The following is a 72089-nucleotide window of genomic DNA, read 5'->3' on the forward strand; positions in this document are numbered from 1 at the left end:
GACCCGTAGGTGGGACTAAACACTAGTTGGCCTACCAGTGCTAGTCTAACTGTATGCATATGTCTGTATATGTTTATAGCTCAAAAGGTCAGCTCCACCTAGTCCAGATGCTAGGGAGCCCTCTACCATACCTGTGGCACAATTGGCAATACCATACTCTATCTAAGATGTATGGTTGCACTGTCTATACTGTATAGCTACGGTACCGTGCTCTGTAAACTGCTCTGTTCCATCAGGGTCTAATATTATGTAATATTATTTCTATATAATATCTATCTGTTTTACCATAACTCTGTATCAACTGTATTAACCATGATTCTGTAATTCTTTGTATTAACCATGACGTTATATTAACTGTAAATCTATATGATCTATATTTATGTATGTCATGGTTCTATGCTCTGTATATTATGGTTCTTTAAAACTTTGTATAATCATGGTTCTGTAAAATACTGTATAATCATGATTCTGTAAAATACTATATAGTCATGGTTCTATAAAATACTGTATATTCATGGTACTGTAAAACATGGTATATTCATAATTCTGTAAAATACTATATGATCATAATTCTATAAATCTGTATAAAATTTTGTAATATTCCAGTATTTCTCATGCCACATAAATAAATAAAATTCATTAAATATAATCTATATAATTTTCCATGCTCTGAACTGTTCAAAATCATACTCTGAAAACTCATGATCAAATACTATACTTTATTGGTAAATTTTCTAAATTAACTGGCATAACATATTTCCCTTACCGGACTTTCTGAGAACTATTTATTATTTCCCTATATACGCTTGCTGCATTCGTAATTTCAATACCCTGAAATTGCATATATATTTCCCTCTATCAATCAGCTAAATATCCAGAATAATTGTCATACTCACATTTCTAAACTATAAACTATTTATCATTTTACATGGGTTCCTAAGATAACACCCGTTAGGATCCTTAACCCATGCTTGCGGTGTTTGGAAACCCAAACCCTGAAATCACAACACCCTAGTTTAATCATCCCAAACACCAGTATATCAACATCTAATACAAAATCTAGATTCAGAAATGCTTAATAACTATGAAAACCCTAAAATATCCTACTTACCTTGATTTTGGGATAGTGCCCAAACTTCTCAAACCAAGATTCTGATCCATTTAGGTTGTAGAGAATCTCCCCAGGATTATCGTGATAACTTCTGATCGTCGAACTAGGGAGAAACGAGGTCGGAATCTTAAAGAGAAGGTGAGAGGGTCGGATTTTTAGGGAGAGAAACAATAAGAAAACAATTCTCTCGCTGAAAATACAATTTTTGACTATATATAGGCAGTTGTCCATGTGGCTTCATCGACGAGCCACGTGTACTCGTCGACGAACCAAAAAAGTTAGTTCGTCGACGAAGGTGATTAGCTCGTCGATGAACCAAAGGGTCTAAAATCACCCTTCTCAGTATCTTTTTATCAACGAAACACTGGAGTTCGTCCACGAACCTTATGTGGTAGTTCGTTGACGAAGCCAGGATGTTCGTCGATGAACCCTGCTTTGTTCCTTTTAAATTTTCCTTTATCTCTATTATTTAATTATTATAATTTTTGGGTTCTACATGACCTATAAGGTCAACACCTAGGCTTAATTATATATTGAATTTTTTCAAAATCAACACAAATTCAAACACAAGTTGATTTTTTAAATCATTTTAAAATTTATAAATAATTTTTTTTTTTTGAATAACTAAACAAATTCTTTATTTTCTATCCTTTTAGTATAAATCTTGGAAAAATAAAAACTAAAATGAATTTTTATAATTCTTTAAAAACTAAAAAACATATATTTTCCTCAATTAAATAAAGCCTTGTTTTTTTTTTGAAAAATTATTCAACTTATCAATTTGATACATACTAATCGAACACATCACCATCATTTATTGCGTCAATGAAGGATGATAAAGCATCCATCGCATATGCGCTCGTTACATTCAAAAATGTTCCCTCCTTTTTACCAAAAAATTCAACATTAACTCCAAAAATTATGCCTTATCATATTAATAATTAAAGGAAGTGATGACACATGATAGTCTCAATTTGTATTTTTCCAATATCATTTTCAAAACATTATAAATTTTATTAGAAATATATTTTCAATTGATGGTAATTGAATATGTATAAGTCCTACTTATTTATTATTATTATTTATGACATTGAAAATTAAGAAACACGTGTAGGGATGGCAAAACAGGTTGAAATCTGACGGGTGACCCTTGACTCACTTGTTTAAACTGGGTTTGGGTTTAATTACAAGTTGACCTGTTTATAAACGGGTCAACCCACACCGGACCCGTTTATTAGGCGAGTTCGGGTCGAGTCACCCGTGTTTATGACTCGTTTAAAAATAAAATGGAGTGTTTTTTTTTTTTTTAGAAAAAAAAAAACATGTTATTTTATATGAAATGTTTAAAAAAAATTAAAATAAATAAATTATACTTTTTAAACAAATGACCTATTTATGACCTGTTTATTAAACGAGTGGGTTTGGGTTTACATAGTAGTCGCCCATTAATAAACTGGTCAACCCAAACCCAAACCCATTTAACTCCGACCTATTTATGACCCGCCCGAATTTGGCTTGTTAACCTGTTTTGCCACCCCTAAACATGTGCATTGCATATGCTCATGACTAATATTAAATTAAGCGGATACCTTATTTATTTATTTTTTTCAAAATTTGTAATGATATGCCTTAATTTAAAGTAAAAAAAATTTTATATTATTACTTGAGAGTATGATGTTGGAATTGGTGTATTCTCAAGAGGGGGGGTGAATTGGGTATTTAAAATTTTTCCTCCTAGGTTTAATTAATTAACAGCAGTAATACACAACCTAGGGTCTGTCTAAGTATTTCCTAATATCACAAATATTCTACTGAGCAGATATTTAATCAATTTAAAACAATCTTAGTATATCAAACATTCAGAGTAATAAATATTAACATACAGGAGCAGAAAGTAAATTGCAGAAAATAAAACTGACGCCATATATGTTATCGGGATTCTGCCAATACTGCCTACGTCCCCGCCTCAAGTTCACAAGCAAGAGGATTCCACTAAGACTCGCTTAACGAGCGAAACGACACCGATTACAATACCTTACTAGGATGGTGCACCTAGTTCTCCTAACTGGGTCTGAACTAGTCCGGTGCTCTCCTAACCGGGTCTGAACAAGTCCAAGACTATTCACAGGGCTAGTCTCCCTCTTTCGACCACACGTCGGGAATACAACAAATATTCAAATAAATTTTTGTCGTACAACCAGAATGCTTTTATACTAAGCAGGTATGTACCAATCCAGCACAATGCACTCACAGATGATGAGAAATTAAGCTCAATGTGAGAATGTGATTTTGTCAAAATGATTTTATAATATTTGAAAACTGATATGTAAGATAATGCACTTCAAAGATTAAACCCCAATTAAATCTTTTTCCAAATATATTTTTCAAATAAAGTATAGGAGAACTTAGGCTTGTGCTTTCACAAAGAAATTAATAAGATCTTTGATTTTAAAAGAAATATGCAATGAATGTTTTTCAAAGATTTTGAAGACCCAAAAGCTTTCCTCTAAAATAATATTCAAAACTATTGTTAATGAAAGTTAGGGTTAAAAGCTCAAAATTATTTTGCAATCAAAAATGTGAGTTTTTGAAGTCTTACAATAAGTGTGCAAGATTCACAAGCTATAATTTGTTCACCCCAAAAATATTTATCAAGTAAAATATATGGGGGAACCTCTAGCTAATACTCTCAAAAATATTTTCAACAAATTAATATGAGTGAGAGTATTAAGCCTAACAAAGAAAGAATACCTAAAAGAAATATGCTCTCCAAAAGAAATTTTCCAAATGAAAAGTGTGTGAGAGTATTTAAAAATGAACAAGAATAAAAAATATATTGGGAGAATTTTCTCTCTAATTCTTATTCTCAAAAATAGAGTAATGAGAGGGTATATATAGACTTTGGGAAATTTATGACTGTTGGGGACACACTGGGTATTTTAAAAAATATTTAATTTGGTTTAACGAAAAATAACTTTGTTTAACCACAGTAAAAATCACGCCAACCCGAGAGGTTTGGTCGACCATATTACTAAGTTCGGTCGACCATATTACTAGGTTTGTCCGACTGTGACACTTTTGAACTACAGATATGGTCAACCGTCTCAAGACGATTTTGAACCATTCATAGGTTCGGTTTACTAAGACTATGGACGGTCGGCTACTCATCTGGGTTTGATCAACCATGGCCAAAATGAACTATGCATTTGGTCGACCATGTACTTAGGGTGTTAGACACGTGTTGGTTTGGTCAATTGAGGACAATGCATTCAAAACAAAATGGTCGACCGAAGGAAGTCAAAATATTGACTTTTGACTAGTTTAGTTGACCAAGCCAATTTCTGCATGGTGGGTTCGATCGACCAAGCCAAGTCAAACTTTGACTTCGAGCTTTATGTGTGTTCAGTCGAACAAGGCTTTTAATTGAGCCTAAAACGCAATGTCGACCAACCGACTTTGCTTTTGCCCCAATTTTAACCCTAACCAATTTAAACATTTTTGTATGAATTTAGTTTGTTAAGAAAATATTTTCTGTAATGACCCGGATTTTTAAATGAAATTTAAATAACAAAGAAAGGGGAATGGGAAAAATAAATAGAAAGAAGCTGTCAAACTTCGTCGACAAACACAGGGTTTCGTCGACAAAGGCTTTAAGAATTTCATCGACGAACACAGGGCCTCGTCGTCGAGAAAATACCGAGAGGGGTTTTCTGAGGCAGCCTAAATTTCATCGACGAATACAGGGTCTCGTCAATGAAATTTGTGAAGGACTCGTTGACGAACAACGGGCTCGTCGACGAAATCCCTTGTTTTATAAATATGAAAATCCAAATTTTTTATCTTATGAAAGAAGTCATCACTCTCTTCTCTCTCTCCCCTTCGGCTCTCTCTCTCTCTCTCTCTCTCTCTCATCATTTTTGGGCCAGATCTTTGTCAGATCGATAATTCGAAGGCACCACGACGCTTCTGACGGAGTTCTCTCCAAATCTGTGGGAGCGGATCATGGGAGAAAGCTAGTTGGAAATCATCCCAGAGTTGAGGTAAGGCTTTTTAAGTCATATTTGGTCTTGCGCTAGTTATAAGAAATATTGTGCACATGAAAATACTGAAGTTTAATACTTGGGGTTTTCAATTTCAGAGTATTGGTCAGGAAACCCCTCAGGCGTTAAACTTGAATACTTTTTGGTGAAAACTTTCTACTCAATATTTGGGTTTTTGACAGTTGAAGAAAATGTTGTACGCTTAGAAATACTGAACTTGAATTCTGGGATTTTTCATTTTCAGGGTGTTGAGTTAGGAACCCTGCGGGTGCAGGACAGTTTTATTAGGGGCTTTCCAGGAATCAGGTAAGGAAATAAACTAAGCTAGTACTGTTTTGGAAAATTCTTATATATATATATATAGTTATCATTTGATTTATGGAAAATGTATATGATTATATATATGTTTTATATTTGCAAAATACTGTGAAAATGATTGTATGTTGAATATGTGGAAAATCTACTGTGTGACATGAGTAAAAATGTTGTGAAATGCTGTTTTCTGGGAATGTGGATGATATGGATTTTTATGATGGAAAACCGGCGTACGAGCCGAGATGTTTATATATATGCCGGCGTATGGGCCGTGCTATGTGATTTTCCAGCATACGAACTGTGCTATGTAATTTGCCGACGTACGGGCTGTACTATGTGATTTGCCGGCGTACGGGCTGTGCTATGTGATTTGCCAGCGTACGGGTTGTGCTATATGGTTTGCCAGCATACGGGCTGTGCTATATGATTTTCCGGCGTACGGGTTGTGCTATGTGGTTTGCCAGTGTACGGGCTGTGTTATGTGATTTGCCAGCGTACGGGCCGTGCTATGTTAAAATGTGTAATACCGGCGTATAGGCTGATGATTTTCATGGTATACGTATATATATGTAAATGATATGATCGATGTGAAAATGAAAGATATGAGATATCTATGTATCACGATTTTAGTATATGTATATGATATTAGAACCTGGTTGGCTTGGTCTAGGCTAGCACTTACATGGTACCGTTGCTTTGTGTCCATAGTCTTCATGATCATGATATCTGTGTTAACGTCGCTGTATGAAGTGGTGTGAGATTGGATGGTCGATGTGGTTATTTTCAAGAAGTGTGATGTTATCGCCCCTGGTGTACGGACCAGTCTGGGTAGACCCATCGAACCTACAGACTAGACTATTGACTTGGTAGTGGTTGGCCAACCACTGTCAGGTCCCGCCTTCGGGCCACACAACCCAGTCATGTGGGGGTAATACATGACAACAGTCAACTAACCTACCAGGATTGTTTTATGATATTATTATTATGTTATGAGATGAGAAATGTTTATGAAAATGCAATATGTTCTGCCATGTTTTGATGTACTTATGTTTTTCCAGATTTGATAAATAGTACTGGATATGATATGTATGGTATATGTAGAACACGGTATACTCATGCTGCCACACACTAGTATTAGTTTATTTCCCTTACTAAGAGGTGTCTCACCCCTAAATTTCATAAACTTTTCAGGAGCCCCAGATAGGAGAGCGGGAAAAGCCCCGCTGACATAGTGTGGATTATCTGCCCTTTTTGAAGGGTAAGATTTTGGTAGGGATAGTATGTTTTTGTGGAAACTGACCCTAGATTCCATTTTTGGAATATATATATGGAGAGATAGTGATTGTAGTACTCTGGTATATTGTATTGCACATTATGATGATATGTATATGATTTTATACTTTCTGCTGCATAGGCTTCTGCTGTATGTTCTGATGTATCCCTGGTACCCACGGGTCCAGGTGGATTGTAACCTACAGTGTTGGGTAATGAGATGTGTGTGGTAATGATTTTATTATATAAAAAAAATATGGAAAATGAGCAGGTCGTGACAACTTGGTATCAGAGCCTAGGTTGCTAGGTTCTGTAAACTTTAGAGTGCAGCAGAAACAATACCAGAATTTAGGAAAGGATTTGAGGTTTTGTTCTACAGTCTAGAAGCAGGACTTCCGTGGTAGTTTTTGTGTTTTTCCTGGGGTGACGATTTCAGGAAAACCATAGTAAACTATTGTCGGGTTGTGTTCCTAGAATGTAGGACTGGGGATTAGGAATGAGTCGGGAATGTTGAGATAAGTGGTGAGGATAGGTGGGTAAATTATAAGGATAGAAGTTCTAAGTCGTGTTTGTTGTTTTAGGATGGATCTAGAAGGAGGAAATAGTGCCCATGCGAGTGGCAGTGATGGTGCAGGACCATCAGGTGCAGCTGGAACCGACTCTGACGCGGTATTACTTAGAGTGGCTCAGCAGGTTATGGCTGAGATCGCTACGAGCTCGAGGGAGTAGAGTGGTCCATCTGCAGGTCATGGGTGCACCATAGAGAAGTTCATGAAGATAAATCCTCCAGCGTTCTTAGGAGGAGTTGATCCTGTAGCCGTTGAGAACTGGATGCAGAAGATTGAGAAGATCTTGGTTGTACTACAGTGTACTGAGGAACATAGGGTCCTCTTTGCCACCTATAGATTGACAGGAGAGGCTGAGAGGTGGTGGACTGCGGTGAGACTATGGGAGCAGCAAAGGGTGACTCCGATAGCTATGACATGGGATCGATTTAAAGATCTGTTCTTTGATAGATATTTTCCAACTACGGTCAGGGAGGCTAAGGTAGAGGAGTTCCTGAGTCTGAAGCAGGGACAGTTATCCGTCCAGCAATATGCATCACATTTTATCGAGCTCTCTCGTTTCACCCCGTATATTGTTCCTAATGAGGTAAGGAAGGTGAGATAGTTTGAGAGAGGTTTGAGGCGGAGTATATTTAAGCAAGTGGTGGTACTGCGGATCCAAGACTTTACTGAGTTAGTCGACAGGGCGGCTTTGGCAGAGATTGGGGAGCGTCTTAATGCAGAGGAGCAGGGACAGAAGAAGAGATCTGCATCTACCGGCTACCAGCAGGGTCATAGATCGGGCTAGTGGAGGAGAGGTAATCATGGCAGAGGACGGAGACGGGAGATGGGAAGACGTGAGGTGCAGACAGGGCAGGGTCCTCCAGTCTGTCAGACTTGTGGTAGGAGGCATTGGGGGGAGTGTCGAGCTGGTGGTATAATGTGTTACCGTTGTGGTAGATCGGGGCACATGGTGCGAGATTGTCCTGCCCCATCAGATGCAATTCCAGTGTGTTATCGCTGTGGTAAATCAGAGCATATGGTACGAGACTGCCCTACACCACCAGATGCAGTTCCAGCTCCTAGACCATATCAGGTAGGTTATCAGGCACCACGTGGGGGCCAGCAGAGGAATACGGCTCCAACTAGGGTATTCACTTTGATGTCGGGCGAGGCTGAGATGGCAGGTGACGTGGTGACAGGTATGCTGATTATGCTTTCTTTTAAAGTTATAGCATTATTTGATTCAGGAACTACACACTAGTTTGTGTCTTCGGGGTGTGTTAAATTATGTGGGGCTGAAACACAGTCATTAGAAGTTGAATTGTTGGTATCTACACCGACTAGGTCGGTAGTGAGATGTAGTAGGGTGCTCCGAGGTTGTCCAGTTGATATTCAAGGAAAGATTTTGCTTGCCGATTTGATAGTGCTAGACATACACGGGTTTGATGTTATTTTTGGCATGGATTGGCTAGCAGCTAATTTTGCCAGCATAGATTGCCGTGCACGAGAGGTGATATTCAAATCTCCGGGGAAAGCGGAATTCAAGTTCGTAGGGTCGCGAGTGCAATCCTTGCCTCAACTAGTTTTAGTTGTTCAGGCTAGGAGACTACTGTTGAGTGGTTGTCAGGGGTTTGTGGCTGTTGTGAAAGAGATGTCAGGGAATGAGTCGAAACTTGCTAGCACGCCGGTAGTAATGGAGTTTACAAATTTTTTCCCTTATGAGTTATCAGGCTTGCCACCCGATCGTGAGGTAGATTTATCTATTGATCTACCTTCTGGTACGACGCCGATTTCTAAAGTACCTTATCGGATGGCGCCAATAGAATTGGCAGAATTGAAGAATCAGTTGCAAGATCTGCTTGATAAGGGCTTCATACGGCCTAGTATATCTCCGTGGGGAGCTCCTATTCTATTTGTGAAGAAGAAGGACGGGACTATGAGGATGTGTATAGACTACAGGGAGATTAATAAAATGACCATCAAGAACAAATATCCTCTACCCCGTATTGATGATTTGTTTGACCAGCTTCAAGGTACATGGTTGTATTCGAAGATTGACCTCAAATCCGGCTACCATCAGGTGAAGGTGAAAGCAAAAGACGTCTTGAAGACGGCCTTCAGGACCAGGTACGGGCATTACGAGTTTTTTGTTATGCCGTTTGGTTTGACGAATGCTCCTATGGTATTTATAGACTTGATGAACAGAGTCTTCCACCGATACCTAGACCAGTTTGTTGTTATGTTTATTGATGATGTACTAGTCTACTTGAGGAGCTATGAGGAGCATGAGACGCACTTGAGGCAAGTTTTGCAGACACTTCGAGAGAAGAAGTTATACGCCAAATTCAGTAAATGTGAATTTTGGCTTGAGAAGGTCGTGTTCTTGTTGCATGTTATATCTGGAGACGGTATTTCTGTAGATCCCAGTAAGATTGAGGCGGTGGTGAACTGGTCTAGACTGAGGAATGTCTAGGAGATCCGGAGTTTCTTGAGGCTAGCGGGACTTTACCATCGTTTTGTTGAGGGGTTCTCAGCTTTGTCAGGACCTTTGACACGACTGATGAGGAAGAACGTCAGATTTGACTGGGACGACAGCTGTGAGCAGAGTTTTCAGGAGCTGAAGCAGAGGTTAGTCACAGCGCCAGTGTTGGTCATCCCATTTGGGGGTAAGGGGTATGTTATTTACAGTGATGCGTCCCTGAAAGGACTTGGCTGTGTATTGATGCAAAATGGCAGGGTAGTGGCATATGCGTCCAGACAGTTGAAAGAATATGAGAAGAACTACCCTACCCATGATCTTAAATTAGTTACGGTGGTACATGCATTAAAAATTTGGAGGCATTACCTGTACGGAGAGCAGTGTGAGATCTTCTCCAACCATAAGAGCTTAAAGTATTTCTTCACGCAGAAGGAACTAAATATGAGGCAGAGAAGGTGGTTGGAGCTGATTAAAGATTTTGACCGTACTATCAGCTATCACCTGGGGAAAGCAAACATAGTAGCTAATGCATTGAGTAGGAAATCTAGGGAGCCAGTGTTGGCGGCTATGGGGATTCAGCATCCTATCATGATGGACTTGGAGAGACTCGGCATAGAGTTGGTGGAGAGTGATCTCCTGTGTGTATTGCCATCCTTGTGGTACAACCTACTTTGCAGGGAAGAATTAAAGCTGCCCAGAAGAAGGATCCAGAATTGGTAGAGGTGATGGACAGAGTGCAGAGTGGTTAGGGGGAGGAATTCAGTATTGCAGATGACGGAGCTTTGCGGTTCCGTACCAGATTATGTGTTCCTGCCAATATTGAGATCAGGAAGACCATTCTAGAGGAAGCTTACAAATCTTTGTATACAGTTCATCCTGGTAGTACAAAGATATATAGAGATCTACGAGAGTCGTACTGGTGGAGTGGCATGAAGAGAGAGATCGCCGAGTATGTAGCCCAGTGTTTGACGTGCCAACAGGTAAAGACTGAGCACCAGAGTCCGATAGGGCAGTTGCAGCCATTATTTATCCTGGAGTGGAAGTGGGATCACATATCGATGGACTTCGTGTCAGGACTGCCGACTGCATTACATGGCCAGAATGCCATCTAGGTGATTTTTGATCGTTTGACAAAGACCGCCCACTTTATACCTATCAAGATCGACTACTCCCTCGGCCGTTTAGCGGAGATTTACATATAGGAGATAATTCGTTCTCATGGAGTGCCAGTATCGATTGTGTCAGATCGAGACCAGCGATTTACATCATGATTTTGGTGGAGTTTGCAGGAGGCTATGGGGTCTCAGCTATCGTTTAGTACAGCATTCCATCCTCAGTCAGATGGGCAGACTGAGAGGACAATACAGATATTAGAGGATATGCTCCGAGCGTGTGTATTAGACTTTGGGGGTAGTTGGACTCAGTTCATGTCACTGGTAGAGTTTGCGTATAATAACAGTTATCAGTCTAGCATTAGCATGACACCGTTTGAGGCTCTATACGGTAGGAGATGTCGATCTCCTTTGTTTTGAGATGAAGTGGGTGAGCGGCGAGTAGTGAGGCCAGAGCTTATGCAGCAAGCGCGTGATAAGGTTCGGCTTATTAGAGACAGGATTAGTGCAGCTCAGAGCCGACAGAAGTGTTATGCTAACCATTGTCGCAGGAAATTAGAGTTTGACATGGGGGACCATGTGTTTTTGAAGATAGCTCTGATGAAAGGGGTTATGCGATTTAGGAAGAAGGGTAAACTTAGTCCTAGGTTTATCGGTCCATTTGAGATTCTAGATAAAGTGGGGCCGGTAGCCTATAGGCTAGCTTTACCACCTGTATTATCTAGGATCCACGACGTATACCATGTTGCGATGTTGAGAAAATACATCCCGGACCCTTCTCATATCATCAATTATGATGAGTTGGAGCTTAGTGATTTACTAGGGTATGAGGAGGTACCAGTTCAGATTTTGGATAGGAAAGTGCAAAAGCTACGTAACAAAACAATTCCTCAGGTGAAGGTTTTGGTGAAGGTTTTGTGGAGGAATCATGCGGTAGAAGAAGCTTCTTGGGAGTCCGAGGAGCAGATAAGGCAGAAGTATCCGCATCTATTCCCAGAAGTTTGATTTGTTAAGTGTGAGTAGTGAAGTAGTATTTTCTTTTGTAGGTACATGTAATGGTTAATTAGTGTGGTATTTTGGTTATGGGAGAAGTTTTATTTTGTACATGTAATCTTCCAAGACATGGAGTGTAACCACGGTATTCCTCCACCATAAGTGAGGGTAGGTAATAAAATAAGTAAACCATTTTGCCTTAATAAGGGATGACGAGTTATGTGAACGGTAAATTTCGAGGACGACATTTTTATAAGGAGGAGAGGATGTAACGACTCGGATTTTTAAATGAAAGTTAAATAACAAAGAAAGGGGAATGGGAAAAAGAAATTGAAGGAAGCTGCCAAGCTTCGTAGACAAACACAGGGTTTCATCAACGAAGGCTTTAAGAATTTCGTCGACGAACACAGGGCCTTGTCGACGAGAAAATACTGAGAGGGGTTCTGAGGCAGCCTGAATTTCGTCGACGAATACAGGATCTCATTGACGAAATTTGTGAAGGACTCGTCGATGAAATCCCCTGTTTTATATATACGAAAATCCAAATTTTTTATCTTATAAAAGAAGCCATCACTCTCTTCTCTCTCTCCCCTTCAGCTCTCTCTCTCTCTCTTTCTCTCTCTCTCTTATCATTTTTGGGCCAGATCTTCATCGGATCGATAATCCGAAGGCACCACAACACTCCTGACGGAGTTCTCTCCAAATCTGCTGGAGCGAATCGTGGGAGAAAGTTAGTTGGAAATCATCCCAGAGTTGAGGTAAGGCTTTTTAAGCCATATTTGGTCTTACGCTAGTTATAAGAAATGTTGTGTGCATGAAAATACTGAAGTTTAATACTGTGGGTTTTCAGTTTCAGGGTATTGGTTAGGGAACCCCTCAGGCGTTAAACTTGAATGCTTTTGGGTGAAAACTTTCTACTCAATATTTGAGTTTTTGACAGTTGAAGAAAATGTTGTATGCTTAGAAATACTGAACTAGAATTCTGGGATTTTTCATTTTCAGGGTATTGAGTTAGGAACCCTGTGAGTGCGGGACAGTTTTATTAGGGGCTTTCCAGGAATCAGGTAAGGGGATAAACTAAACTAGTACTGTTTTGAAAAATGCTTATATATAGTTATCATTTGATTTAGGGAAAATGTATATGATTATATATATATGTTTTATATTTACAAAATACTGTGAAAATGATTGTATGTTGAATATGTGGAAAACTACTGTGTGGCATGAGTAAAAATGTTGTGAAATGTTGTTTTCTGGGAATGTGAATGATATGGATTTTTATGATGAAAAATCGGTGTACGGGCCGTACTATGTGATTTGCTAGCGTATGGGCTGTGCTATGTGATTTGCCAGCGTACGGGCTGTGCTATATGATTTGCCGGCGTACGGGCTGTGCTATGTTGTTTGCCAGCGTACGGGCTGTGCTATGTGATTTTTCGGCGTACGAGTCGTGCTATGTTATAATGTGTAATATCGGCGTATGGGCCGATGATTTTCATGGTACACGTATATATATATATATATATATATATATATATATATATATATATGTAAATGATATGATCGATGTGAAAATGAAAGATATGAGATATTTATGTATCACGATTTTAGTATATGTATATGATATCAGAACCTGATTGGCTTGGTCTAGACTAGCACTTGCACGGTACCGTTGCTTTGTGTCCATGGTCTTCGTGATCATGATATCTGTGTTAACGCCGTTGTACGGAGTGGTGTGAGATTGGATGGTCGATGTGGTTATTTTCAAGAAGTGTGATGTTATCGCCCCTGGTGTACGGACCAATCTGAGTAGACCCATCGGACCTACAGACTATACTATTGACTTTGCAGTGGTTGGCCAACCATTGTTAGGTCCCGCCTTCAGGCCACCCAACCCAGTCATGTGGGGGTAATACATGACAACATCCAGCTAACCTACCAGGATTGTTTTATGATATTATTATTATGTTATGAGATGATAAATGTTTATGAAAATGCAGTATGTTCTGCCATGTTTTGATGTACTTATGTTTTTCCAGATTTGATAAACCATACTGGATATGATATGTATGGTATATGTAGAATATGGTATACTCATGTTGCCACACACTAGTATTGATTTATTTCCCTTACTAAGAGGTGTCTCACCCCTAAATTTCATAAACTTTTCAGGAGCCCCAGATAGGAGAGCGGGAAAAGCCCCGCTGACATAGTGTGGATTATCTGCCCTTTTTGAAGGGTAAGTTTTTGGTAGGGATAGTATGTTTTTGTGGAAACTGACCCTAGATTCCATTTTTGGAATGTATATATGGAGAGATAGTGATTGTAGTACTCTGGTATATTGTATTGCACATTATGATGAGATGTATATGATTTTATATTTTCTGCTGCGTAGGCTTCTACTGTATGTTCTGATGTATCCTTGGTACCCACGAGTTCAGGTGGATTGTGACCTTCTGTGTTGGGTAATGAGATGTGTGTGGTAATGATTGTATTATATAAAAAAAATATGTGGAAAATGAGCAGGTCGTGACATTTTCTATGAAGTGTGTTGGTCCCTAGGATTTGTCTGTCACACCCCGACCTCGCAGATGGGGCCCAAGTGTAAATTTAATAACCTAACATATCTCTGTATCAATTAAAACATACATGATACTATACTGAATGAGGGTTCGACCCTGTGGGGTACACGTATACCCTATACCCTATACACATTCACATACACATACATACACATCACATACGCATCGGAAATGTTCTTTCTAATACATACAACGTACCATACCAAATTCTATACATAACTAGAGTCTATGCTCCAAAATATAGTACGTACCCCAGGTGTCTACGAAACCCAACAATGACAATTTGGTTACAAAATCCATACTTACACAAGTACTATACGCTGCTAACCGACAACCACACTTCTGTTACGCTAGGACGCTAGTGACGGCTACTCGAAGGACCTGAAAAATATTTGTATAATCGGGATGAGACACCTCTCAGTAAGGAAGAAACATGTTCTATAAGTGTGTGGCATACAAGTATTATTTTGACATAAAACATAACACGATACAGTTTCAGTGTTCCAGTTCCAGTACATACGATACAAAACATACGGTCAGTGTTGTCACACTCTTCGGCCGAAACCGGTGGCATTACACGGAGCACTCGATAACCTGGCATTAGCCGAAGCCCCACAGTGATATTGTTTCTAATACGAGCACCCGATAACCTAGCATTAGCCGAAGCCCTACAGCGATATCGTTACTAATACAGTGTCAACTCACACCCATCAGTGACCAACCGGAACATATAGGTGATATTTCACACCCTCAAATATAGAGTCGGACACTCTTGCCCACGGTATTTAGCCGAGACATGGCGTTTGCCCACGGTAATTAGCCGAGACATGGCAATTTCACAAAACCTAGAACATTTTGGAACTCATGTTCTTATATCTTTCAGCTTACGATAATTAGCCGTCACGCCTATTTTCATACACTTGGAACATTTTACATACGACAATTCATTCCACACTTATTTAGTATACAACAAATCATATCATTTTCAGTTCGAGAATACAGTTTAATACAAATATAGGTACGGTCATTTCAATCTCACAGTTTTATACAATATACGATTTTCCAACAGAAATAGAGATGATACCCGAAACCCCCAAATTTTCCCAAAATAGTAACCATAAAACCCCGTATTTTTACCCGATAGATGTTTCCAAATAAGTAGCCAAATCATACATACAATCGTAAACTACATGTTTACCGATTCCGATTTTAAAAATAACTAACATAAACAGAATCCCCTTACCTTTAACCCAAAAACCAAAACACGAACTCTACGGCTCCAAAACTACGAACTGAGTTCCCAAAACCTAAACAACAAAAAACAATACTTCCTTACAATCCTATTCTCTACATATCTACCAAAATGAAAATAGATTTAGAGCCTTATCTCGGTTTTGCGTCAAAACTTGAAAATCCCTCAAAACGAAATTCTGATCTGCTATCCTTGAAGAGATTCTCCTTCTAATCCACGTAGCAACGTCGGATCGTTGATTTTGGTAACAGACGACCCAAAATCTTAGAGAGAGAGAGAGAGAGAGAGAGTTCAAATTAGAGAGAGAGGCAGAGAGAGAGAGAGAGTTTGAATTAGAGAGAGAGGGAGAGAGAGAGAGAGAGAATTTAGATTTCTTAACCATGAAGCAATGGAAAATTCAACTTATAGACCTTTGACGTGGCCAGACTCGTCGACGAGACGGCGTCCTTATCGACGGGCCGCAGAAGGAAGTTCGTCGACGCCAAGGTGGACTCGTCGACGAGCCTGAGATTTCAAGATTTCCTAAAATCCCTCGGTATCTCCTCGTCAACGAGCCCTGCTGATTTTTACCTTTTTAATTTTTCTTCTCTTTTCTTATTTATTTAATACACCTATCTCGGGTTGGGTTCTTAAACTGTCTACGATCGTTCTGAGCGATCCATTCATATCATGCATGTCATGCATTTATTACAAACCAAATTATAAAACAAAATATAATACAATTGAAAAAAAATGTCTTCTTCTGTCTTACTCTTCAAACTTCATGGAATATGCTAAGATGTATGATCATGAGGTCCTTCTGACTTCTATTTTCCCATTACCTCATGTGCATGTTAAGATATAGACAAGTTCACACTCTAAATGCACACATGAGATATATATACGCTTTGTCAGCATTAAAAATAGGGATCGAACTCAAAAAAGTAACATATAATGTTCAAACTCTGAATCAGAGTAAAATTTGGTATAATTTTTTGTTTATATAGTCACACAAATTCTCCAAAATTTAAACCCTAAAAAAAAATTCTAACATTTTAACGTGTAAATAAATTATAAAAATATTATTTTTTTGTAAAAAATAATTTAATATATTATTTTAAGAATTTTGATTAATAATTTTTCTTAATCATTTTTTATTCTGTACTTATTATTTTTTTTAAAAGAGGCATAAATCCAAGCGCAATTGCTGTCCATTTATTTAATGAGAAAAGAAAGAACAAAAGCAAACCAATGACCATAATTTTATTAAAAAAACATTTTTCGTAGACTAATAATTAACAGAAATATTAAAATAACTTTCATCGCTGTAAATAAAAAAAATTTAAAATTTTAATTCATGAATTAACATCAGTAAAAATAAATTACGGTCATGTCATCTATCAATCTTTCACGAGTGTCGGATCCTTTTTACCTCATCTGCCACTGTCTTGCATTTCGAATTTTATTTTATTTTTTGACTTTATGATTTTCAAAAAAAAAAAAAAAAAACCAGTAGCCCCACTCGTGGGTGAGTACAAATAATAATATAAAAATAATAATAATAAATTAATTAAATATAAAAATAAAAATAAAGGAAGCACAGCGATAGATTTCGAGAGCATGTGCGGAGTGGGCCCGGCGAGAGGGAGGTGGGGCCCACGCCTTTGAATCCGAAATCCGAAAAATAGAAAAAGCGGGATGTTTTGAGTTTCGGAGTGCGCTCCAGCTAGTTGCCTGCGCGGTCCGGACTCCAAACCCAAATTCAAATTTTACTTATAAAAATTTTCAGTTTCCTTTCTTTTCCAAAATAAATAAAAATTAAGAAATGATAAATTCAGCACTTTCAGAGTAAACAGTTTTTCATAAAAAAAAAATTAATTAAATTTTCTGGTACTGACTTTTTTGGGTACACGACGCTGGTTATGGTTTGCTAGGATAAGATCCGACAGCTGGTTTTCTGACACGTGTGCGTCACTCCTCTCCTTTTCTCTCCAGTTCCCCGTCACCGGCTCGGCTCGGCCTGCTCTGCGTGATCCTTTGAAATGACTAGGGTGCCCCTCGCTCGGGTGGATGGCAGCGGGAACGAATCCTGGCCATCGGATGAAGTTGTCTCGAGATTGGCATTTAAGGGGCTGGGGTCCACCTCCAAGATCCGCATATCGGAGCTGTACCATTCGTTGATTTCGGGTTAGTGGCGTGTCGGCATATACATAGAAGTTATCCGTTTAAATTCATTGTAATATAATTATATAAATAATGGATAAAAAAAAAAAACTTACCTCAGATATATATATATATATATATATATTAATTTTATAAATTACATTTTTTGGAACTTGATTTTTTTATTATCTAAAATTTGTAAATAACTATTTTGAATGCTCTAGGCAGTGCCAAGTTGGAAGAAGACGTGACCGAATTTACAATTCTCTCCTGATGAATTAAGAATCAATTTTCATATAGAATCAAATTTAAGACTTTCAATAATTACCGAAAATCTTATAGTTCCTCCATAAAATTTACAAACATACGTTGTAAATTCAAATGGTCAAAGTAAAAAATATTCAGTTCTTAGATCGATTGAAGTATTTATGAATCTAAAAGCATGAATTTTGGATTTTAAATTTAAATTTATATTAAATTTTAAAAAGATGTGACACAAAGTTAGGTTGAAATTTGTCTAAATATTTCTAAATCCAAATCAAAGTTTTGAAATTCATGCTTTTATATACTCACGCTACGTTTGCGAGCATGGATCTCGAACCTTGGATTTGGATTCACTCACACTACGCTTGGGAGCATGAATCTTGGACATTGGGTTTAAATTTGAGTAGATTTGTCTTATTTTTGGAGACGTTTTGGATTTGAATTTATATTGGATTTTGATAAGATGTAATATAAAATTGTATTAAAATTTATCCAAATCCACCTATATTCAAATTCAAAATCCGAAATTCATGTTCCCAGACATAATATTAAAGAAATTTTAATACAATTTTTTATTACATCTTATCTAAATACCATACAAATCTAAATTTAAGGTTTCATCAAACATATTATAACCCCCCATTTGGTTTCCAGAATGAAATTGAAGTAGAAAAGAAACCGAGGGAATGAAATCAATGCAATAATGGAATTACTTTTGGAATACAATTGTTGTGTTTGGTTATTAATAAGGAATGACGGTAGGAATATCCAATTTCAAATTTTTTTCCAACATTTGATATTTTTCAATTGATTCTATAATGGAAAGAAAAATAGTTTTTTTTATTAAAAAAGCTCTTTTATATATATATATATATATATATATATGTTGCGGGGTAAAAATAGTAGGGATGCTCCTTTGACTCCCGTTGACCTGAAAGAGGAAGAAAAGAAAGGCTTGGAGGACCCGGGGTATACTCCGGGGGATCGCTCCAATGCCTAAGTAAGAGGAATGCTTTTAGAGAGGCTGAATGCAACAGTATAATTGTGTTGAATCACTTACCTTGGCCTTCTCTCCAGATCCCTTCTTATAGGGGCTCGAGTTGACTGTAGGTTGGCTTGAATTTATTGCGCGAGAGCATAAATCGCTCCCCAGCCATAAGTGCGTGCACCTATTACTCGGCTATTAAAGCCATTGGCGTGGATCTCTCATTCTCTTTATTGGGTTGGAGCTGATCTCTCGTCAAGATGTCAGACCCGAAGAAGGTGCGAGCTAGGCGTTGACCTGCCCTTATTGGCTAGATTATTTTGAGTGTATCAGTTGTCCCCCCCTCAGTTTCAAATTTCTAGACAGAATTTTGAATAATTGTTTTGTCTGCATCTTTCCCCTTAGAAGGTTTAATGCTCCTACTTCCTTCTTCTTCTTTCTTTTTTTTTTTTTTTTTTTTTTTTACTTTTTTTCTTGCATGGTTTACCGAATAAGTTGCTGAACAGTTCAGGCCGAGCTGTTTCGTCCGAGCTGTTTTGAAAAGCTGTTTGTGTCGAGCTGTTTTGAAGAGCTGTTTGTGCCAAGCTGTTTTGTCCGAGTTGTTCGTGCCGAGCTGTTTTGTCCGAGCTGTTCTGAAGAGCTGTTCGTGCCGAGCTGTCTGATCTGCTTCATGAAGGGAAGTTGACAGACCTGTCTGATCTGCTCCCTGAAGGGAAGTTGGCTAATTTGTCCGACCTGCTCCATGGAGGGAAATTGACGACCTGTTCACGGAGAGAAATTGGGCAACCTGTTCTATAAAGGGAATTTGGCCGACCTGTCTCATGGAAGGAAATTGGCCAAGCTATTTGACTTGCTCTATGAAAGAAAGTTGGCAGACCTGTTTGATCTGCTCCCTGAAGGGAAGTTGGCCGACTTGTCCGTCCTGTTCCATGGAGGGAAATTAACCGACCTGTTCACGGATAGAAATTGGTCGACCTGTTCCATGAAGGGAATTTGGTCAACCTGTCCCATGGAGGTAAATTGGCCGACCGAGCTTATCTGCTGGGCTGTTTTGGCCTTACGAGTCGTGCTCGTCATTCGGGCCTTTGTGTCTATTGAGTCGTGCTCATCTATAGGGCTGTTCCGGCCTTACGAGTCATGCTCGTTAGTTTGACCTCTCCGCCTGATGAGTCGTGCTCGTCTGCTGGACTGTTTTGACCTCACGAGTCGTGCTGGTCATTTGGGCCTTTGTGTCTATTAAGCCATGCTCATCTACAGGGCTGTTCCGGCCTTACGAGTCGTGCTCGTCAGTTTGGCCTCTCCGCCTGATGAGTTGTGCTCATTTGTTGGGCTGTTTTGGCCTCACGAGTCGTGCTCGTCATTTGGGCCTTTGTGTCTATTGAGTCGTGCTCATCTGCTGGGCTGTTTTGACCTTACAAGTCGTGCTCGACATTCGGGCCTTTTTGTCTATTGAGTCGTGCTCATCTGTAGGGCTGTTCTGGCCTTACGAGTCGTGCTCGTCAGTTTGGCCTCTCCGCTTGATGAGTTGTGCTCATCTGCTGGGCTATTTTGGCCTTATGAGTCGTGCTCATTTGCTGGGCTGTTTTGGCCTCACGAGTCGTGCTCATCATTTGGGCCTTTGTGCCTGATGAGTCGTGCTCATCTGTTGGGCTTTTTTTGGCCTTAGGAGTCGTGCTCCTTTATTAGGTGTTTCATCTACCCATTTTTCCAAGGCGTCGTCACATCCCTCTGTCCTGCAAAAAGATTGATAAATGCAGGTTTTAAATGTGTCATACCTTAGGAAGTGGGTTGGATGAAGCGTTCTCATTTATGGTCACCCTTCTAACGTTGTGTCCGAGGCGATGTGGTCTTTCCGAGGCACCGTTTGTCCTTGGGAAGCCGCGGCTGTGCATATGTCAGAGATCTTCTGTGGGTTCATGGATTTTGTGTGTCCTTTTTTCTGATCTACATCAGTAACTCCGAGCGCGGTACATTCAGGGGTGTGTAGGTGGAGAACTTGTTGTGCTGTCCTCTTATCTTTGAGCCCGGGTGCAGCGCACTAGTCTCATGCCTTTTTACGGATCTATAGGAGTCTCCTGATTCTCTGCTATTGTTTTTCCTTTTCCGCTCTATGCGACTTCCTCTCGTATTCATCATCTCCTCCAGGTTGATGTATTTCTCTGCTCAGATCATTAGCTCCCCCATATCCACCAATGGTTTTTTCCCTAGGGAGTATAAGAAGCTTCCAGGTTGGAGAGCTGTTGTCAAAGCTACCAAAGCCACCCCCACGTCTAAGTTGTGGATTTCAAGGGTTGCCGTGTTGAATCAATGCATGAAGTTCTTTAGAGTCTCCTGCTCCCCTTGCGCCATACTCATGAGATGGCCCGTTGTTTTAGCAACTCTCCGGCTACTAAGGAAGTGGCCGGTGAACATTTGTTCCATCTCTTGGAAGGAACCAATGGATCCTGGTCGAAGAGTTCGATACCAGTCTCTGGCAGTACCCTTAAGGGTCTTTGCAAAAGCTCGACACATAATGGTGTCTGGAGCCCCTTGCAACTGCATCAACATTTTAAAATTATCCAGGTGATCAATTGGGTCAAACAAACCTTCATACCTTTCAAAGGTGGGCATCTTGAATCTACTGGACAATGGAGCCTCCATGATTTCTTTATTGAATGGCGACTCCGAGGACCTTAGGGATGCTTCCCCATAGTAGGATTTGGTTCTGTCCTCTTTCATCATCTTCTATATACGACCTATCTTCTTGATTCTTTCTTCGAGCTCCGTGGATCTTTGTTGGTTGACGTCCAAGCTATTTGCATCTTCTACCTTCTTGTTAGGGTAGGTTTTCTCCTCGTTCTCCACTGGTTTGTTAGCTAGCTTGTCTGCGTTGGGGTTCTCTTGCGGTTGGTGGAGGACGTGCCCTTCTTGACTCTTTTGTTGTAAGAGTTGGTTGAACATATCCTTCATTTCCTTTTGGAAAGCGAGGAACTCCTCCCTACTGACACCCGATGACTCTACGGGCATGGATTGGATGGATTGGGATGGTTCTTTTGTAGCAGGGATGGAGGTAGAACTGTGTGAGGTCGACATTGCTGGAATGTCGAAAGTCGAGAGCAAGATATGATCGCCTCCTAAAAGCAGGTTCTCACAGACGGTGCCAATTGTTGCGGGGTAAAAATAGTAGGGATGCTCCTTTGACTCCCGTTGACCTGAAAGAGGAAGAAAAGAAAGGCTTGGAGGACCTGGGGTGTACTCCGGGGGATCACTCCGATGCCTACGTAAGAGGAATGCTTTTAGAGAGGCAGAATGCAACAGTATAATTGTGTTGAATCACTTACCTTGGCCTTCTCTCCAGATCCCTTCTTATAAGGGCTCGAGTTGACCGTAGGTTGGCTCGAATTTATTGTGCGGGGGCGTGAATCGCTCCCCAGCCATAAGTGCGTGCACCTATTACTCGGCTATTGAAGCCATTGCCGTGGATCTCTCAAACTCTTTATTGGGTTGGAACTGATCTCTCGTCAGGATGTCAGACCCGGAGAAGGTGCGAGCTAGGCGTTGACCTGCCTTCATTGGTTAGATTATTTTGGGCGTATCAATATATATATATAGATATTTAATTTTGTAATAATTTTTTTATTTTATAATAGTGATTTTTATTAGTTTTAATATTTTTTATTGTTGTCATTATTATTTTGATAGATATAATATTATTATCATTTATTATTGTTTGTTATTATTTTTATAAAAACAACAATTACTATTTTTATTTTTTGTTGTTTTTATTTTATTATTTGTTATTATTTTTCATAATAGTGATTGTTATTGGTGTAATTATTTCTTTTTATTGTTGTTATTTCTATTTTTATTATTTTTAAAATAATTATTATCCTTAAAATAATAATTTTTATTATGTTGGCCTTTGTTATTATTGCTCTTGTTGTTATTATTAATTTACAATAATAAATAATATTTTCATTGTATATTAGTTGTTTCTATTTTTATAATAATTATTATCCTTAAAATAAAAATAATTATCATTTTTGATTTTTTATTATTAATATTGTTCTGGTTGTTATTATTAGTTTTAATAATTTTTAATAGTAAAAAATATTTTTGTTAGTTGTTATTATTGTCATTGTAGTTAATATTAGTTGTTATTGTTTTTATAATAATAACAACAATTATAATTATTATTATTTGTTGCGTTTTCTTTATTATTATTATTTTATATTATTTTCATAATAGTGATTATTATTAATGTAATTATTATTTTTATTATTTGTATAATTATTTTACTATTTTTATAATTATTATTATCCTTAAAATCGTAATAATAATTATTTTTGCCTTTTTTACTTATTATTATTGCTCTTGTTGTTATTATTTTTTTACAATAATAAATATTATTTTACTATAGTTATTATTTTCTATTATTTTTTAATAGTTATTATCCTTAAAATAATTATATTATTTTGGCCTTTTATTAAATAAAATAATAAATATTATTTATTTTTATTGCAATTATCATTAGTTGTTGATATACCCCAAAAAACATCCTCATTAATAGGGAGACATCAAAGTTGACTCGCTCATTATTACAATTTCCATAAATATGCGAGAAGACCAAAGCACCCATTGATGGGGTAATTACCAAGTCACCCGGTCAATGCTCTAAAAGGATAGAGCGATTTACGCCTGAACAATAATGCATTCATAAATATTGTATCGCCACAAGGTCAAACTTCACCACTATAAAAGGGGGGCTCCAAGAAGAGGTAAGGGCATCTCATTCCAACAATTCTTTACTGTTGTATAAAACCTCTCGATAAAATCTCCTACTTTGGCATCGAAGTATGTTGGCTTTTTGAGTACAATCCCTGGTTTTGATAATGACAAATAGCAAGTTTCTTATGTGTGTGTTTTAATGCGTGAACATGTATTATTCAGGTCACACATAAGATCAAGAGAACATAAAAGCCAAGACAAGTCTTAAAGCACAAATCTAGAGTATTCCATAGAGTTAAAGAGTAAAGAAGATAAAGAAGACATTTGTTTTTACTTGTAAATGCATTTATTTTTATATTTGGTTTGTAATAATGTATGCATCTGCATGATATGTCTAATATGCTCAGATAGGCCTTAGATTGACCATAGGGTACCCTTTCGGTCGACCGACACCGTATTTTTGGGGTTATTTCTTGCATGCTTAAACTGAATTTTGAATTGTTTTCTCAAACCTAAAATAAGTTGCAACACTCTGATACCAATTATTAGAAATGGTATATTCCTAAAAGGGGGGTGAATTGGGTTTTAAAATATTTTTCGCTAATTTAAACAATTACATTCAATATTGAAAACGTGTACATACAAGAATTAAATTATCAGTGTGTGCATACATACACGTGTGCTGCATATCTCATTTAAATTAGTTTTGTGTGCATGCAAGATGGTTATAGCAAATCATAAATAAGCATACACATACTGAAATTAAAGTGCGGAAAGTAAATGAGATAGGGAGAGAGTAACACACGATATTTGTTATCGAGATTCGACCAAACCAATCTACATCCCTGCTTTGGGCAAACCCCCTAAGGATTACACTATACCTGCTCACTTAAACAGGCGAAGCAGAAGTCGTTTACATTCTCTCCTTACAAGGTAAGGAAAACCCAGTTCAATTACTAGGCTGAGCCGAACTAGTCTCGTTCACGGGGCTGAGACTCCCCAATTCAATTTTCGGGTTGAACCAAACCGGTCTCACTTACGGGGCTGAGATTCCCCAGTTCAATTAACGGGTTGAACCCAACAAGTACAATAAAAACCATTTTTGTACAAAGTAATGCTTTTAAAATACAAGCTAAGATGTACCCGTTTAAGCTCAAATAAATGCACTCTCTAAAGATATGAAATAATGTTCAGTAGAGTAAAGGGTGCTTTTCTAAAAATGATTTTGCACAAAAACAAAAATACAAACATTTGATATTCAATGTGCAAATCAAAGCAAGAATGTATTTCTCTAACAAAATATTTACCATGGAAATATGTAGAGAAATCTCAAAACTTAACTCTCAAAAAGTTTTTCAAATATGCAAGCAAGAAAGAGTAAAACACTTGAAAATAAATGCCCAAATAAATGTTCTCTTTAAAGAGATTTTCAAAATAATTAATGGAAGAGAATGAAGAGTATAAAATATAATCCCAAAGAGATTTTGCGGTAAAAATATGTTTTAGGAAAACCTTGATTAAGATAAAATTAGAGAGAAAAGATTGACTAATCAAAGTTGTAATGCCCCAAACCCTTAAACCCGGGTCCGATGCATTATACCTAATAAAATCCTGATAATTCATAAATCAATATATATGCAGAGGAAAACATAATCATAATTTCCGTAAATAAAATATTAGAGTTTACTATTTCTATCTATAATCCATATTAACCATTCATCCACCTGTATTCGCAACTCCATAAACCTCCAAAAACTTAATCCACAACTAGTATTCACAATCATTCCTTTCTCAATAGACTTAAAACGTAAAACATAAAACGTAAACTTAAACTTTATACAACCCACATGTCACGACCTGCTAATTTTTTCACTTATTTTTATGTATTTTTTTTTATATAACATCAAATCATAAAATCAATACTACATATCCCACAATCCAGCTCAGCAGGTCATCATCCTCCTAAACCCGTGGGTACCAGAGATATAACAGAACATACAGCAGAAGCCTACGCAGCAGAAAGTATAAAATTATATACATCTCATCATAATGTGCACAACACGTACCAGAGTACTACAAACACTAACTCTCAGTATATATACATCCCAAAAATAAATCTAGGGACAATTCTCATAAAAATATAACTGTCCCTACCAAGACTCACCCTTCCAAAAAGGGCAGATAACTACTCTATATTAGCGGGGCTTTTCCCGCTCTCCTATTTGGGGCTCCTGAAAAGTTAATGAAATTTAGGGGTGAGACACCTCTCAGTAAGGGAAATAAACTAATACCAGTGTGTGACAATATGAGTATACCGTGTTCTACATATACCATACATATCATACTCAGTACTATTTATCAAATCGGGGAAAACATATGTATATCAAAACATGGCAGAACATACTACATTTTCATACGCATTTCTCATCTCATATCATAATAATAATAATAACATAAAAACCATCCTGGTAGGTTAGCTGGTTTTTGTCACGTATTACCCCCATATGACTGGGTTGTGTGGCCCAAAGGCGGGACCTGACAATGGTTGGCCGACCACTGCCAAGTCAATAGTCTAGTCTGTAGGTTCGATGGGTCTACCCAGACTGGTTCGTACACCAGGGGCGATAACAGCACACTTCTTGAAAATAACCACATTGACCATCCAATCTCACACCACTCCGTACAGCGGCGTTAACACAGATATCATGATCACGAGGACCATGGACACATAGCAACGGTACCGTGCAAGTGCTAGTCTAGACCAAGCCAACCAGGTTCTGATATCAAAATCGTGATACATAGATATCTCATATCATTCATTTTCACATCGATCATATCATTTACATATATATATATATATATATATATATGTACCATGAAAATCATCAGCCCGTACGCCGGTATTACACATTTTAACATAGCACGGCCCGTACGCCGGCAAATCACATAGCACAGCCCGTACACTGGCAAACCACATAGCACGGCCCGTACGCTGGCAAATCACATAGCACAACCCGTACGCTGGCAAACCACATAGCACGGCCCGTACACTGGCAAATCACATAGCACAGCCCGTACGCTGGCAAATCACATTCACACACACACACACACACACACACACACACATATATATATATATATATATATATATATATATTAAAACATCTCGGCTCATACGCTGGTTTTTCATCATAAAAATCCATATCATCCACATTCCCAGAAAACAGCATTTCACAATATTTTTACTCATGCCACACAGTAGATTTTCCACATATTCAACATACAATCATTTTCACAGTATTTTGCAAATATAAGACATATATATATATATATATATAATCATATACATTTTCCATAAATCAAATGATAACTATATAACTATATATATATATATATATATATATATATATATATATATATATAAGCATTTTCCAAAACAGTACTAGCTTAGTTTATCCCCTTACCTGATTCCTGGAAAGCCCCTAATAAAACTGTCCTGCACCCGCAAGGTTCCTAACTCAACACCCTAAAAATGAAAAATCCCAAAATTCAAGTTCAGTATTTCTAAGCGTACAACATTTTCTTCAACTGTCAAAAACTCAAATATTGAGTAAAAAGTTTTCACCCAAAAGCATTCAAGTTTAATGCCTGAGGGGTTCCCTGACCAATACTCTGAAACTGAAAACCCCCAGTATTAAACTTCAGTATGCTCATAACATTTCTTATAACTAGCGCAAGACCAAATATGGCTTAAAAAGTCTTACCTCAACTCTGGGATGATTTCCAACTAGCTTTCTCCCACGATCCACTCCAGCAGATTTGGAGAGAACTCTGCCAGGAGTGTCGTGGTGCCTTCGGATTATCGATCCGACGAAGATCTGGCCCAAAAATGATGAGAGAGAGAGAGAGAGAGAGAGCCGAAGGGGAGAGAGAGAAGAGAGGGATGGCTTCTTTCATAAGATAAAAAATTTGGATTTTCGTATATATAAAACAGGGGATTTCGTTGACGTGCCCGTTCTTCGTCTACGAGTCCTTCACAAATTTCGTCGACGAGACCCTGTATTCGTCGATGAAATTCAGGCTGTCTTAGAACCCCTCTCGGTATTTTCTCGTCGACGAGGCCCTGTGTTTGTCGACGAAATTCTTAAAGCCTTCATCGACGAAACCCTGTGTTCGTCAACGAAGCTTGGCAGCTTCCTTCTGTTTCTTTTTCCCATTCCCCTTTCTTTGTTATTTAAATTTCATTTAAAAATCCGGGTCATTACACCATAGTATTATCAAAATATACCCTTTCTCTTTATATTCCTAAAAAATGCTATAAACCCTTGAGCTCTCTAAACCCGACCTTGAGGATGTCCTGAAAAAGAAATATGCATACTATGGTGAGACACATCTCAGTAAGGGAAGAAACAATATATTAAAACAACGTGTGACTAACACGAGGTTTATAAATATAATTTCCATAACATTTGCAAAACGTTATCATAAACACTGAAATCATTCTCTAAACCTAATCAATCACATGCAAAAGATTTAACCCACAAGATTACCCAAGGATAGGGGTGATTACCCACCCATACAAGCAGCATCCCTCTGCTCTGATACTTTTGGCAACCCTAGGGTCATTGCTAAAGCATACCAGAGCACTCACCTTACTCAGTAAGCCCTCAAGTATTAGATTGATCTCGTACTCACACAGTTCAAACAAAGGTTTACTAGCGAAGGCTCCCAAGAATAGGGAAATCTACTCGCCCATATAAGTAGTTTCCCTCTGCCCTAACACGTTATGCAGCCTATTGTTACACCTAATACAACCAGGGCACTCGCCTTTCTCAGCAAGCTCTCAGGCGAAGAGTTTGCCTCGCCCAAACGTAACATGTTCTATTAGCATAAATACTTTTAATTTCATAATACATTATTCTTTTTGTCATTATTCAACCATTCACATCTGTTCATGTTTATAACTTTAACATTTCACTACATTTCACTTTAAGTGACTCTTTCCTATTTTCATCATTCACATTTTACATTTCATTTCATTGTCATTTCATTCCATTTTCATTCATTCATTCGTGCTACAACTGTTCTTTAGTTATCATCAGTTAGTCCACATAGAAATGCGCTAAAATCTGCTAACACGGCTCTTTTCAACTGTCTTACATTTATATGGTTGCATTAACATACACAAGTAGCATAGTTCATATCATATTTCATTCTCAGTGCATTACTTACTTAGCTTGTATCTCATACATTTAACATATATTTGCACAGAACTTACATGTACTCATGCCACACAGTTAAGTAGTAAAATTAATACATATTCCTGTAAAATAGGCCAATTAACTTTTAATGTTCATATACTGAAAATATACCTTTCATTTCTTACATAATTATCCTGAAAATATTATTCACTTTCATTGGTTTATTTTCACATACACATAACTAAATAAGCAGCCCTAAACTCAGAAAACATAATTTACATGATTGACATTTTATACCCACATGAAAACTCATATACATAAATAAAGTAGTCCATTTTTATTTAATTCATAAAAACCTGATTTAATATATAATTCCCCCTTACTTGAATCCTTGAACTACATCGACAGGAATCCCACACAGATGCCCGTGACGCTTACCCAGACCCTGGTTCAAAAACCCTAGTTCCATTAAATTAACCCTAAATAAAATACTATTTTAATATTTCATAGGGCCATAAATTCCAAAGAAATAGTTATACCCTCAAATATAACTAATTTACCTAATTCCTCAAATCCCACTCTCGCTTTGGAGTGAGACCTAGAAAACCCAAATTGAAAATTTACTTACGCCAAAATGATGACAATCGCAACTAGGACCACGTGGTGGTGTCCGATCGTCGATTTAGCGACAGATTTAAAGAGAAATTGAAAAATTAAGAAAAAGTTGTCTTACCTTAAGAATGGTGCCTATACCACTCCCATGACAAATCCGCTCTCGTAGAAATGTTGGTGGCGGAGTTAGGAATCCAATGTCACCTTCTGTTTCCCGATCCACCGCAAATCCCTCGAGAAATTAAAAGAGACGGAGATGGACGGAGATGTAGCAAGAGAATTCAGGCAGGGGGGGCAGCCTCCTCTCTGTCTGAAATAAAAAATTTCAATCTAGATGCTTACTAATATATAATAAAATATATTATATTATAATATTATAATATTATACCTTATTATATAAACATATATATATATATATATATATATCATATACTTAATTTAATTAATTTAATTAAATAACGTTTAATTAATTTATTAATTCAATTAAATATTAATTAATTAATTAATTAATTAATTATTAATCTTATTTCATTTTAATTCATTTTTTTATTTTTTTCCATACTATTCATTTTATTTGTTTATTTATTATTTTTTTCTAATTATTTTAATCATTTTTAATTTTTCGAGTTACTATAAAAGTTGCTAATTTGAATTATGGAGGGGGTATTTATAGATTTTTAGGAAATCTAACCGTTGAGGGCCACACTCGGTATTTTGGAAAAGATTAATTAAATTTTAATGACGTTTTAGCGCTTCAAAATATTTCCAACCCGAGAGGATCGGTCGATCATTTTTAAGGTTTGGTCAACCATCTCACTAAGTTCGGTCAACTGGGAGATTTTTGAACTACAGGTTCGGTCGATCGTCCAAAGGTGATTCCGAACCCTCCGAGGTTTGGTTGACCAGACATAGTTCGGTTGACTGAACTTCATCTACTTCGGTCAACTAAGTCATTTTGAACTTGGAAGTTTGGTCGACCAAGACGTTAGGACTTCCCATGTGTCCATTTGGTTGACCAGGGCATTGCTTTATATTTCTGGTCGGTCGACCGAAGGGTCAAATTGTTGACCCTAAGGAGGTCGACCGAACCCGATCGAACAAAGGGCCCTAAGTACTAGGGCTTGGTCGACCGAACATACCAATTTTGGGCATTTCAGTTATTTTCCTCTAATGCAATGTCCCTAATCGTATGATAGTCAGTTGTAAGATTATGGAGGATTTTTTCATGCAGAATTATGGGTCCTAAGGTTAGTTTAAGGCCTTTGAAAAATAACGCCAAAAATCCGGCATTAGTCAACCGCCCTATGGTCATTTGGTTCCCTATGGTCAATCTAAGACCTATCTGAGCATACAAGACATATCATGCAGATGCATGCATTATTACAGACCAAATATAAAAATAAATGCATATATGAAAACTAAAGTGTAGTCCCAAGAAGGGGGTGAATTAGATTTAAAATTTTCTTTTAATTCTTTTTGACAAATTCTTGACTACTTGTTGAGTTATCAAATACACAATGAATACTTAAAACAAAATTCAATTCACATCCACAACACAAGAATTTAAACAATCAAGTAACCAATCAATCAACCAAGCCAATCAATTTTCCAATCAACCACAATATCCAAACTAAGATATAATATTCAACTTTTGTTTATTTGTAGCCTTGTATATATGAAAGTTTGATTCAAGCCCTATGGTAATGAATTTTCTTTCTCAGAATGTTTTTCAACAAAACACCCACACTCTTCGCAAAATTCAAAATTCAAATAAACTCTTAGTTAATTTATCTTTGGGTGTTAACCAATTAACGTACTCCCTTGTGGTTTCCGCAAAATATGGATTAACCAACATACTCCCTTTCGGTTGCCGCAACCCAAATCAAAATTAGACTTTAAGTTTACTTAATTTCCAAATTTACGTAGTCTGTATGATTAAGAAATTAAATCCTCCACGCAATTTATATGTGCTGAAAATAAAGAGCAAGGGAAAGAGAGAGTGAGACCACGACTTTTATGAGGTTCAGCTTATACCCATCCTACGTCCTCACCTTTGGAAAACCACCAAAGGATTCACCAATACCAGTTCCTTTGTTGGGTGGAACAACACCGTTTACACACTTCATTAGTAGGTTAGAGCCCGCCTCTCCAAGTGATATCCCCTCGCTTGGTCACTCCTTCAATTAGGCTAGATCCCGTCTCTCTAAGCGATATCTCCACACTTAGACAACGATCCAAACACCTTGAAATTGTCAAGAATACTGCAAGAATACAAAAGAGTAGTTGCGTACAAGAACACTCTCAAAACATAGTAGATTAGTACAAATTCAGCACTATGCACTTCAACAATTTAAATACCAATATGAAATAGAATTGAAGCTCAAGTTTAAAGATCACCAATATTCTTCTTAGATGAGGATTAGTAGTAGGAATAGATTAGGAAGATCGGCTCTTTCAGAAATTCAGCAATATCAGTTAGGCAAAGATTTGAGTAAAAGAAAACAACCGGTTTGCAAGATAGCTTTCAGCAAATTTTTCAATTCCTTGGCTCTTGATGTTATTTGAAAAATAAAACCATGTATTTATAGAGGTTTTCAGAAGAGTTTCCTTGTTCCCCACGTTACTTGGAGTATCCACCAAGTTTTTATAACGTTTATATTTGAAAAACTATGTTTTAGAAATTTCCCATTAAGTTTAAAAATTCAAATTCCCGTAGAGTCAGTTGGTTGAAAATGCGACTGGGTAAGCAATTTTCATAGGGTCAGTCGGCTGGATAGGCGGCTGACACCTTTATGTATGTTTAGAATTTAAATTAAATGTCAGTCGGCTGACTCGACCACGTTAAAAAATGTTTAGTCGGCTGAGTGTGTCAGTCAACTGACTAATTTCAATGCAAACTGTCAATCGGCTGGGCAGTTATTCATTCTGATTGTTTTTTCAGTCAGCTGGCCAATCTTAGTATGTTCTAGTCAGTTGGCTGACCAGTCCTCTTTTTGAAAATCTTTCATTTTTCATTTTTAGTTTTCAAAATTAGTTTCGCTCTCTTGCTTTGATCTTTCATAAAACATTTCCGAGTTCTTAAAAATAGGTCTCTAAGTTCATATTCAACCCTAAAAGAGTTTCAACAATATTTCAAAAGATATTTAAAATATGAAGCACTTACATAAAGACTTCTAAGACTTTGAACATTCTTGGCGCTTGAGTCTTTATGCTTGTCTTTTTTTTGGGCTTTCTTTTGCCTCTCTTGTTTTTCTTCAAGCTTTGATATACTTTCAAGCTTTTTCTCATATACTTCAAACTTTAAAATATCATCTTGAAATCCATGCTTTAAGCTTCACATGATCAACTTTCTTTGAAATATAAGCTTTTAGCACATTTTCTTTCTTAAACCCTGAAATATCATTACTCAACAAATATGTTAAGTTTCACTTGTTTGTTAGCATCAAAATATAGGATGTTAAGTTTTGTAAGGCCAACAATCTCCTCATTTTTTATGATGACAAATAAGGAGCAAAAATTTGAGTAAGCCTTAAAAAGACTCCCCCTTTCAATAAGCATCATGTCAATACACTTAACAATATTTGTATTTTCAAGATTAATATCAATACTAATTTCAATATCATGCTTGTCACATCATGTTAAGTTTAAGATTGTCAAATACTTCTCCCTCTTTTGCTACAAAATTTTTAAATTTTCACTTTAATTTTTCAATACCAAGCCATCAAGCTTAATTTTTTAATTTTTGCTCAAAACTTCTCCCCCTTTTGACATCAATCAAAAAAGCAGGATATAAAAAGTTAAATCATATTTTGAGCATATGAATATCATTTGAGATTTTCATTATTCTAATTCCAATTGAACTTCTGAATTTTGATACCAATTGATAATTATTATGATACCAATTGAAAACATTATGATACCAATTTTAAAAACATTATTTATGATACCCATTTAAAATTTAGGGAAAAAATCAAGCAATGAATCATAATACTCCTTCTAAATTTAATACATTTAGATTTGATACTAATTATGCTTTCTAAATTTATCATCCATGTTTCAAACATTTGATTCATATCATATATATGTTCATGGATATCAAATATCAAATATCAATATTATATCAATGTCACAACATACTCATGGATATTTTTATACTTGACATGCTTCAATATCAATTTATATATTCATGGATACTAATATACTTTATAGATATCAATGCTAATATCACATTATGCACAGCTCATGAATACTCAACTATTTAAATGCAAATTTATCCATTTATCCATATGATCCATCATAATCATACATGGTAAAAAATTAATCAAGTCATATCAAAATTTATGTTTCTAAATTATGCTTAATAATTTTATGTTCATATTTTCAAAATATAGTGAGCCATAAATCATCAATATTTTCATTGTCTTTAAAGATTTCAAGATACCAATTTCAAAATATACACATGTAGCATATTGCATTCATATAAGCATGGAGTATATCATATCATGTGCATTGTACTACTCTTTTTCTTATATTGCTCTAATGTTGCTCAGGTATCTTTTATTTCATTTAAATTCCATTCAAGCTTGTTTAAATATTTTATCTTCAATTAGTCGGCTGAGCTTATATTAAGTCGGCTGACCTATCTTTTCTCCTTAAGGTATTTGTTTAGTCAGTCGGCTGAGCTTGTGGTCAGTCGGCTGACCTTCACAATTTTTCTGCCAAGCTTTCTTCTACTTATGCAACAAGTTATATTTGCTTCGGATATTCTTTTCTTTTGGTTTCATATAGACATCCAAACTTTATGTATCTTAATGCTTTCTAGTTTAAGGCTTATATGAATCATTTATTAATTGAGGCCAATAATTTTCATTTTTGTTTTTATTTGTTTTAATAAGATAAGCTCTTAAACTCTTCTTTGAGATTTTCCATACTAGGCTTTTTATCTACGTATCCATACTTTCTTGGGTCTCGATGGTTTAATAAAGAATTTCCATACTTGTTTAGTTTTCACACCCTTTCTCTTAAATGGACATTCAAACTTTATGTGTCCTTTCTTTTTTACATAGATAGTATGTAGTGTGAGTGTAGGCATTTGAGGAGGTGCTAGCATAATCTTTAGATGCTTTTGTAAAGTATCCCATGTAAAGATTCTTTTTCCTTTTATTTTCAATTCCATTGAACCCAATGCCTTCTTTATTTAGAGACATTCTTTGTGAGCCAATCATTTTATCAAAATTTTATTTTCCTTTAGTGAAATTGTAAATGATTTTGGCTTGATCCTTAATTTCTTTCTTAAGATCATAAATTTCAGAATTTTCTATATTTTTACCTTTTTCTTGGTTTTTAGACATCTTAGTAATTTTATCCTCTAATTCAGAAATATATAAGTCTTTCTTATTTTCCGTAGAGGATTGAGATCTCAAGTCTTCTACTTCCTTCATCAATTTTTCATTCTTGCTCTCTAATTTCTTGATTTTCAATTCTTTTTATTTTTTAGAAAGATTTTTCGACTCTAATTCATTCATCACAGCTTTATACTGATTCTCTATTTTCTTGATTTTTGAATCTTTATCATTTTCAGCAAGTTTAATTGATTCTAGCTCTGTCATCACTTCATCATTATTGTTTTTCAATGATGTGTTTTGTTTAGTTACTTTGATTAGCATCTTATACATTTTGAATAAATCATTTTGTAATTTTTTATAAGATGACATGCTTTCATCATTGGATTCATCACTACAACCATTAACTGAATTGGATGAGGAGCTTCCCTCATCGTCCCAAGCCATAAAGTAAGTATAAGCAACCTTTTGATCACTTAATTCACATTCCGAACTACTTGTACTCAAACTATCCTAAGTAGTGGGTTTCATTGCCTTTTTTATTTTTGGAATCCTTCTTAAGTAGTGGACATTCCGGTTTTATAAGTCCAGCTTTGTTGCAATTATAACATGTAGGAATTTTATTTCTTGATTTCTTATTGCTCATTTCTTCTTCTTCTTCATCGGATTAAGATTTTTATTTTTTTGTATTTCTTCTTTTGAATTTATTCTTCCTTCTTAGTGTATTTGCAAGTTTCTTAGATATGAAGACTAGTTCATCTTCATCCATCTCTTCTTCACTACTAGAGTTTTCTTTTGAAGTTTTGAATGCTATAGATTCTTGGGCTTTAGCTTTTCCACTCCTTTCATTTATTGACATTTCATAGGTGAGTAGAGAACTTATTAATTCATCTAAGGAGGTGTTTTTCAAATTTCTTCCTTCGGTTATGGAAGTGGCTTTTGGGTTCCCATATTGGTGGCAGCCCTCTAAGTATTTTTCTAATCATTTCATAAGTGGTGTATGTTTTTCCTAAGGCATTGAATGAGTTAATTATGTGGGTGAACCTTGTGTACATGTTTGTAATTGATTCATCCGGGTTCATCTTGAAAGCTTCATACTCAGTTGTGAGCATGTCTATTCTACTATCTTTTACATCAATGATTCCTTCATAAGTAACTTCTAATTTATCCCAAATCTCCTTGGCTGATTTGTAAGCCATGACCCTATTGAATTCATTCATGTTTAGAGCATATATAAAGCATTCATAGTACTGGAATTTACTTGTAACATCTTGTGATCTATTTCAGTCATGTCTTTTTTCTCCTTAAGGACTTGTTTTCCATCTACTAGTTTGAGGGGAATTAGGTCATCATCCGTGACAACCTCCCAAGCTTTCCAATTCATAGTTTGAAGATAAATTCTCATCCTTTGTTTCCAAAATGTATAATTTAAACCACAAAAGATGGGTGACCTAGTTGAGGATTGTCCTTCTCCAAAGAGAGCTACGCCTAAGTGTGCCATTAATATCTTTGTATAGCTACTAATTAAGATTTGCTATAACCCCGCTCTGATACCAATTGAAAACTAAGATGCAGTCCTAAGAGGAGGGGGTGAATTGGATTTAAAATTTTCTTTTAATTCTTTATAACGAATTCTTGAATTCTTGTTGAGTTATCAAATACACAATGAATACTTAAAAACAAAATTCAATTCACATCCACAACACAATAATTTAAAATATCAAGCAACCAATCAATCAACCAAACCAATCAATTTTCCAATCAACCATGACATCCAAACTAAGATATAATATTCAGCTTTTGTTTGTTTGCAGCCCTGTATATATGAAAGTTTGATTCAAGCCCTGTGGTAATGGATTTTCTTTCTCAAAATGATTTTCAATAAAACATCCACACTCTTCCCAAAATTCAGAATTCAAATAAACTCTTAATTAATTTATCTTTGGGTGTTAACCAATTAACGTACTCCTTTATGATTTTCGCAAAGTATGGATTAACCAACGTACTCCCTTTCGTTTTTCGCAACCCAAATCAAAATTAGACTTTAAGTTTACTTAATTTCCAAATTTACGTAGTATATATGATTAAGAATTTAATCATTCATGCAATTTATATGTGCTGAAAATAAAGAGCTAGGGAAAGAGAGAGTGAGACCATGACTTTTACGAGGTTCGGCTTATACCCAGCCTACATCCTCGCCTTTGGAAAACCACCAAAGGATTCACTAATACCAGTTCCTTTTTCGGGCGAAATAACACCATTTACACACTCCTTTAGTAGGTTAGAGCCCGCCTCTCCAAGTGATATCCCCTCACTCGGTCACTCCTTCAATTAGGCTAGAGCCCGCCTCTCTAAGTGATTTCCCCACCATTAGACAACGATCCAAATACCTTTAAATCATCAAGAATACTGCAAGAATACAAAATAGTAGTTGCATACAAGAACACTCTCAAAACATAGTAGATTAGTACAAATTCAGCACTATGCACTTCAACAATTTAAATATCAATATGAAATAGAATTGAAGCTCAAGTGTAGAGATCACCAATATTCTTCTTAGATGAGGATTAGTAGTAGGAATAGATTAGGAAGATCGGCTCTTTCAGAAATTCAACAATATCAGTTAGGCAAAGATTTGAGTAAGAGAGAACAACTGATTTGCAAGATAGCTTTTAGTAGATTTTTTAATTCATTGGCTCTAGATGTTATTTGATTTGTAAAACCATGTATTTATAGAGGTTTTCAGGAAGAGTTTCCTTGTTCCCCACGTTGCTTGGAGTGTCTACCAAGTTTTTATAACGTTTATATTTGAAAAACTACTTTTTATAAATTTTCTGTTAAGTTCAAAGAATCTTGTAGAGTTAGTTGGCTGGACAAACGACTGGGTAAGCAATTTTCACAGGGTCAGTTGGCTGGACAGGCGGCTGACACCTTTCTGTCTATTCAGAACTTAACCCAATTAAATGTCAGTCGACTGAATCGACCATGTTAAAAAATGTTCAATCGGCTGGGTGTGTCAGTCGAATGACTGATTTCAGTGCAAACTGTCAGTTGGCTGGGCAGTTATTCATTCTGATTGTTTTGTAAGTCGGCTGGCCAATCTCAGTATGTTCTGGTTAGTCGGCTGACCAGTCCTCTTTCTGAAAATCTTTCATTTTTCATTTTTAGTTTTCAAAATTATTTTGCTCTCTTACTTTGATCTTTCATGAAACATTTTCCAGGTTCTTAAAAATAGGTCTCTGAGTCCATATTCAACCCTAAAAGAGCTTCAACAATATTTCAAAAGATATTTAAAATATGAAACACTTACATAAAGACTTCTAAGACTTTGAACATTCTTGGCTCTTGAGTCTTCATGCTTGTTTTTTCTTTGGGCTTTCTTTTGCTTTGCTTTCTTTTGCCTCTCTTGTTTTTCTTCAAGCTTTGATATCTCTCTCTCATATACTTCAAGCTTTAAAATATTGTCTTGAAATCCATGCTTTAAGCTTCATATGATCAACCTTCTTTGACATATAAGCTTTTAGCACATTCTTTTCCTTAAACCTTGAAATATCATTACTCAACAAATATGTTAAGTTTCACTTATTTGTTAGCATCAAAATATAGGATGTTAAGCCTTGTAAGGTCAACAATATATAAGTACAAACAAATGTCTTCTTTATCTTTTTTGCTCTTTAACTCCATGGAATACGCCATATTTGTGCTTTAAGACCTACCTTGGCTTCCATGTTCTCTTGATCTTATGTGTGGCCTGAATAATACCTGTTCACGCACTAAACGAGCGTGTCCCTCAACGGTCAGATTTCCTAAAAATCTATAAATACCCCCTCTATAACTCAGATTAGCAACTTTGATTAGCCAATATTTTCTCTCTAATTTTATCCTAATTGAAGTTCCCCCAAAACATATTTTTACTGCAAAATCTCTTTGGGATTATATTTTATGAATTGTTGATTACTACCTGATTATATGCATAGTCTAGAACGCCTCCTATATGGCGGATGTAGTTGATGTGAATCGCATGCTGGTAGTGGATTATAGGTTGTTGCGTGCTTTATATGATCTATCAGTTGAAAACAACTTATCAGGTATAGGTTTTATGGGAAAATGTTCGATTTACAGACGACATGCTGCTGAAATTTCGACAGGAATTTTCCCAAAATAAAACCATGTATAAAGATGATTATGTTGAAATAATTGTTAAAAATATATATATATATATATATATATATATATATATATTTTTGAAAGGATGAGTGAAAACTAATTGAATATTAGACTTCATCCTGGCATAACCATCACTCATTTAGGGGAGGTAAGATCCATCCCTATGGGAAGAGCATAAATGATCGTTATGCATCAATTCACCCTTTGAATATTGAGGCTCTTCAGAAAACCTTGAACATCATATCCAATGCTTAAAGGTCTAAAAATAGATATGGATTGTTCTAGGTTATGAGTATCATTTCATGCCTTAATATATTTTCTAAGATGCATCTGTGGCCTATAGGGATGACCATACTAAACCGAATATAGTTGATAAATCATCAGTATGGTTGGGTTAAAGGATTTAAAATGAATGACTTATACTCTAGGCATAATGAAATAATCCTCTATCTGGTATAAGCAATTTATTGCATCTAAGCTAGGATTCCAAACGATAGGGGGAGCATCTAAAATTAAATATTCATCTTATTATGCTTTCAAATACTTTTAGCTAAGATCTGTTTTGAATCAAGTGTGGCTTGTGCTAAAATAAAATGATTATATTGAAAATCTTAAGTTGATATATATTGCTTTGCCACATGTTGTTTGTATTTACCATATGATCCTTGCGGCAATTTGTCTAATATCTTTAGGATCATTGTGGTTGTGTTTTTATGGTTACAGTTCGTGTGCTTAAATGATAAACCGGAATATTGATGCTTGCTTGTGACCTATTTTAGACTTTCTTTTTCAGCAATGCATCACCCCCAGTACTTTTTGCAAATATCAAAGGGGGATATATATATATATATATATTATAATACTTTAAGGCAAGGACTAATTTCAAAAACTCTTTATCTGTTGCCTTGTTATTATTGTATACTATATGATTTTAAACTGCATAACTGGTTCATGGATCTTACATGAAATGCATGTGAACTAATTAGACCATTCTTATGCTCAAATATATTTTTTATATATGTCACATGCTTTAAATTCAAATCTTTTGTGGGACTTAGGAAATGCTTATGTAACAACCTGAAAATCTATACCATTTTTTTCAAATAAATAAATAAACTTTACTATATACTTCATTTTACTTTAATACCCCTAGATTATCTACTATAACATCTCAGGAACCTGTTCATTTTGCACAGCTACACAGCAGAAAACATAAAACTGTACATCCATATTTACAATATACATACACAAAAAAACCTCTCTCAGTAACATCCACCAAAAACACTGAAAGACTACTCAAAAATACATCTCCCTGAAAACACTTACCCCACAGCCAGGGCAGTGCAACAACCCCTCTATCGGCGAGCCTGATCTGCTCGTCTAGCTGGATCACCTAAGAAATGTTAAATCACTACGATGAGACAACATTCAGTAAAATGAAATATATTATTACTAGTGTGTGGTGACTGAGTTCCATAAACACTATACTGATAAATATCTGAAACTATAAAAACTGGTAAAACAACATACAGTACAACTTGCATCTATCATGATTTAAAATACAATTGTCATATCTGAGTTTTATACTTTTTTCATACTTCTAGTATTATACTATATCTGCTGATATTCTGTAAAACTGTATACATATACATAACTGTGATATTTACCCTGAAAAACCGTACGTCATGATTTAACCCCTCATGACAGGGTTGTGTGGCCTATAGGCGAGACTTAACTCTAGTTGACCTACCAAGATAAGTCAACTATAACTCTACCAATCCTCAGTCCGGCCATCTGCAATCACTCCGAGGCACGATATTGGTATCTACCTCGTCAAACCGGCCACCTTAACCCAGTCTCTAAGGAGCCCACAATCTCTCTAGGCACGGTTGACGGAAACCTTCACACACTATCTAAGATGTGTGGTTGCACTCTAATCTGTAATAGCAATGGTACCGTGCTCTACTGATATCTAAACTGATTCATCAGGATCTGATACTATATAATACTATTTTCTATATATATAATACTGAAAACTGTTATGAAATTATTGTAATATTTGAACTATAATAACTGTAATAACTGATCTGTAATATCTGAACTGTATAAACTGTATATTATAGTGTTATGACTTTAACATTTTTGAAATCATGGTAATCTGTAAATGCTATAAAATATCTGTTTGTATAATATCTGTCTAAAAAATATATCTGTTTGTAAAATATATCTATCTGTAAAATATATCTATCTGTATATACACTATAATTCATAATTCTATATAATCTAATATAGCATATCTCTACATGAATACTGTAAATCATAGTAATCTAAAAACTATAGAATTTCTGTAATAATCTGATCATGTCTCATGACACACAACTTAAATAAATAAATATTTCATATTTTGAAAACCGTAACTTCTAATCTACAAATAATTTATATATTGGATAATAATTTGGAAAAAACATGTAATTTACTGATAAACATTCTAAAATTCCTAGCATAGCATATTTCCCTTACCTATCTGACTAGGAGGCTTGCCTCCAATTCAACCCTCACGCCTTCGGCGTTCCAACCTCAAAATCCTATAATTATATATATACAAATCCCTAGTAAAACATTGAATTCCCAGAAAATCATCATATTCACATTTCCTAAACTATAATTTACTTGGGTTCCTGGAAAAATAACCATTGAGGTCCTCAACTCATGCCTGCAGGGTTCTAAAAACACCCTAACCTTGAAATCATAACACCCTAATTTTACTTCACAAAATACCAGTATATTCTCATGCAACACAAAATTTGGGCTCAGATAAACCTGGTAATATTGGAAATACCAAAATAATCCACTTACCCTGAAATTGGGATGGTGCCCAAACTTCTCAAATCAACATTTTGCTCCGGCTAAGTTGTAGAGAATTTCCCCAGGATCATCATGGTAGCTTTTGATCGTCGAACCAAGCATAAACGGAGCCGAAAATCTAGAGAGAAGGTGGATAAACCGAGTTCTAGAGAGAGAGAAAAGAGAGAAACTGATTTTCCATCAAAAATCTGATTTTTGTGCTTATATAGATGGCTGACCACGTGGCTTCTTTGACGAGCCATGTCACCTCATTGAAGAGGCCAAGAAGGGAGTTTGTCGACAAACACATAACCCTCATCGACGAATCTTAGGCTTTTAAATCAGCCCTTTCAGTAAGTTCTCGTTGATGAGACACGTGTCCCCATTGACGTGCCCAAGAAGACTGCTCGTCGACGAAGGCTTTGCGCTCGTCGACGAGACCCTAATGAGTTCCCCTTTGAAATTTACTTCTCTCTCCTTCCCTTTTATTATTTAATTGTTATAATTTCCTAGATCTCTACATTCTCCCCTCATAAAATTTCGTCCTCGAAATTTGCTATCTATATTGAACACCATCCTTTAAGTAAAATAGACTACTTATTTTATTGATTACCCTCACTTATGGTGGAGGAATACTATGGTTACATAAGCAATTCTGAGAGATTACAAATATACTCATAAAAGAAAATTCTCCCAAAACCAAAACACTATCTTATCCTATAATCTAAAATACGACTATACATTCATCACTTTGTATTGAATAAAATAAAACTGTCGTTATTTGAACAATACTGTCTATTATTGTATCCCACTAAATAGGTGTGGGTATCTCTATTGTATCTCCTCCTTTGGCTCCCATGAAGCTTCCTCTACTGCATGGTTTCTCCACAAAACTTTTACCAATCAAATTATCTTAGTGCGCAATACCTGTTCTTTCCTGTCTAATCTCTATACTGGTGCTTCTTCATATGCCAATGAATCTCTGAGTTCTATCTCTGCATAACTGATCGCATAGGAAAGGTCTGGAACGTATTTCCTTAACATGGAAACATGAAATACGTCGTGTATTCTAGACAATGCTGGAGGTAAAGATAGCTTGTAGGCTACTAGACCCACTCTCTCTAATATCTCGAATAGGCCAATGAACGTAGGGCTCAACTTACCCTTCCTCCCAAATCTCACAGCTCCCTTAAATCGTACTGCTTTCAAAAATACCCGATCTTCAACATCAAACTCCAATTCCCAGTAGTGCATATCAGCGTAACTTTTGTACAAACTCTAAGTTGCACTAATTCTATCTTTAATTAGTCGGACTTTATCATACCCCTGCAGTACGAACTTTGGTCCAAGAACTCGCCTCTCACCCATTTCATCCCAGTACAAAGGTGAATGACACCTTCTACCATACAACGCGTCGTAAGGTATCATACCGATGCTGACCTGATAGCTATTATTATTATAGGCAAACTCAACCAGCGGTATATATTGGGTCCAACTACCTCCTAAATCTAGCACACACGCTCGCAGCATATCCTCAAGTATCCGGATCATTCTCTCTGTCTGCCTATCAATTTAAGGATGATATGCCATGTTGAATGATAGCTGAGATCCTAAAGCCTCCTGCAAGCTCCTCCAAAACCGTGATGTAAAACATGGGTCACGATCTAAAATAATGGATAATGGCACTCCATGGGTCGAACTATTTCTTGAATGTAGATCTCTACCAATATGTACATACGGTAGCTAACTTTAATAGGTAGAAAATGAGTTGTTTTTTTTCAATTGGTCAATAATCACCCAGATAGCATTCTGACCATGCAATGCTGGCGGTAACCCAGTGACGAAATTCATGGATATGTGATCCCACTTCCACTCAGGGATGTGGAGTGGCTACAATTGTACTATCGACCTTTGGTGCTCTGCCTTTATCTGCTAGAACATCAAATACTACTACACAAATTCAGCTATCTCCCTTTTCATTCCTCTCCACCATAAAGTCTCTTGAAGATCCCGATACATTTTAGTGCTACCAGGATGAATTGTGTACAGGGATCTATGAGCCTCCTCTAATATAGTCCTCATGATCTCAGCATCTGCAAGAACGCATAATCTGACATGGAACCTCAAGGCTTCATCCTCTGAAATATTGAACTCCTCTTCCTGTCCATCCCGCACTTTCTCTATCAATTCTGCCAACTTTGCGTCATTCTTTTGTGCAGCTTTTTTCTCCTACAAGGTAGGTTGTACCGCCAAGTTGGCAATGAATGCCTGGTGATCACCCTCTATCAGCTCCATGCCTAACCTCTCCAAATCCATCTAGATAGGGTGCTGAATCTCCACTGCTGACACCGCTGCTCCTATTGTTTTCTTGCTCAGTGCATCAGCTACCACGTTTGCTTTCCCTGGATAGTAGCTGATAGTACAATCATAATCCTTGATGAGCTCCAACTATCTTCTCTGCCGCATATTCAAATATTTCTGGGTGGAGAAATACTTTAAGCTTTTATAATTGGTGAAGATCTTGCATTTCCTACCATAAAGATAATGCCTCAAGATTTTTAGAGCATACACCACTGCTGCTAACTCTAGATCGTCTACAGGGTAGTTCCTTTCATACTCTTTAAGTTGTCTAGATGCGTAGATGATGACTCTCCTGTGCGCATCAACACGCACCCGAGTCCCTTCTAGGATGCATCACTATATATCACAAAACCGTCTTCCCCTAATGGGATAGACAATACTGGTGTAGTAAGTAGCCACCACTTCAACTCCTGGAAGCTCTGCTCACACTCATCGGTCCAATCAAATTTCACGTTCTTTTTTCATGATTCGAGTTAGTGGACCTGATAATATGGAAAATCCATCCATGAAAAGCTGGTAGTATCCTGCCAGACCTAGGAAGCTTCTGATCTCCTAAACATTCACTAATCTCACCCAACTCACTACTGCCTCTATTTTACTCGGATCAACTGATATATTGTCCCCGGAGATCAAATACCTGAGGAAAGTAACCTGCCTCAACCAGAATTCACATTTATTGAATTTAGCATACATTTTCTTTTCCCTCATCACCTGCAAAACTAGTCTCAAATAATCCTCGTGCTCCTCAAGGATCTTCGAGAAGACCAGTATATCATCAATAAACACCACAACAAACTAGTCTAAGTATTGATGGAATACTCGATTCATTAAATCCATGAACACCGCTGGTGCGTTTGTCAATCTGAACGGCATTACCAGGAACTCGTAATGCCCGTACCTGGTTTGGAAGTCTGTCTTTGATATGCCCTCTACCTTAACTTTCACTTGGTGATAGCCTGACCGAAAGTCAATTTTAGAGTAGACCTGGGTCTCTTAGAGTTGGTCAAATAAATCATCAATTCTGGGAAGAGGATATTTATTCTTGATTGTCAATTTATTTATCTCCCTATAATCTATGCACATCCTCATGGTCTCATCTTTCTTTTTCACAAACAGAATTGGGGCTCCCCAAGGTGATACACTAGGCTTGATAAACCCTTTATCTAGTAACTCCTGCAACTGATTTTCAATTCCTTCAGTTCAGCCGGAGTCATTCAGTATAACGCTTTAGATATTGGTGCCGACCCTGGTAACAGATCCACGGTAAATTCGATCTCTTGATCTGGTGGTAAGCCAGGTAATTCCTTTAAAAAAATATCTGAAAATTCTCTAACCACTAGAATATCAGCCGGTTTCAATTCTTCCTCCAGTAGCTCTTTTATGTAAGCTACATACCCCTGGCATCCACCCTGAATCAGTCTCCTCGCTTGAATAGCTGACAATAGTTGTGGTGAAACACTCACACGTGAACCCACAAAACTGTATTCTTGTTCACCTGGGGGTCTAAAAATTACATTTTTCTTATAACAATCTATACTAGCATGATTGGCTGCTAACCAATCCATACCTAATATTACATCAAACCTCTGCATATCTAATATCATAAGATCAACTGTTGTACTTTCCCCTGAATGACCACTAGAAAGTTACTAAGTACCTTCCTACACCTCACAGGAGATCCCATCGGCGTGGCTAAAGACAACTCAACATCTAACAACTGTGCTTCTACCCCAGATACTTTAACATACCTCATCGATACAAACACTTGTATCAAATAAAACAACAACTTTATATGATAAAACAGTAAGGATACCTATCACGATGTCTCCAGTATTCTCAGCATCTCCCAGCGTCAATGCATAAACCCTCGCTGATACTGTGTTCCTCTGCTAACCTCCACGAGGCACTTGGTAACCACCTCGAAGTGGTCTATAATTTGGTGCATGAATCAGTGGTCCCCAATATGTTCGTGCCATATGGCCAAATCTCCTACACCGATAGCAAACATTCTCTCCCAACCGACATTCACCTGGGTGCCTTCAACCACATCTAAGACAGATAGGAATAATCTACCCACCCTGAACACCGCTATGCCCTATCATATGTCTCTGGCCTCCTCCATATCAATCTCCTCTCCATGGGCCCCGACTGGGACCTGCTAGGAAACCCGGTGGCATGGGCCTCTTCCTTTGTCTCGATACTCCTACATTCATCTACTCACTCTCCTCTACTACTATAGCTCTTTCAACTAGCTCGGAGAAATCTTGCATTTTCAGTACTGCCACCTGCTTGTATATCTCTCGTCTCAAACCCCGCTCGAACACTCTAACTTTCTTAACTTCATATGGTGCTATATATGGAGCGAATCATGACAACTCAATGAATTTCGCCGCATAATGCTGAACTATCAACGATCCCTGGGTCAAACTCATAAACTCCTGTACTTTATCTTCTCTGATCATGGCAAGATAGTATCTATCAAAGAATATTTCTCTGAATCAGGCCCAGGTCATCGGCATTGGGATGGGTCTCTGCTTCTCTAGCAATTTCGTGGTCGTCCACCATCTCTCGGCCTCTTCTTACAACTTATACATGGTGTAAAGGACCCTCTGCTCATCGGTGTAATGGAGCATCATCAGTATCTTTTCTATCTCCTGCATCCAGTTTTCTGCAACTGCAGGATCAGCTGTTCCCAAAAATGTTGGAGGGTTCATCTTCGTGAATTTTTCTATCATGCACCCCTACGTAGTAGATGGACCTCCCTACTCCCTGGAGCTCCGCACAATCTCAGCCATGACCTGTTGAGCTACACTGCGTAATACCGCATTTGAATCCCCGCCTCCTACACCAGAATCCCTGCTCCATCTTCTCCACTAGCATGTGCGCTACTACCTCCTGGATCCATCCTGTAATAATACCATATTATTCTGAGAATATGAACCTTACAATACTGCTCTAACTAAAATATTCCATACCTCCTATCACTAATTTAAGGTCTAGTCCCACCATATGGAAAAAGAAACCGACGATAGTTTACTATGTTTTTTTTTAAATCGTCACCCTAGGAAAATCACAGAAACCACCCCAAAATTCCTACTTCCAGACTGCAAAACAAAACCCTAAATTCTCATCCTAATTTCCCAACATTATCTCACTAATATTTGTTCTATCCCAATTTCTATCCTTCCTCAAAATCCATTCTTATATTCTGGTATTGTTTTCCGCTACACTCTAGAGTCTATAGAACCTAGCAGCCTAGGCTTTGACATCACACTGTAATGACTCGAAAATCTATGCCATTTTTTTCAAATAAATAAATAAACTTTACTATATACTTCATTTTACTCTAATACCCCTAGATTATCTACTATAACATCTCAGGCCCCAAATGAATACTGAGGAAACCCTGTTCATTTTGCACAGCTACGCAGCGAAAAACATAAAACTATACATCCATATTTACAATATCAGAATTCCATAATTCCTCCAAATATACATACACAAAAACACCTCTCCCAGTAACATCCACCAAAAACACTGGAAGACTACCCAAAAATACATCTCCCTGAAAACACTTACCCCACAACCAGGGCAGTGCAACAACCCCTCTATCGGCGAGCCTGATCTGCTCGTTTAGTTGGATCACCTGAAAAATGTTAAATCACTAGGATGAGACAACACTCAGTAAAAGGAAATATGTTATTACTAGTGTGTGGCAACTGAGTTCCATAAACATTATACTGATAAATATCTGAAACTATAAAAGCTGGTAAAACAACATACAGTACAACTTGCATCTATCATGATTTAAAATACAACTCTCATATCTGAGTTTTCTACTTTTTTCATACTTCTAGTATCATACTATATCTACTGATATTCTGTAAAACTGTATACATATACATAACTGTGATATTTACCCTGAAAAATCGTACGTCATGATTTAACCCCTCATGACAGGGTTGTGCGGCCTGTGGGCGGGACTTAACTCTAGTTGGCCTACCAAGATAAGTCAACTGTAACTATACCAATCTTTAGTCTGGCCATCTACAATCACTCCGAGGCACAGTACTGGTATTTACCTCATCAAACCAACCACCTCAACTCAGTCTCTGGGGAGCTTGCAATCTCTCTAGGCACGGTTGACAGAAACCTCCACACACTATCTGAGATGTGTGGTTACACTTTAATCTGTAATAGCAACGGTACCGTGCTCTGCTGATATCTGAATTGATTCATCAAGGTCTAATACTGTATAATGATTCCAAAATAACCATAACACCAAAAACTATTATGAAATTACTGTAATATTTGAACTGTAATAACTTATTTGTAATATCTGAACTATATAAATTGTATATCATAGTGTTATGGCTTTAACATTTTAGAAGTCATGGTAATCTGTAAATGCTATAAAATATCTGTCTGTATAATATCTGTCTGAAAAATATATCTATCTGTAAAATATATCTGTCTGTAAAATATATCTATCTGTGTAAATACACTGTAATTCATAATTCTGTATAATCTGCTATAGCATATCTCTGCATGAATATTGTAAATCATAGTAATCTAAAAACTATAGAATTTCTGTAATAATCTGATAATGTCTCATGCCACACAATTTAAATAAATAAATATTTTATATTCTGAAAATTGTAACTTCTAATATATAAGTAATTTACATATTGGATAATAATCTGGAAAAACATGTAATTTACTGATAAACATTCTAAAATTCCTAGCATAACGTATTTCACTTACCTATCTGATTGGGAGGCTTGCCTCCAATTCAACCCTTATGCCCTCAACGTTCCAACCTCAAAATCCTGTAATTGCATATATACAAATCCCCAGTAAAACACCGAATTCCCAGAAAATCATCATATTCACATTTCCTAAACTATAATTTACCTAGGTTCTTGGAAAAATAACCACTGAGGTCCTCAACTCATGCCTGTAGGGTTCCAAAAAAATCATAACCCTAAAATCATAACACTCTAATTCTACTCCACAAAACACCAGTATATTTTCATACAACACAAAATTTGGGCTCAGATGAAGCTGGTAATACTGGAAATTCCAAAATAATCAACTTACCCTGAAATTGGGATGGTGCCCAAACTTCTCAAATCAACATTCTACTCAGGCTAAGTTGTAGAGAATCTTTCCAAGATCATCGTGGTAGCTTCTAATCATCGAACCGGGGAGAAACAGAGCCGAAAATCTAGAGAAAAGGCAGAGAAACCGAGTTTTAGAGAGAGAGAAAATAGAGAAATTGATTTTTCCATCAAAAAATCTGATTTTTGTGCTTATATAGATGGCTGACCACGTGGCTTCATCGACGAGCTATATCACCATGTCGACAAGGCCAAGAATGGAGTTTGTCGACAAACGCATAACCCTCGTCGATGAATCTCAGGCCTTGAAATCAACCTTCTTGGTAAGTTCTCGTCGACAAGACATGTGTCCTCATCGACGTGCCTAAGAAGAATGCTCGTTGACGAAGGCTTTGCGCTCGTCAACGAGACTTTGCTGAGTTCCCCTTTGAAATTTCCTTCTCTCTCCTTCCCTATTATTATTTAATTGCTATAATTCCTCGGGTCTCTACAGCTTAAATTGCAATGGTTTGTATATATTTTTGGCTTGACTTTGTTCTTTATGTCATTTTTATTTTGAATGACCATTTATTGTTTTATGAAAAATAAATGCTTAAAACAAAAAGGGAGAGTATTTTCTAAACAAATTGAAAATCTTTTCACAAAAGAAAGGGGAATTCTCTTTGCTAAATTTGTTTTTAAATGATCAAACATTTCTACTTAGTTTAGCCCTTTTTGTTGATGCTAAAAGGGGGAGAATGTTTTTGAGCAAAATGATAATAACCAAAATATAGGGATAAAATTTCTAAGCATGTGCTTTAACGCAAAAAGTTAAATGCATGATCATTTGCAATGTCTTCTTTTGTGAATATGCTTGAACTTTATTGTTTGTATTTTATATGATGCATGTTCTCAGGGGGAGCCTTTTTAGGTTGTACCCATTTTGCTCTGATGTGTTTGTCATCATAAAAAAGGAGGAGATTTTTGGCTTTTTGAGTCTGATCCGTGGTTTTGATAATGACAAACCGCACATTTCTTATATGTGTGTTTTAGTGCATGAATAGGTATTATTCAGGTCACGCATAAAATCAAGAGGACATAGAAGCCAAGGCAGGTCTTAAAGCACAAATATGGCGTATTCCATTGAGTTAAAGAGCAAAGAAGATAAAGAAGACATTTTTTTTTTTACTTGTATATGCATTTATTTTTATATTTGGTCTCTAATAATGCATACATTTGCATGATATGTCTTGTATACTCAGATAAGCCTTAGATTGACCATAGGGAACCAAATGACCATAGGGCGGTCGACCGACACCGAATTTTTGGGGTTATTTCTCAAAGGCCTTAGACTGACCTTAGGACCCATAATTATGTATGAAAAAGTCGCTAATGATCTTATAACTAACTATCATATGATTAGGGACATTGCATAAGAGGAAAAGGACCAAAATGCCCAAAATTGGCATGTTTGGTCGACCGAACCGTAGTACTCAGGGCCCTTCGATCGACCGAACCTCCCACGGGTCAACAGTTTGATCCTTCAATCAATCGACTAGAAATGTAAAGCAACGCCCTGGTCGACCGAACGGACACGTGGGAAGTCCCAAAGTCCTGGTCAACTGAACCTCCAAGTTCAAAAAGACTTGGTCGACCAAAGTAGATGAAGTTCGATCAACCGAACTATATCTGGTCGACCGAACCTCGGAGGGTTCAGAATCACCTTTGGACAGTTGACCAAACCTATAGTTCAAAAATCCCCCAGTCGACCGAACTTAGTGAGATGGTCGACTGAACCTTAAAAATGGTCGACCGATCCTCTCAGGTTGGAAATATTTTGAAGTGCTAAAACGTCATTAAAATTTAATTATTCTTTTCCAAAATACTGAGTGTGTCCCTCAACGATAAGATTTTATAAAAATCTATAAATACCCCCTCCATAACTCAGATTGGCAACTTTGATTAGCCAATTTTTCTCCCTAATTTTATCCTAATCAAAGTTCCCCCAAAACATATTTTTATTGCAGAATCTCCTTGGGGTTATATTTTATACTCTCCATTCTCTTCCATTAATTATTTTGAAAATTTCTTTGAAGAGAACATTTATTTAGACATTTATTTTCAAGTGTTTTACTCTCTCTTGCTTGCATATTTGAAAAACTTTTTGAGATTTCTCCACATATTTCCATGGTAAATATGTTGTTGGAGAAATACATTTTTGCTTTGATTTGCACATTGAATATCAAATGTTTGTATTTTTGTTTTGTGCAAAATCATTTTTAGAAAAGCACCCTTTACTCCACTGAGCATTATTTTCATATCTTTAGAGAGTGCATTTATTTGAGCTTAAACGTGTACACCTTAACTTGTATTTTTAGAAGCATTACTTTGTACAAAAATGGTTTTTATTGTACTGGTTGGGTTCAGCCTGTTAATTGAACTGGGGAGTCTCAGCCTTGTAAGTGAGACCGGTTCAGTTCAACTCGAAAAATTGAACTGGGGAGTCTTAGTCCCATAAGTGAGACTAGTTCGGCTCAGCCTAGTAATTGAGCTGAGGTTTTTCTTGTCCCATAAGGAGAGGATGTAAACAGTTTCTACTCTGCCCATTTAAGTGAGCAGGTATAGTGTAATCCTTGGGGGGTATGCCCAAGGTAGGGATGTAGAGTGGTTTAGCCGAACCTCGATAACAAATATCATGTGTCACTCTCTCCCTATCTCATTTACTTTCCACACTTTAATTTCAGTATGTGTATGCTTGTTCATGTTTTGCTATAACCATCTTCCATGCACACAGAACTAATTTAAATGAGATATGTAGCACACGTGTATGTATGCACACACTGATAACTTAATTGTTGTACGTACACGTTTGTAAGATTGAATGGGATATGAATTGTGGTGAATCAGTGTAATTGTTTAAATTAGCGAAAAAGGTTTAAAACCCAATTCACCCCCTCTTAGGAATACACCATTTCCAACAGAGTGATCTCTCGGAGTATATCCCAGGTCCTCCAAGTTGTTCATACTTTCTCTCTTTTTAGGTGATCGTGATCAAAGAACGTCTCCAAAGATCGTTCTATTTTATTCGGCAACAGTTGGCACCATCTATGGGAACTTTCTTGAGAGGTTTATTCTTTTTCAATCTTTGAATTATGACCACGTCTAATAATTCGAAGTCAGAACCTACCATCGGTGATCAGTCGTCCCAATCCATACATTCTGTGCTAGGCGACCATTCCAGCATGATGAGAGATGAGTTCTTTGCTTTCCAAAGAAGGATGGAAGACATGGCGGTTTCCCAGAAGAAGATTGAGGACATGTTCAATATGATCCTACAGTGAAAGGATCATAAAGAACTTGTTCCCCACTATAAGCAAGCATATCCCGAGTCACATGAAAAAGCTGCAAACCCATAGGAGATTGACGAAAAGGTTGACCATGCAAAAAAGGTGGCAGACACAAATAATGTTCGAATCAACAAGCAGCAATCAAATGAACTAGAGGAAATGATCAAGAAGATTGATCAACTAGAAAAGATGATGAAGGAAGCGTGCACCAACCTATCCTTTAAGGAGTCCTTGCTAAAGTATTCAGACCCACCCTTCATTAGAGAAGTAATGAGTACCCCCTGCCTAGTAAGTTCAAAATGCCCAATTTTGAAAGGTATGAAGGCTAATCCGATCTCGTCGACCACCTGGATACCTTTAAAGTGCTAATGCAGTTGTAAGGTGCACCAGATGCTATCATGTGTTGGGCCTTTACAACCACTCTTAAAAGGAATGCCAGGGCGTGGTATCGGACTCTAAAGCCTGGTTTTATCGGTTCCTTTTCTGAAATGGAGCAGCAGTTCACATGACAATTCATCAGCAGTTGCAGGATAGTAAAAACCTCAACTCATTTGATGAGCTTGGTCTAAGGAGAAAGGAAAACATTGAAAAAGTTCATACACTGCTTCGTCACTGCAACTGTGAAGATTCGAAACTTGGATCATGGGGTGGCAATGGTGGCCCTAAAAACAGCTCTCCAGCTAGGGGACTTCTTGCATTCACTGGGGAAGAAACCCCCAGCCGATATGGGATAACTGATGGCATGAGCTCAAAAATACATCAACCTGGAGAAGGTGATGGACAAAAAAGAGAAATCGAACTGACTTGAAAAAAAAAGAAGCTTGAGGGACATGGAGGAAACCTCCATAACATGGAAAAGCAAGAGAGTGGCAAGCTGTAGAGCACCTCTATAGGGTTAGGACATGCAGCTATGTTCCAGTCCTACACTCCCCTGTATGTCTCACGAGCCAATGTCCTGAAGCATATCATATAAAAAGGGTGTGTCTCATGGCCTGAGCCTATGCGTGCACCATCGCATAAGCAAAACATGTCCAAATTCTATCAGTTCCACAAAGATCATGGGCATGACATAGAAGAATGCATCCACCTTAAGAAGGAAATCGAGGCTCTAATAAAGAGAGGATATCTATCAGGGTTTGTGAAAAATGGAGACCGCCAAACAGAAGTTCGCAAGCATAAAAAACCAAAAGTAGAACATAAGGGAGAGCAGATTGTGGGAGAGATTGCTGTGATTTTTGGTGGACCAACCAGCGGAGGAGATAGTGGAGGTGTCTGGAAAAGGTACACAAAATAGGTGCTCTTTACGGAAGGAAAGGAGCAAAATTACAAAAAAAAAAAAGTAAGAGGATGCTATCACCTTCACTAGAGAATACGAAGAATGTTTGTAGCAACCTCATGATGACGCCTTGGTAGCGTCACTACTGGTGGCCAATTATAGAACAAGGAAGGTGCTGGTGGATAATGGGAGTTCAACCGATATAATCTTCTAGTCAGTACCACAGGAGATGAATATTGGAAGAGAGCAGTTGAAACCAATCTCCACACCCTTGGTGGGCTTCAGAGGAGATGTAGTATATCATATGGGCACGATAACGCTCCCTTTGGCAATGAGGGCATCTCCGTAGCAGATTACCCTGATGACATACTTCCTAGTGGTTGATCTCCCTTCAGTCTACAACATCATACTGAGCTGCCCTACACTTAATGTAGCTCGGGCCATGACCTCCACCTATCACTTGAAGGTAAAATTCCCTACCCCACACGAAGTTTGAGTCGTTAAATGGGATCAGACGGCGGCTCGCAACTGCTACGTAATGGCACTGAAGGGGAAGACAAAGGTAGGGGATGTTGGCCTTACAAATTTATAATCTTGTTTTGATGATAACAAATAAGATGGACTTAACATATTTGGTTAAGAGATGATATTTCAGGACTCAAGAATGGTAAAATGCTCATAAGGATGATTCAAAGCTAATGTGTCAAAGAAAGATGATGAAATGAAGCTTAAAAGAGTCAAAGCATGGATTTAAAGATGATCTATTAAAGTTTGAAGATTATGAGAACATGAATGTTAAAGAAAGCTTAAAGTATATTAAAGCTTGAAGACAAGATGGAGCCAAAGAAAGAGAAACATAAAGACTTTAGTGCTTAGAAAGTCAAACGTCATAAGAAGTCTTTATGTAAGTGCTTCGTATTTAAATATCTTTGTGAAATATTTTTGAAGCTCGTCAAGGGTTAATTATGGACTTAAAAACCTTATTTCAAAACCTTGAAAAATGTTTTATAAATACTCAAAGCAAGAGAGTAAAGAAATTTTTGAAAATTAAAGTGGAAAACAGGATTTTAGTTTGCCCAGTCATCTGAGGTGTACCCTCAGAAGACTGAAGGTGTACTTCAGAAGCTTGAAGTTTTACTTCAGACATCTAAAGAATTTCCTCAGAATACTGAAGATTTAGTTCAGTTGTCTAAAGATTTATTTGTTGAAACTAAAAACAGGCAGAACACCCTCAGAAGACCGAACCTTCAATTCAGTCGTCTGATTTGGGACTTTAGAAGACTGAACCCTCAGTTCAGTTGTTTGACCCAATGTCCAGACTATATTTTTCAGTGCTTTAAGGAACATTAGAAGACTGAACCCGATTGTTTAGTCGTCTGAGCACTGTTAAGAGTAAAGTTTTTTAAATGTTTAAAATTAAAATTATGGTTTCTTGTGCCCCAAAATTAATGAAAACTTGGGAAATACTCCAAGTAAACTTGGGCATCACGAAAACACTTTTCTAAGCCTATAAACACATGATTTTGCAAATCAAATACAACTAAGAAGAAAGAAAGAATTGAAAATCTGCTGAAAGCTTTCTTGCAAACAAAGCTATCTCTGGCTCTCTATCTTGCAATACTCTTTTGCTGAGAAATTGAAGTGCTGATCATCTCAAATCTGATTTCTACTGCTGATCTTCATCTAAGAAGGATATTGGTGAAATCTATACTTGAGCTTGAATTGTATTTCATTTGATATTTGAATATTGAAGTGTATAGTGTTTGAAATTATACTAATCTGCTCTATAAGAGAGTGTCATTGTACGCAACTTTTGTTTCTTGTTTCTTGACGATTCCTAGTTGTTGGATTGTTGACCGAGTGTGGAGTATCACTTGGAGAGGCACCGCTCTAGCCTATTGAAGGAGTGACCAAGTGTGGGGTATTGCTTGGAGAGGCACATCTCTAGCCTACTTAAGGAGTGTTTGAGCATGGGGTATCGCTTGTAAAAGGTTTGTTCCGCTCGGAAAAGAACGGTATAGTGGAATCCTTTGGTGGGATTGGCCAAAGGCGAGGACGTAGGTTGGGGATAAGCCGAACCTCGTAAAAAACATGGTGTCACTCTCTTTCTCTTACTCTTTACTTTTTCACCATACTTATAAAATGCGTGGACGTTTTAAAATTCATGATCATAAATACTACATAGTTTGGAAATTAAATAAACTGAAGTTTAATTTGTTTTTGGGATTGTGGAAACCAAAAGGGAGTACGTTGGTTGATCAATAATTTGCGAAAACCATAAGGGAGTACGTTGATTGGTTAACACCCAAAGACTCTTTAACTAAATGTTTATTTAAAGTCTAAGCTTTTGAAAAGAGTGTTGAATTTCATTGATAAATCAAATCCATCAATACAGGGCTTTAAACAATCATATACACAGGGCTACAAACTAAGTTGAATATTGACAAAGTGTTGCATATTGTATTTTTGTGATTGATTACTTTGAGCTATTAAAGTGCTGAATCTTGAAGCATTGCTGGAATCAATCTAAGCTTGTGTATATTGTTTTGATCATTTTGGTTGAATGAATTGTTGGAAGAATATCTGAAAATTCACAAGGTATTCAAGTTAGTATACTTACACTCATTTATAAAGGTTTATAACATTATTAATTTTTTGCTGAACTTATGATTATTTTGGTTTACTTGTATTGAGTATTGGTTTGTGAATTGATTAAGTGATCAAAAAGCTTTGTTGTATATTTGATAAAATTCATAAAAGGAATTTGTTAAAAGAATTAACTTAAGAAAATTTTAATAATCCAATTCACCCCCCTCTTGGGACAACTCCTTAACTTTCAATTGGTATCAGAGACTGGTTATAACAAATCCTAACAAGTAGTTATATAAAAATCTAGATGGCGCATTCAAGAGTAGCTCCCTTTGGAGAGGGTCAATCCTCAACTAGGCCACCCATTTTTTTGTGGACTCAACTATACCTTTTGGAAACAACGTATAAAAATCTATCATCAAACAATTGATTAAAAGGCTTGGAAGGTTGTTACACATAGTAACGTAATCCCTACCAAACTTGTGGATGGAAAAGAAGTCCCTAAAGATGAAAAAGAGATGAATGATTTAGATCGTAAAATGTTGCAAGTTAACTCTAGTGCAATAAACGCCCTATATTGTGCACTAGATATTAATGAATTCAATAGAGTTATGACATGTAAAACAGCAAAGGAAATTTGGGACAAATTAGAAGTTACTTATGACGGTACTATAGATGTTAGAGATAGTAGAATAGATATGCTTACAAGCGAGTATGAGGCTTTCAAGATGAACCCGGATGAAACCATCACTAATATGTACACTAGGTTCACACACATAATAAATTCTTTAAACACTTTAGGAAAAAACATACTCAACCTATGAGATGATCCATAAAATCCTTAGAGGACTTCCTCCAATATGGGAACCTAAAGTTACAGCAATTACGGAAGGAAGAAATCTCAAAAATACATCCCTAGATGAACTCATAGGATCCCTTCTTACATATGAAATGTCTATGAATGAAAGAAGTGGAAATCTAAAGCCCAAGAATCAATTGCTTTTAAAGCTTCAAACAAAAACTCTAGTGATGAAGATGAAGATGAAATGGATGAAGATGAACTAGCCTTCATATTCAAGAAAATTGCAAGAATACTAAGAAGGAAAAATAAATTCAAAAGAAAAATCCAAAACTCAAGTTCATATGAGGAAGAAACTAAGAAGAAATAAACAAAGAAAGAACTACCTACATGCTATAATTGCAAGAAAATTGGACACCTAAAATCGGATTGTCCAAAACTTAAGAAAGATTCTAAAAAGAAAAAGAAAAAAGCAATGAAGACCACTACATGGGATAAAAAGCAATTCAGAAAGTAAATCAAGTGACCAAGAGGTTGCTTATACTTGCTATATGGCTTGGGACAATGAAGAAAACTCCTTATCCAAATCTTATAATAATTCTTGTGATAATTCGGCAGAAGAATTCAATGAAGAGTGTATGCCCTCTTATGAAGAACTTCAAAATGATCTATTCAAGGTGCATAAGATGTTTGTTAATGTAACTAAACGATACACATCAATGAAAAACAAGAATGAAAGAGTTGGAATCTTTAAAACTTCCTGAAAGTGAAAAAGATTTAAAAATCCAAAGACTCAAAAACAAGAATGAAAAGGTGATAAAAGAACTAGAAGGCCTAATATCTCAAAATCATAAGAAAGACATATATTTCTGAATTAGAAAATAAAATTACTAAGATGTCTCAAAACTAAGAAAAAGTGCAAGAAAAGGGTAAAAATATAGAAAACTCAGAAATAAATTATCTTAAGAAGAAAAATGAGGATCAAGCTAAAATAATCTACAATTTCACAAGAGGAAAAGAAAACTTTGATAGGATGATAGGTGCACAAAGAATGTCTTTAAATAAAGAAGAGATAGGATTCAATGGAATTGAAAATACAAAGAAAAAGAACCTCTATATGGGGTACTTTACGAAAGTATCCAAAAACTATGCTAGCACCTCTTCTAATGCCTATACTCACACTATATGCTACCTATGTAAAAACAAGGGACATATAATGTTTGAATGTCCATTAAAAAGGAAATATGTGAAATTTAAACAAGTTTGGAGAATTAAAGAAACATCTCTTGTTAAACCATTCAGACCCAAGAAAGTATAGGTACCGAGATGAAAAATTAGTTCATAAACAAATGATTCCATAGATTTTAAGTATTCCCTTTTAAAAATTAAGAAAGTTACTTAAGTCATTTTTCAACAAATGAACTAGTTGATACAGAAAATCATAAAGAAGAATTTAAGAGCTTATTGACAACTATAACATAAAAAATAACATTGTTGGCCAAAATCATAGGATGATTTGTACAAGGCTTAACTTTCTAAAGTTTGGAAAGCAATATGAAATGAAAGCAAAAGAAAGAAAATCTGAATCAAATTAAGCTTATTGCAAAAGTTATTTGAGAACTTTGATTAAGAAAATATTTGAGCAAAGTGACAGGTAGTTAAGCTAAATAAAAATATTTAAGAAACATGAGAAACAATTATAGCACAATGCAAAAATATGCTCCATGCTTATATATGCTGATATGCTACATGCTAAATATTGATATTGTCATATGCATATGTGATGAGATACTAATATGAACTCTATGCTGATATGCTATGCTAAAATGCTGACATGTATGATTTTTATATTGCCAAAGACATGATATTGACTTGACTTTTATGGCTCACTATACATTGAAAATTTAAGCATGATTAAGAAGCTTATGATATGATATTTGTATTGGTATCTATGAAATACATTAGTATCTATGAGTATGTTAATTGATACTTGAAAATGACACCATATTGGTATCCATGAAAATGTTGATTGATACTTGAGCATGACAATATATTTGTGTCTATGAGCATGTTATGATCTTGATATGATATGAAATATGAGTATGAGATTAATTCTTAACCATATCAGTTTACATGCTAAATGATGAATCACTTTATATATCTCTTGCATTATTGACTAATGGACAAACATAAGAATGTTATGACATAGATGATATTGAAATGATATTGGTATTATTCTTAATATTGGTATCCATGAGTGCTTGCATGAAGTAAATTAATGATTGAAGAATGACATGATAATTTTTAAAACACAATTGGTATCTTCATGAATATATAGTTTTCAATTGGTAATCTTGACATCCTCGTGAATACATAGTCTACAATTCACAATTGGTATATGAATTTATTGAATATAAGATACATTTAATTCAGGGGGAGTTAGACTTGATAAACAATAATGATCTATGTTTATTGGAAATCATTGAAAATTACAATCCTTTGTATTTTTCTCATGCTACCTTGGAGCTTGTTGTAAATTTTTTATGCATGATGAATGCAAACTTTGATTATGGTTGCTCAATGCCTTAGTAGTTATACATTTCTCTTGATATCTTACTCTTTTTGATTGATGTCAAAAGGAGGAGAAATTTTGAGTAAAAATTGAGTATATTACTACATACTTAAGTTATATTGGCATTTAATCTTGAACTTAATCCTAATATTATTAAGATGATGCTTATTGTCAAGGGGAGCCTTTTTAAGGCTTACTTAATTTTTTGCTCCTTATTTGTCATCATAAAAAATGAGGAGATTGTTGGCCTTACAAGATTTAAAATCTTGTTTTGATGATAACAAATAAGATGAACTTAATATATTTGGTTAAGAGATGATATTTCAGGACTCAATAATGGTAAAATGCTCATAAGGATGATTCAAAGCTAATGTGTCAAAGAAAGATGATGAAATGAAGCTTAAAGAATCAAAGCATGAATTTAAAGATGATCTATTAAAGCTTGAAGATTATGAGAACATGGATGTTAAAAAAAAGCTTAAATTATATTAAATCTTGAAGACAATATGGAGCCAAAGAAGACAAAACAAGAGAGCCCAAAGAAAGACAAGTATGAAGACTTTAGTGCTTAGAAAGTCAAACGTCATAAGAAGTCTTTATGTAAGTGTTTCGTATTTAAATATCTCTGTGAAATATTTTTGAAGCTCTTCTAGGGTTAATTATGGGCTTAGAAACCTTATTTTAAAACCCCGAAAAATATTTTATAAATACTCAAAGCAAGAGAGCAAAGAAACTTTTGAAAACTAAAGTGGAAAACTGGATTTTAGTCTGCCCAGTCGTCTAAGGTGTACCCTCAGAATACTGAAGGTGTACTTCAGAAGCCTGAAGTTTTACTTCAGACATCTGAAGAATATCCTCAAAAGACTAAAGATTTAGTTCAGTCATCTGAGCTGGGACTTCAGAAGACTGAACCCTCAGTTCAGTCGTCTGATCTTGTATCCAGATTATACTTTTTAGTGCTTTAAAGAACATCAAAAGACCGAACTCGATTGTTCAGCCGTTTGAATACTGTTAACGATAAAATTTTTTAAATGTTTTAAAATTAAAATTATGATTTCTTGTGCCCCAAAATTAATGAAAACTTGGGAAATACTCCAAGTAGACTTGGGCATCACGAAAACACTTTTCTAAGCCTATAAATACATGATTTTACAAATTAAATACAACCAAGAAGAAAGAAAGAATTGAAAATTTGCTGAAAATTTTCTTACAAACAAAGCTCTCTTTTGCTCTCTATCTTGCAATACTCTTTTGCTGAGAAACTAAAGTGCTGATCATCTCAAATCTAATTTCTACTGCTGATCTTCATCTAAGAAGGATATTTGTGAAATCTATACTTGAACTTAAATTGTATTTCATATTGATATTTGAATATTGAAGTGCATAGTGTTTGAAATTGTACTAATATGCTCTATGTGAGAGTGTCATTTGTACGCAGCTTTTGTTTCTTGTTTCTTAAGGATTCCTGGTTATTGGATCATTGATCGAGTGTGGGTTATCACTTGGAAAGACACTGCTCTAGCCTATTGAAGGAGTGACTGAGCGTGGGGTATCGCTTGGAGAGGTGTAGCTCTAACCTACTTAAGGAGTGTTTAAGCGTGGTGTATTGCTTGTAAAAGGTTTGTTCCGCCCAAAAAGGAACGGTATAGTGGAATCCTTTTGTGGTATTGGCCAAAGGCGAGGACATAGACTGGGGATAAGCTAAACCTAGTAAAAAACGTGGTGTCACTCTCTTTCCCTTACTCTTTACTTTTTCAACATACTTATAAACTGCGTGGATGTTTTTAAATTACATGATCATAAATACTATGTAGTTTGGAAATTAAATAAACTGAAATTTAATTTGTTTTTGGGATTGTGGAAACTGAAAGGGAGTACATTGGTTGATCAATCGGAAACCATAAGGGAGTACGTTGATTGGTTAACACCCAAAGACTCTTTAACTAAATGTTTATTTAAAGTCTAAACTTTTAGAAAGAGTATTGAATTTCATTGATAAATCAAATCCATCAATACAGGGCTTTAAACAATCATATACACAGGGCTACAAACTAAGCTGAATATTGACAAAGTGCTGCATATTGTATTTTGTGATTGATTACTTTGAGTTATTAAAGTGCTGAATCTTGAAAGCATTGCTGTAATCAATCTAAGCTTGTGTATATTGTTTTGTTCATTTTGGTTGAATTGAATTGCTGGAAGGATATCTGAAAATTCACAGAGTATTCAAGTTAGTATACTTACACTCATTTATAAAGGTTTATAACATAATTAATTTTCCGCTGAACTTATGATTATTTTGGTTTACAATTGGACGACCAGGAGAGATGCATTCAAATTGGAAGCCATTTACTAGAGTCCCTAAAAGAAGAGCCAATTCGATTATTGGGCGAATATGCAGACATCTTTGCCTAGTCAGTTGATTGATGATATGCCGGGGATCGACCCCACAAATCATTTAGCACCAATTACGGGTGGACCCGAACCATCGTAAAGGAGAAAAAGAGGAGTTTCACCTTGGATTGAGTCAAGGTCATTGATGAAGAGGTAATAAAGCTTTTTAAAGCTAACTTTGTCAGGGAAGTCAATTATTCGAAATGACTCAGCAACGTTGTTCTAGTAAAAAAGTCAAACGGAAAATGGCAGACCTGCATTGATTTCACTGACCTGAACAAAGCATGCCCCAAGGATAGTTTCCCCCTTCCACGGATCGACCAGTTGGTGGACTCCACGTTCGGACATAAGCTCCTAAGCTTCATGGATACATATACTCAGGTTACAACCAAATTGGTATGCATTTTGATGATGAGGAGAAAACTTCATTCATCACCACAAGGGGGCTCAATTGCTACAGAGTGATGCCCTTCGAACTAAAGAATGCAGGAGCAACATACCATGGAGGCTTACGCAGGAATACAATTCCATTCCTAATATTTGATTTCATTCCAAGTCTGATTCGTCAAACCAAGGGTAAGAGTTTCTCAATTTATATACGATATTCATAATATCAATTTTAAAAAGAATAAGCAAAAATTATAAATTGAAAGAGTTAAAACATCTCGAGAGAGACAGATGAAATTTAAATAAAAAAATTTAAAGATGAAAAAGGTTAGCTTATCAATATAAGAAAATTACTGAAAGTGTATTTGGTTTTTAAGAATGTTGTGATAATATTGTTATATGCATAAATTATTTAAATTTATGAACAACATTTACAAAATATTAAACAACTGACTTACCTACTATTTTAGAAATTTATTTCAATTATGAAGTCTATGCCCATAAAATAAAAATAATGAAAATGATAACAAATAAATAGGCGGTTGAATCTTCTTTGTTTGATCAGTAGTAGATATTATTCAATAATCCAATCAATTTCTTTCATATTTACACATACTTTTCTTCAATTTTTTTTCTCTATAAATAATAAACACATAAATACATGTTTTCTACTTTTAATATGTATTCTATTAATATGAATACCGAATCTAGCCCAAATCTAGTCCTCGGACATTTCTTGCTAGTATTAATACATAACAATAACTATTATTGCAATTTTTCGCAATTAAAGACAAAATTATTTCAATAATTTAGTACAATATTTTGTCGTTTTAATAGAAATCAACTAATATTAAAAATATTACGAGTAAACCAAATGAAATATACGTCATTGTTATTTTAATTATAATTTGGCCATATAGTACAATGATAAAATATATATTTTTAATTATAATCATTTTTTTATTTATCTTTAAAACAACTAATTTTTTGAAAGGTGTTTTAGGTATTTCTATGATATTGAAAATCATCTTGAAAATGTTAGCTTAAAAAATGAGTAATAAATTAGTTTATAAAATAATAATTAAGCGCATCGATTGTTGTGATAATTCTATTTTGAGATTTGTTACCTTTTTATACCTTCTTTTGAGCTAATATGTTGTTCTTACACTTCTCAAAAGAATAAACTAAAATACAATAGTGAAAAAATATATTTTACACTTAAAAAGATAGAATGACATCATCTCTTTGTGTTCTATCGCGATCACAAAAGCATTTGATATAACTCTTTACAAATAAGAACTTATTTTTAAATTGCATAAACACTTCTGTTGAAGTTCATTCACAATTTCAGTTCAATCAATTTACGCATCAAGTTTTGTTGTGAAAGATCTATATTATATGTAAGGATGGCAAAACGGGTTGAAACCCGATGGGCGACGAGTGACCCATGACTCACCTATTTAAACCAGGGTTGCGTTTAATATAAGCTGACCTGTTTATAAACAGGTCAAGTTAGACCTGACCCATATATTAAAAGGGTTAGGCGGGTTTGGGTCGGGTGACCCGTTTAAAAATAAAATGGAGCGTTTTTTTTTTTTTTTTTTTAAATATGTCATATAATATGCAATGTTTAAAATTTTTTAAAATAAATAAATTATATTTTTTAAACGGGTGATCTGTTTATTAAACGGATGAGTTTGAGTTTATATAGTAGTCACCCATTAATAAACGGGTCAACTCGAACCCATTTAACTCCGACCCGTTTATGACCCGCCTGAACCTGCTCCGTTAATCTGTTTTGCCACCCCTAACTATATGCTTGTACATAAATGGATTGTGAGTTGATGAAACTTTAAAGAATAAGACTTTACTGAATTCATTGAAAAGTGTTACTCAGTTTGAACTGAAAAAACCTAATTACATTTTATGTGGCGAAAAACCTAAGTTAGAAGTAACTTGTGCTTAAAGAAAACACTAATAAATATAATACTCAAGAAATGTCACATTTTTACTACAATATGATTTGCAACACATAGAAAGTTTCATGAATAGTGGTTATGTGTAATGCTTTCCAAAATTATTACAAATAATGTCTCTTTTGTGATGCTTTTAAATAAAAGTAATTAGTTGCACCACTTCTTAAATCATCATAAATAATAATCAACTTATAGTTATGGCATTTTAAGAATTAGCAACAAATTTAAGTAGTCGCATAAGAAGGTAAATAACAAGTGGCAAATATAGTTATATTGTCCATTTTGTGAAACTAAATTTGAGAAAAAAAAAAGAAAAGGTTGCTAATATTATGTTATTTGTGATGGTGTACAAGAGTAGAACAAATGATGAGGACCCTATATTGATAAAGTACTTACTATTAACGACAATTTTAATGCATTTTACTAAAAAAAATAATAAAAGTTCAAAATGGTGATTCTTCCTCTTCTTGTGTTGCCTCTCTCTCTCTCTCTCTCTCACACACACACACACACACACACACACACTCATCATTGCCATTGCCTTCACTTGCCCTCACCGACCGAAGTGCAACAAAGTTGATATATAATCTCAAAATCTCAAATTTCACCTACTCAATCTTATTCGTTTAAGCGCAAAATCTTACTAATTTTTTAGTTGTTAGTAAGAATAAACAATGATGTCATTTTTGGTTGCTAAAATCTGTACTTAGTTTTGTAAGTTTTCTATTTTCTATAATATCTCTTTGCAAGATATCCCCGGTTCTCTCATTTCTTTGTTGTTTCTTAATATGTAGTGTCTACTAATTTACAAGTGGACTTGGGTCATGTTGAATTTAAGCTAACTAAAAATTTTGTTACGAGGAGTTCAAATCACGAGTAGTCTTAAATTATCACTATTTAGGGGCATGCCCATATTTGCATCGCTCTCTTTTAGGGCTTTGTTTTGAAATTGGAATTGCTTAAATCAAAAGCGCATACACACGCACGTGTCCACACACATATAACATTTTGTCATTATTGCTAACTTTTCTTAAGCACATGCCCATGAAACTTTAATTTGTATGCATCATGTAGGAGCATTTTTTCGTTTAAAATAACCGGATTTAGAATTGATAGACCTCTTTTGAAAAATCATTTGAATTTAGATGACATAATAAACAATTGATATGATTAAATTTTCATGAGAAATTTTCCTTTGACGGGCTTTTGAGAATGTCGGATATTATTGAAAGAGGTAGGTCTTATTTTCTATTATATTCTTAGGATTAGATCTTTACGATGCATGCGCTCTAAAAATTAGACATTAGTTACATGTTAATTGTTACTATCTACAATTACTTTTAATGGTAGTTAATGATATAGTTATGATTATCTAGTTTGAATAATGTAGTCTTACACTTCTCTTAACCTTTCGTTTTTGCTCTTAATTACTTAATGTTGTGCTTGAGAACATGAATTTCAGATCTTGAATTTGGGTTTTGGTGGATTTGGACAAATTTCAATACAATTTTATATTACATTTTATTCAAATTCAATACAACTCTAAATTCAAGCGATTTCCAAACATGGGATAAAAGAAAGTACAAATACTAAGAATTTGGATTTGTTCGGCCTCTTTCTTTTTTCTAATTACTTTTTTGTTAGGACCGGAGGAGCCCATGGGTGGGCTTGATACACATGGGTGAACACCAATTTGACCCAAAAGCTCAAGTTAATTGGGTCTTGGGTCCATCCATGTATATAAGCACTCATTATTCACTTTAATTTTTCAATGTGGGACAAGCTTACAAGTGGAATTCTCAACAATCTCCCCCTCATTTGTGAGTTCTTGCTTCCCCTTGAATGGAAATCGTCTCTCTTATGGGACAATTCTCTAATAGTTGCTCAAGTGGGCCTTACCACTGGCGTCTTACATGCCTCAGATTGCATTCCACGTGCCTCCAAACCAATCCTACCTCTCATGTATTAACCCTATTCGGATCCATCCGCATCCTAGATGATGCTTATTGGCCTCAGCCACACACTTGGTCCTCCAACTATTAGCGTGTTAGGAGAATTAACTTCCCGTCTCAACTTTTATGATGTCGCTCACCTAGAGTTACGAACCGTCGGCTCTGATATACTTAGGAACCTGTGAGCATCCAGATCAAAGTGACACCAAATTTTAACGTCATTTGTTCAATAACGACTTACGTCCACGGAGCACACACCAAATATTCACTATCGCCGGAAAAATTACAACTCTCACTCACTCTTTGTCTCTCTTCCTCCCTTCTTCCTCTCTGCTCTCTCTGAGCTTCTCACTCTATCTGCACACACAATTACATCTTCCATAGCCCTCTATTTATATGGCTTGGAATTTAAATCACAATTATGATAAAATTAATTATGAATGGAAGTTACAACGAAGAGATTAATGGTGGATTAATGCAACGCGCTTCTGACTCAGCTCCTAACTTGCAACGCGTCTCCAGCTGTCTTCTAGCTTCAGCTCTAACAATCTCCCACTTGGAGACAGAGACGCTTCCTCAACCAGTATCATGAATAAATGATGTGCTCAAAACATATGTCTTTAGGCATGAAGACCAACTAAAGTTGAACACAACTTCAGTTTCTCTGTAGTCACCACCTTATTTAACATATCTACCAGATTTCTACTACCTTGGATTTTTTCAAATATCAACACACCGTCCTCTATCAAAGATCTGACGAAGTGGTAATGCAATCCATTATGCTTAGTTCTGGAATGAAATGCTGAGTTCTTCGCCAAATGTATCGCACTCTAACTGTCACTGTACAAAACATTCCTTTCCTACTTTAATCCAAGCTCCGTTAACAAACCCTGAAGCCAAATCATCTCTTTACTGGCTTCTGTCACTACTACATATTCAGCTTCTGTAGTGGATAAAACAACAATCTTTTGTATTTATGACATCCAACTAACAGTTGTTGAGCCAACAATGAATATGTACCCGGCGGTGCTTCTGCGATGATCAATCTCACCTGCAAAATCAGCATCTATGAATCCTCGAATTTTCAGATCACTTTTGCTGAAACATAAGCACTTATCAATAGTGCCACGAAGATATCTCAAAATCCACTTTACTACTTCCCAGTGTGTCTTCCCTGGATTTGACATATACCTGCTGACAACTTCCACTGCTTGGCCAATATCTGGTCTGGTACCAACCATAGCATACATTAGACTTCCAACAGCTGAGGCATATGGAACCTTAGTCATGAAGTCTTTCTCTTCATATGTCTGGGGAGACTGATTCTTTAAGAGTCAAAAATGACCTGCCAATGGTGTGTTTACAACCTTGGCGCTGCTCATGTTGAACCTCTATAAAACACGACTGATGTACTCTACTTGAGATAACTGTAACGTGCCTTGTTGCTTATCTCAAGAGATCCACATCCCAAGAATCTGTTTTGCAGGACCCAAGTTTTTCATATCAAATTCCTCTAACATTTGCTTCTTCAATTTCCTAACCTCTTCTATATCTGATCCTGCGACTAGCATATCATCGACATATAACAGTAGAATAATATAACTAGCATGATACCTTTTGAAGTAGCAGCAGTGGTTGACATTGCATTTTTGAAAATTTTTCCTCTGCATACAGCTGTCGAATTTCTTGTACCACTGTCTAGAAGCTTGTTTGAGACCATACAAACTCTTTTTCAATTTGCATACAAGATTCTCTTTCCCTTTTTCTAGAAAACCTTCTAGATGTTGCATATAGATTTCCTTATCAAGATCACCGTGAAGAAATGCCGTCTTCATGTCTAACTGTTCAAGATGTAAACCCTTTGAGGCAACAATACTCAAAACAGATCTAATGGTTGTCAGCTTCACAACTAGTGCAAAAATGTCGGTGTAGTCAATTCCTTCCTTCTACTCGAAGCCTTTAACTACCAACTGAGCCCTGTATCTCCTGGAGCCGTCATGCTCCTCTTTGATTCTATAAACCCATTTGTTGTGAAGAGTCTTCTTACCATTGAGCAACTTAGCTAGTTCCCATGTTTTGTTGGAGTTAAGAGACTTCATCTCGTCTTTCATTGCAAGCTCCTACTTGCTCGCATCTCCTGCCTGACATGCTTCAACATAGCATTCAGGTTCTCCTCCATCTGTAGGAAGTAAGTAATCAATATATCTTTTGTTTGGTACATGAGACCGAATAGATCTCCTAAGCTCCGGAGCTGGAGTAGGAGATGGTGGTGCAACAATTTGCTCCACTGGTTCCTCCACTTGAGGATTTTTGGTATTCTGCTGTTGTGTCCCGACACATTCTGAGTGGACCAGTTCTAGTCCCTTCTTTTTTGAGGCATGGGTGTTTATCTAGAAACTAACCTTATTCTATTTTCTAATTATACAATCCTCATACATGTCAATCTGCACTGACTGTAGACCACTCAAATTTTCCTTTGAGTGTATCACCCTAAGTTCCTTCTCGCTCATGTGACCAAGTCGTTGGTGCCAGATGTTGCTATCGTCATTTCTTGTAGCAACTGAAATAGACATGAAGGCATTGGAGGTTAGAAAAAGTGTTACGCTTTTCTTACCTTGCGCAATCGTTAGTACACCCTTTGAAACTTTTCATTCATTGCCAATGAATTTCGTCGTGTATCCCTCATCTACCAGCTGACCAACTGAGATCAAATTCTTTCTCAGGTCTAGAATATACCTGACATCCTTCAGCTTCCATACTGACCCGTTTACATTGATCTTCACAACCCCCTTGCTGGTTACGTCGCAAGATTGATCGTTGCCAAGGTACACCTTACCAAAATTACCTGGTGTGTACTCCTCTAGGGAATCTCTGCAGCATGTGGCATGAAATGAGGCTCCGAAGTCTAAGACCCAAGACTCCTGCTTTCTTTCCAAAGATTAGATCAACATCTCATCATTCTCGGAAGCAATATTTGCTTCTGTCTTTGCCCTCGTCTTGAATTCTTTCTTCTAACTCCTGCACTGGTTCTTGTAATGACCAATTTTTCCACAATTCTAGCACTCAATAACTTTTGTGTTCTGGTTGGAACTTGTGTCCTGAGTACCTCTGGGATTTCCAGATTTAGACCATCTGGGCCTAGATCTATCGCGGTTGTTTGATCGTCCATGCCTATTTCCTCTACCTCGACTTTCCATGTTCAAGGCTGAACTTGAAGTGGAGCTATGGTTCGACTGCATTCTGATTTCCTCCGTTTGCTGATGATTTCATCGTATACAAGTTTCAATTTTCCTGCGGAGCTACTGGTGGTAGTAACAACACCATTCCAACTTTTAGGCAACTGACTGAGAATCAGTAGGACCCGAATCTCATTATCAAACGTTATCCCAACTGAGGCGAGTTGATCAGACAACTCATTGAAGTTATTCAAATGTCTGCTGAAACTTTCACCTGTAGACATGTTCATCGTAAATAGTCTTTTCATGAGATGTACCTTATTTTTGGCTAAAAGCTGCTCGTACATATTAGAGAGCGCATCCATCAGAGACTTGGTGGATGTTATATGCTTGATATTGAACGCTACCGATTTTAACAACATCATTCTGAGGGCTCTGAGGGCTTTTCGATCAAGCAACTCCCACTTGTCCTCGTTTATGGATGTTGGCTTACCCTTCAACGGTAAGTGCAATTCCTTCCAAAACAAATAATCTTCTATCTACATCTTTTAAAAACCAAAATTGTTTCCATTGAACATTTCGATTTTTGAGTTCTTTTCATTCGACATCTCGATTTGCTAATATAGAGATAAAATTAGCTCAAATGAGTAGCGCGGTTGGATCCGGAATGATCGAAAACCCTAGAAATGGTTCAAGTTGCTCGAAAAACGGACCCAAAACGACTCTGAAAAGTTAAGTCAAAGTTTGGTCAAGCCTAGTCAAACTTGCTAACGTGGCACAGCTGACATGGCACCTGTTGACGTGGCAAGGGTGGGGACCGCTGATGACGTGGCAGCAGACGTGGCAGGGGTGGGCCCACCCTCTGTCTTGGCAGTGGGGTCCACATGCTAACGTGGCACCTCCGGCTGACGTGGCACACTCCTACTGGCGTGGTAGCTGACTCAGTAGCGCTAACATAGCCGGTTCTAAGCGGCGGGTCGGATCTGGTTCAGAGACCAGATCTCGAGTTAACCCTGATCTGAGTGATCTGCTGGGTCGAGTCGGGTTGAGGCTGTCCAGGCAAGGAAAACGCGTGCAACACGTGAGGACTAGTGGCCGGCGTGTGCCTGGAGCGTGGCAAAGCGTCCTACTCCGGTGGGGCGCGTGTGGCGTCTACTGAACTCTTTTCGAGCTCCGGTTTGCACGAATCTCTTCTCTCAGCAAGCTGAATGCAATGGTGGCCTCAAAACTTGGTTTTGATCCACTTAACAGAGCTCTAATTTCGGGATCACTTCCGATCTGGCTTTTTGGCTCCAACGTGACTCTGATACCACTTGTTAGGACTAGAGGAGCCCATGGGTAGGCTTGATACACATGGGTGAACACCAATTTGACCCAAAAGCTCGAGCTAATTGGATCTTGGGTCCATCCATGTATATAAGCACCCATTATCCACTTTAATTTTTTAATGTGGGACAAACTCTCAAGTGGAATTCTCAACATTTTTTTCTTTGCTCAATGCGTCCCTTCTCTCTCTCTCTCTCTCTTCATGATACTTGGTAACTTATTTTCCTTAAGAGAAGTATTCAACATGATTTTCTCAAAATTCAGTATTGTCCTTCTATTCAAATTTACATTATTTATATAATATTCAAACAAAAAAATTATTTATTGTCATTTGTTAGTTAGCTTCGATTTCATGCATCATTCATTCAGCAGTTCTTGTCATATTTTTTTATTTTGAAAAATACCATATCCTTCTCAAAAAAATAGTAAAACAAATGATGGAACTACATTTTTTCAATCTTCAATCCAAACAATTAAAGAAGGTTGAATATAATTTTTTTTTTTTGTGTTCTTATACATTTTTCAATATTCCAATTAGACCACGAATGAAATATAAACTAAATAACAAAAGGTTTGGCATTTTTTTTCCCAAATAATTTTTATAATTATTAACACATAATTTTTTTAATTATTTTGGTCAAAATTAATTTTAAGTTGCACAAAATGATTGGAATAATGGTTTCACATCCTCCCACTTTGGTCCAATCAATTTTCACTCCCCCCTTTCCAATTTTGTCATTTCAGAGATCAAAGAGGCATTCCCATTTCCCATGTAGGGCATCATCCCTTTATTGAGCCAACTACCCCACGAGTACTACGAGTCCACTCACCGACTCAACTCACTTAGCCGTCCCAAACAACTCGGGA

The sequence above is a fragment of the Malania oleifera genome, chromosome 9 (assembly GCF_029873635.1).
Source record: "Malania oleifera isolate guangnan ecotype guangnan chromosome 9, ASM2987363v1, whole genome shotgun sequence".
Lineage (NCBI taxonomy): Eukaryota > Viridiplantae > Streptophyta > Magnoliopsida > Santalales > Ximeniaceae > Malania > Malania oleifera.